A 72,089-nucleotide genomic window follows, 5' to 3' on the forward strand; every position below is an offset into this window, starting at 1 on the left:
CCTGAGCCACAAAGAACATTGTGGGATAGGGTAGGGACTTTTTGTTCAGCTTGTGGATCTCACTTTCCCTCACCCCAAGCTGCTGGATTTATTTTATGTGGTTTTTTTTTTTTTAATTACTTTTATTTATTTTAAGGCATCTCCACTTCCTAGGTTGTTAAATGCTTTCCCTCACATCCTGACTATGAGTTGGACTCCAGTTCCCAGACCTCCTGCTCCATATCCAGGTGGAAGAGTGAAAATACCATGCACTGCAAACTGATTAATTTTGTTAAAGAGAGGGAAATAGAAAAGAGGAGAGAGAACCATGTATCCCAAACTGGGATATTTCAGCAATGTCAAAATCTGGATTTTTATTTTTTTTTTGGGGGGGTGGAGATCTCTACAGACATAAACTACTGCTGATATATTACATGTTGCTTACAAGGTTCTCACAGGAGGACAAGTGGAGCCTGTTGGAGTGAGGCAAACATCTGATGTTCTCTTTTACAAGAAATGAAATCTGCAGTAAGTTAATTCTACAAATTTCACTGTCATGCTAAATCACCGAGCAACAGTGCAAGCAGAATGGATAAATCCTTCTGTTAGTATGGCATGTTGCTGCAATTAACATTTTCACTGCACAATTATGTTATAAGATAGGATCTATAAAGGTGAAGAGCATAACTTGTTCATTAGAGTGGGCAGCAGGGAGCAACAGTAAAAATGTGTTGCAAGAGCAGGATAGCTTTTTTGAGGTAAGCATGTGCATATACTGTATTCTATTGTCTATAATCCTTTCTCATCCAGCACATATGCTATTAGTCTACTCCTCTTCCTGGAGCTCATCCAAATACTAGCAGCATCATTTCCTGCTTAGAATGGAAAACTCAAGGGGAATAAACAGCATCTTCTGCAAATAATCCTATAATATTCCTACAGGAATTATGTATTAGTGAAAAACCTTTTATATGAAAATAAAATATTGAATGATAAAAATTAAATTATGCAATTTATGGGGAAAATTTTTTAATTCTGACTGATAAAAATACAATAGCAAGTTTATGAATGGAATTGTCTCTTTTCTACTCATGATCATCTCTATTTTAAATTATTGTTCTCCTAACACTGAAAAAAAATCTATTTTCTATCTCTTCAGTTGTATGCTTAAAAAGTAGTGTTTTCTCAGCTTTCCTTGAAAAATCTGTAGGAGAATACTGTTCCATATTACAAATATAAACTGAGACCTAAAATCCCATGTACAATTAGAACTTTAAATACAAATAGAAACTGGCAGGTTACTATAAATGCGAAGATTACAGTAGTGGGTGCCTAAGATCTTTTTTAAGATGAGGGGAATGTTCCAAGTGCTGCCAGTATGTGGTAGAATACATACCCTAAGTTCATATTTTGAGAGTGCATGAGTAGTCCAATAAGAATGAGAGAGTATTTGGTCCAGTATTTGCTGTAAATCAGTGCTCTTCCTCTGCTGTAGGGAGATTTATGCTGATTTGTACAATTGGTGGGAGGCAGATTATAAGTGCCAACATACTTCTTCCCCCTCCACAGTTGTGCAAAAATGATTGGTGAATACAGAAAAGAGCCCCTGCCTGGAGTGCTGTTTTCTGTGGTCCACCAAAGTTTTCGCAGTTCTCTTTGTTTTGAAATCTTGTCTGCATGAAGGGTTATGAGATTTAAAACCTTCCTTTTGTTTTAATGTCATTGAGCAGTAAGTGACTTTGTGAAACACTTGAAGTAGGTTTCGGCATTGTGCTGGAATGGCAGCTTCCCACAGTCAGTGGAAAAGTTGCAGGTGGTTAATAAATAGTTTTCACATAACACTAAGAATATGCAAGACATTTCTTAAATGAACAAGAAGAAAATAAAATTATGATTTTGCAGATCTCTAAGTTTAGGAGAACCTATGGCTGGGTCATAGGAACCTTGGCTATTTCTTCTGCAATAAATGCACTCCAATCCTGTTTCTTTTCTGCTGTAGATTCTCACTCTCTTCACTTTTACAAAATTTGGGCAACTGTTCTTCATAATACTATCTCTACTTCTAATATGTCATTAAAATCTGTGTCAGGGCATATCTTCACCTATTCTAAAACCACTGCTAATGTGATGATTAAAACTTAACCTCACCACTGTATAAGAGCACAGGATCTGATCTGCAGCATTTATGTTTTGATTCCACTGAATGCCCTGGTATTGCGTTTTACTTTGAAAATCAAATATTCTGTGAACATAGCTGTGCAATTCATCTATGTACCTTTGAGTTGAAACACCCCACATTGGTCCATGCCTATGTTGTGATAGGATTGTTGAAATGGAAAAGGAAGAAACTGAGGTGAACAAAGTCAACCTCCACCTGAACAGATTAACTCTAATCACCAGAAAGAGATAGACACAGGTTCATACATCCACATGCATGGTTACTGATGAAGTTGTCCATCTTGCAATAGTCATCTCTTAGATCTTGCAGAATTCTTCTTTCCCCTTTTTACCTTGTTTTTCCCCAGTCTGATGCATTAAATTCAGTAAGAACTTTTACCCTTTTCGCTAAAAGTTGGGTGGTAGTCTTGCATACGTGCCCAGAAATGTAAACCTGGAAAGTTTTTGAAATCAGCAGTAGATATATTGCAATTAAATTTTAATAGGTGGTCTTGCTTTGTTCAATGACTTGTCTTTAGTATTCTGTTATAGGTATTGAAAACTTCACAATCAGAGTATTATTTCACAGGTGACAAGAGCTCCCACACATTCCTTTGGGAATTTTTAGACTCTTGCAGCTCTTATGAATGGGAAAAAAAGCAGGTGCAGACAAATTGATGGAATTTGTATATAATTCATTGGATATCCAAGCATGCTTGTGTACATCAGCTGATAGCTATAAGTGAAGGTACACTGCCACTTATAAAGGTCACTGGTGAATAGGTCATATGCCTGAAAGTGAGATTGTGTTGATTTCCTTTTCCCCTTGCTTATCAAAGAAGATGGTACAATGAGTGGTTGGACACCAGTACACTAAAGGTTTTTCTGTGTCTAATTAGTTTATTTATGTTTTTCTGAGGGCTTACCAGCTGCTGGTGTAGGAGTAGCCCTGCATGTTAATAGTATTTCTCTTTTAACCTCTGTTACTACTTTCGGTGAGTTTAATCTGAGTGTTTACTTACCTGTACACGCAGCAGTATTTTTGGAGATTGTATTGGACAGTGGGTACTGGAGAGAAGACCCTTCAGGTCCCTAAACCCCCAACGTTAAACTGTCCCAAATTTGAATTCACGTGATGCTGAAGCAGACTGTAGTCCTCTCACAAGTTTGTTCAGGATCACCTGTTACCACTCTAATGTGCTTTTTAGAAAAGTAACTGCCAGCCTTCCGTGCTTCGTAGGTCCACTGAATCAAGAAATATAGTAAAAATCTCCTCCCCAGATGTGTTTCCCTCTGGTAAGTCAGTTTGCCTGTGATTTGATCCTGTGTTTACTTGGTAGGCTGGAATTTACACACCTGACAAAATATCACAGGATAAAACTCAGCACATTCAGAGAAGAATATTTTGAATAAGCATCAGGAGGTGACAAACAGGAAGGGGGAGGGAGTGAAGAAGGAAGGTATCTCCCTACTCTGTGTACAGTGAGCTTCATCCACAGTGGGAGAGCTCTTAGAGAGATTTTCTTTCTGATTCCATTCCTTGTCCATGGCCTTTTATCTCACAGCAATAATTTTGCTCTCCTTCCTGCAGCAGGAATGATGATTTGAACAAGGCAAAGTGGAAGAGCTGTAAGGAATACTGCAATAAGAGTTGAGCGAAGCAGGTGTGATTCAGAATGTTAGTTTTCCCACTGGATATACTTTGTAGTTATGTTTTAATTCTCCCAGTTCTTCCAGGCATTTTCTGTTGTTACTATGAAGTTTGTTTCACCTTTAAAGTGTGTGTGGGGGGGGGATTGGGGGCAGCTCAGGTAGCTGACATATAAACATTCTCAAGGAAAGCTTTTAGAGCTCATAGTATCATTCAGTATACATCTTGAAAATGTTAATCTTTTCAACTAAATAGCAGCTACCATTGGCATATGAGTAGCATGCATTTTGTATCTTTGGAAAAAGTGTTACTAGTGTCAAAGGGAGTGGAATTTACTCCAAAACTGTACTACGTTATTGGTGATACCTTGATAGGTAAAGGCTGCAGTGGATTTACATGGCCCAGCTGTCAGATGCCCACCAAGCCACCCTGTCACTCCCCTCCTCAGCAGAACAGGGAGCAGAAAATACAACAAAAGGCTCGTGGGTCAAGATGAAGACAGAGAGATCACCCAGCTGTTACCATCACAGGCAAAACAGACTCGACTGGAGGAAATGAATGTGATTCATTACCAGTAAAATCAGAGTACTATAATAAGAAATAAGATCAAGTCTTACAAAACCTTCCCCCTCTTCCCAGGCTTAATTTCACTCCAGACTTCTCTACTTCCTCCCCAGAAAGCGGTGCAGAGTTGTGGTCAGTTCATCCCGCGTTGTCTCTGTTGCTTCTTCCTCCTCACACACTTCCCCTGCTCCAGAGTGAGGTGCCTCCCACAGGAGGCAGTTCTCCAGGAACTGCTCCAGTGTGAGTCCTTACCACGGGCTGTAGTTCTCCAGGAACTGCTCCAGTGTGAGTCCTTACCACGGGCTGTAGTTGTCCAGGAACTGCTCCAGTGTAGGTCCCTTGCATGGGGTGCAGTGACCTAGGAACAGGCTGCTCCAGTGTGGATCCTCCACTGAATCACAAGTGCTGCCAAAATACCTTTTCCAGTGTGGGCTCCTCTCCACAAGTCCTGGCAGGAGCCTGCTCCAGCACGGGTTCTCCGCAGGGTCCTATACTCATTTGATATCCACCTGCTCCTGCGTGGGGTCTAAGGGCCATGAATACAATATTCAGATCTTGTAACAATTCTTGTTATCCTGCACACAAAAATGCTTGTCCTGGGCTCTCCTAGCAGTAGTTACTTAACGCTCCAACACCTTTTAGACAGAAAAAGATGTGTGAAGAAACTTAAGGGCTTTCCTTCCTGTCACAATTTAGAACATGTCTGAGACAAGCAAGAAACAACAGCAATAAATGTCTGAATATAAACATTGTGTTTCACGATCCTCATGAAAGGTTCAGGCCTAGCTGATAATAGATTGATCGTGTTACTGTATGACCTGACCACAGAAATATGTAACTGCCAGTCTGCTAGGTTGTAGTTGTGCAGTGCTCTGCATTGCACTACTCTCAGTAGTAAACCCCACAACAAGCAAACAAACAAATAAAAAAACCCAAAACAAAACCCAAAAAACCCACCCCAACATTACATGCTCTCTGTGAAGAATGGTAATAAATTAGAAATCAGAAGAATAAGGTTGATAGTCTGGCAGCTTACAGAGGGCCAAACCAACTAATCTCTAATTTCTGCTGTTTCAGACCTGCTCCCTTCCTGCCACCCCCAGCTTTGGGAATACTACCTTTTCCCACCTCCCCTCAGAAGCCAAGCATCTGCTCTGCCACGCTCTGGAGCAGTGCTAGCCTGAAAGGAGAACTGTTCCTGACTCTAACCAGAGATGGGAAGGAGAGGAACACTTTTCCTGCTAACAGCTATTCTTGGTGTGGAGTTCTTTTATATCAGTCATTGTATCAGTTTCCCATCTTTGCTGAGCTGACATGTCCAAGTTCAGCTTCAGCACACAATACAACACATCTCAAGTGCAAGAGCTGACCTACCTCTATCCTTAGTAGTTCAGTGTCCACAGGTCCTCTGAGAAAGCTCTCAGACTTCTGTCTGTTGAGATGCAGCACTTATTGCAGTGACTTTGCCCTGAAAAACAATTGTCATCAGGCAAGTTTAGGCTTTCAGTGGGTGGTAGCAAGACACATCAGTGGCTTTTGAAAACTGTGGGGAGAAAGACTGAAAACTTGAGCAGTCCATATCACTGGGTCCCCTGCTATGAAGAAACATGAAATCCAGGTACTCACATGCAATATTCCCTGAAAACAGCTGAAATGATAACTCACAGGTTATCTGTGAACTGGAGCCTTCCTTTGCTTTTAATAAAAGACACTGGGAGAAATTAATTCTGTCTAAAACCACTGTATGTGCTGTGTGCCGAAAAGCAGGCATCAGTGGGTTCTTATAACATCAGAAGTCCCTTAGTTATGGTTATAAACATGCTACTTGATTATTAAGCCTCTATGTCTGCTATTGTTTTTTCCTTACTATTTATTTTAAGTGAACACATTCATTTAACTGAAAATGCCAAGTGAGTAATGTGTAACTCTATGGAGAAATACAAAAATTGATCATTCTGTTAGAGGAATTAAAATACTCTTTGTGCATAAATTCTAATGTTCGAGTGCAACTAAGAAATAAACATGACTTATTGCTGATAATGATGAGTGTTTCAGAGACTCTGAGCTTGTCAGAAAATCAGCTGTCTTCTAGGTATTAATGAGAAACAAAAAATATAAGGATGCATTTATTAACAGACCATTCATAGAGTCTGAAACTAAGTGGTTTGGAAAAGTACTACATTGTTTATAGTAATAAAGGCAAAGAAACACCAGAGGAAACATCCCTGGGGCTTAATCAATGATCAGCATATGAACATAAGTCAAAGATTGTTTAAAATTGTTCCAAATGAGGAATAACTGACGTCAAGAGCTTGCTTGACTTCTTACCTGCTTCACACCCTGGTTGCCTGCAGTGAGAAAAGTACGAACAGAACACTTACAAGCAGCCTTTCACAAACTGGTTTAGGCTTGGGGCTTTTTATTTGCATTTCACTTAATTTATTTACAGGAGTGTCCTTCAAGGGAAGAACTGTCATACACTGGCCGATCCATACATCGTTAGCATCAACAGATAATGAAGCCAGGAACAAGGAATTGTGTGCTGTTAACACGGAATTGCACTTACACTCTGCAAGCCACAAACGACATTTGGTCAGTAACAGTGGGTTTTTTTGTGTTAGCAGTGTGATGCAGGTGCAAGGCCAAATTGGTTGTGTCCCCATGGCCAAAAATGTTCTGCAGAATTCCTTCTGCCTCTCAGTCTTTCAGAAAAGGAAATGGTGGAAGGGTGGAAATGAGGAAGGGTGGGGAAGGGATTCTCAGAATATAGGAGCAAAGATGCATCATGCATTCATATAGGTGCTGTGTAGTTGCTGTTAACCTGACAAAAAGCTGCCTGGTGACTGCCCTAAATCCCATATTCCTGAGAACTGATGAGATAGTATTAATTTCTGAATGTGGTGTTGTACTCTCATCTTCTGTGGAAACATTAATTTTGACTCTAGGTCAGGAAACTGTTCAAATAATGAAATTTCCTGGCTATTACTAATCATGTGACTAAGGTTCCCTGGCATTCAAAAGTGTCTCTTCACTGTTTTCCAGAGATCCTAAAAGCAAGTCTGAAGTTCATCTTCTAGAAAGTTTATGCACACTAGGGAAACCACTTGTCTTGAGGGAAAAATAAAAGTGACATTTCTATGACTGTTTAAAAGTATTGTTTATGCAAGACTTACGTAGTTTTCCACTGAATCTATTAAATGGAAATGGAATGCATTTAGAAAAACTAATCTGAGAAAAGGAAGAGTGGATTGTATCACCTGTGAAAAGAGAGGAAGTGTTATTGGTTTTGTGCCAGCAGCTGGTCTGTTTTCACGACGGATTTTTCCTGTTAGCAGTATGGAAGCCCAGGGTAGAGCAGTGAGCCCACAGCACTGCACAGACAAAAAAAAAAAAAAAATGAACTGCAAAGGCAAAACAAATATTTCCTCATACTACATAGACAGATATTCTCCTCACTGTCTGTTGTTCAGTGATTAAAAAGCCTTCCACCTCCGCCAGAAGCTTGTTACCTGTGACCTTGGAAGTTACCTACCTGTGCTGTCCTTCAGTTTTCCACTTTTCAACTATTTCAATTTTCAGCCCACATATTCCTATCTGCTTCAGATAAAGCATTATTCCAATGGACAAGAGCCTTGTTCACTATACAGACATAATACATCCCCTGAAGTCTGCCCAGGCTTTGACAGGAACATGCAAGGCAGAGTCATCTGAAAAATAGCTTGTGATCGTGTTTGGCTGTTCGGTCTTTTGCTCCTCTTAATGCAGTCACCTGTTACTTCAGCTGGATTCAAAATTGTTTCTGAAATGTTAAACATAAATAGATAGGCCTGCCTGGACTATTTTCTTCTAAAGATATTGAACATATGGAAGAATAATTTGCTTCAAAACCAGGTTCTGCACAGTTTGAGTAACCTTTCCCTGTTTCTGTGTCACTGATTTGAAATAGAGCACTCTTGGGAATAATGGGCCATCATTTGGGCCTGCGAGGGCATTGAATGAGTAAACACCTGAAAAAAAAAAAATGCACACAGGGTTTGCAGTTTACTTAATTTTGCTTTCATTATGTCAGCCTTTATCGTTGTGTATTGCAGGAACCACAGTTGAGAGCAGACTGAATACAGCCCAAATACTGCCAGCTAGAAACTTCCAGCAAGTTATCAAATGAAAGTGCTGTCTTCCAGTGTTTCAACTGTAGATGTTCTGGTAGGTCTACCACTCACAGCCTTCTTTTTTTCTCGGAATGGAGTTGAGTCTCTTAGTTTCCAAAACGAGTTTTCCATCTGGCCCTCTGGTCTTCATTCTTTCCCTCATAGTAACTCTACTAGAGATAGAGAAGTGTCTAACTTCCCTAGCATATGATCTGGGATCATAACAGACCTGGCAAGATTTTTAATATATTTTTAATGGTTTGGGACTTTTGAGGAGTTGAGTTGAGTTTGGGTGCTTTGCTTAGTTTTTTTTTGCCTATCAGTGGTAGAATATATCAATTTAATAGGTTAAATTGCAGTGGGCATTCCCAATTAGACATACCTGACCTTCAATAAAATTTGACTGTATCCTATTTTGTGCACAGGGCTTAAAAAACCCAAGCATGTTCAAGTGAAATAGAAATGTCTTCTTTATTTTACAGTGTGATAATCAAAAGTTCACAATGATCAGTAACCCCTTGGAGGTAGTGACATTAACAATGTTTGCTCCCTCTAAACACTGAGGCTTCTGTGCCTTTCAGTCACTACAGTTTGTCTTAAAATTTAATCGAGAACACTCTACAGAGAGGGGGGATGAACTGAGTTCTGTGAATGTTCTTTCTTCGTGAAACAAACCAGAATTCTTTTTTTTTTTATTTGTACTGTATGAATGGGGATATGGGAATGACTCTCTTGGGTTTTTTTTCCATCAGAAGGGCATGTGGTTGTAAAATGGCCCTGAAACTTTATTTATAGAGAAATGTTGGTATCTGGAACCTGTCTGTGAGGAAGCATGGTGGAGAAAGCTGGTGACAATGAGTCCTCACATTTCTCAGCAGAGATTAGACGGGATCACAACCATCCTGACATCTGCACCTCTTGCCTTCTCTAGGCAAGCAGAGCTGAGTGGTCTAAGAAGGCATTTGATTGTTTATGTGTCCATTGCAATAGGAGAATGTTTTCAATGTTTCATTCTTCACACCTACCTAATAAGATCACAAGATCCATATTTTTGTGATAATATAAACATTTACCTAAACTTTTGTCTTTCATCCAAAGCACAGCGGGTAAAAGGGAGCATGTAACAGCTGGAGAGGTCTGTATGTATGGGATGATGGTATCAGAACATAGCCTATAATTGTAGATAAATACAGATAAATCATAAAGTACTGTTAGCATTAGGACTCTAAAAGTGTCACTGAAGAGCTGTGATACTGTGTCTGTGAATCTGTGCATAGGCTGTTCTAATCATTGGTCAAAATTTGGAGCAAATAACTGAAATCATGGCATTTGCTAGCTGAGTTGCCTACGTGTTGCTTACTTGCCAATAGTGAAAAGTGCAAGCCTAACTGTTATTGACCAATATATTTCTCTTGTTGGTTTAATGATAATACTACAAACTTCTCTGTTTGGGGGTGAGGTTCTGAATTCTCTGCCTGAACCTCAAGGGCACCCTGGAATCATAAAAATAGAATTTTTCTGCAGGTCTTGGACAAACTATCATTTTCTTTGCCTACATATAGGTTAACTGGTTCTTGAAAATTTGTTCTATTTGCTAGCATAGGCTTCTTCCTAAAAAAATGCTTTTGAATGTAAGTTTAACATACAAACTATTCCAAAATAATCCCTACATCATATGACATTTATCCCTAATGAACTTCTGTTTGATATGGTAATTACTACAGCAATAGATTAAATATTAGAGAATCACCAAATCACAGAATGTCTGGGGTTGGAAGGGACCTCTGGAGATCATCTGAGTCTGATCCCATTCTCTCGACACCTGCCCTTAAAATATTTGAATGCACAATAACATTTGTGATACTAAGAACAATACCTGATATTTAAATATTAATTTTTATAGTGTATCTTCATTTTTCCATCTTACAAGTGGGGGATAAGGTTAAGAAAAATGCAAGGAAGAGTGCAGAATACATTTCCAAAAGTAGACTTTCATAGGGTGTTTTTTTTCAGTCTGGTATGAATTGTAAGACTCTCAGAAATCTCCTCATGTGTTAATTTCTCTTATTTCTAAATTAAGGCGTATGGGTTTGCTTATGATTTTAGAACAATCTAGTGTCAGGGGTGAGAACTGAACTCTTTCTTATTCCTTCAGTTTTAGGTCTGTTTTTCCTTTAAATCTTCATTTAAATGATTTTTGTTATGCACTTTTAGAAAGAGAAATAGCATATAAGCAGAATCTTCAGAGTGCTTGGAGAAGAGAGGGCTCATAGTGGTCATGGCTCCTGGAAGAGCTTCTGTGGTGAGAGTATTTTTTTCCTGTTTCATCCTTTACACAGTACCCACCCACAACATCACTGCAAATACTCCAGCCTGTGTGCTAAATGAATTATTAAAGGTGAAATCTGGCCCCCCTGATATCAAACAGAATTCCCTCTGACTTTGGTGGACCAACAGGTATCAATCACCCCACGACTTGTAAACATGCAGATGCAGTACCAGTACAGAAGAGTGGGTGAACCTGGGTGTAGAGGTTTGTTTGTAAAATATGCCTGTTAGTAAAATATGCCTGAACCAGGGTGTAGAGGTTTGTTTGCTTAGTAAAATATGCCTGAAACCAGGTATCTGTTTTCAACTTCTTAGCTTTCTTCTAACACATCAAAATCAAACTCTGAATCTTATGATCTCTCTACCACTAAAAGTGTTTAAAAATTCCAAAATAAAAAGAAGCAGCTCTGTAGACATAGTTTATGATTTAACCAAATAGTACACTGAGACAGTGAAAATTATTAGCAGTCTGTCTCACACTGTATCTTGCTTGGGTTAGGGAAGTTAACAGCAAAGATGGTGTTATCTTACAAGCTGACTAGGGAAAATTACAGAATCCCTTCTGAATAAACAGCATTAGAAATGCTTTTTTGCTTCCCTATATACTTTTTGATCCCTAGTAAAAAGATTTAAGTTAATCAAAACCTTGTAGATTAAATAATTAAACCTGCAGATAACCACAATTTTTTATTGTTAATTAGTCATAGAGAGGTGCCATTTTCATAGGATGCAGAGTCCCTAAATTTAGCTGTGGAATATTACATTGATCACACACAAAAAACCATCATTGATTCTCTGGGGAAGGGTTGGACGTCAGTGTGTGCGTTTTGGCTCAGACCACCTTTCACCTATTAAAGGGGGTTCCAGTAGATTTTTATCCCTGCTGCACATAGCAACAAAATGTGATTTGCCATCCTTAACCCTTTGAACATTCTCAGCATCTTAGCAGGATGATTCACACTTACTCAGTTACTTTGCTTTCATGCCCTGTATTGTATCTGAAATCTTTATATCCAAAGTGCTGCATTTCTGTCCTCTGCAGCTCTGTCAATTTTTTAATGTATGTTATGCATGTTTAAATATTTAATATACACTGAAACCATTACAGCATGGCCGTAAAAAATCTGTAATATTGCACCTTTCTACTATGACAATTGCTCCTTTCTTTAAATGACTTGTAACATTTATAAATAAAACTCTAAAATTAAACCCTGACATAGTGCAAAATGCTGCATTTTTCTTCACCTGTTTAAGTTTACCAAAGACGGTGAATCAAATTCAAACACTGTGCAGAATATTTTTATTGCTGTGTAGGTCTTTGTCATTATGCAGTATGATAATTCTCGGATTCTTTTTCCAGCAATCACTAATTAAGTGTAACAGGCATGCATCCAGACACTCCTGAATTTTAATCTTCATGTTTCTTAATGAGTTGATCAAATATTACACAGAATGTAGAAAAAATATGGGACTCATTTGAAATACAAATATACAATTTGTATAATTGTCCATCTAATAAATGATGTCCAAATATTATGATTTTTCCTGCAAACACTTAGGGATGTGTCCATGAAAGCGGTGGAAATAATCTATATGTGTTCATGTAATTATATATTCTATACACATAATTTTCCATGAGGATTTTCATAAGCATGCGTGACACTGCATTTGCAGAATACTTTTGAATCTAGGCACAGGTTCTGCTTAAAAACAACAGAATCTATTCATATTTTTTTAAAAAACGGTATATAATTAAATTTGACAGAAGGAAAATTTATACAAAACAATATCCAATCCCCCTAACTGTCACCTGACTGTAGCACCAGCCTTTCCTAGGTTCGGGAAAGATGGAAGAGCTTCTTTCTTCCCCATTCTCTCTTTTTGCTGATGGGAAACTCCTGGCAGCTGAAGTGCCTGATATTTGACCTGCTTTAAAAGGTATTGCATGATTTTGCAGAGTCAAGGAGCTTCCAGTAGTTCAGATAAGCTTTCAGCAAAGATCTAAACATCCTGCTGCTTAGCTAAAGTGACGTTTTGGTGTTCAATACCACTTAATTTTGCTTCATTCTTCTTCATCTTAAAAAGCATCTACGCAAACTCAATATTATTTATTGAAAGAAAAATGAAAGTAAAAAATTGTCAGTTGTGAGAAGCATTTATTTTTTCACATATCACAGTACTGTGCTTCTGAATGATGAGGGACAGCCGGAGCTCTGGCTCTGCTTTATTCTGTACAATTTGATTTAGTTGGGTTTGGTTGATATTTTTATTTTCCAAACCCTTGGGCTCACGGAGGCTGGGAAGACCACAGAGACAGATTGCTCAGGCACTGAAGAGAGAGAATGTCTTGTGCTATTTAGCATCAACTTCTCTGCCTGGATTTTGCAAGAGGGACAAAAAGAACGAGCATATGCAGGAAATGCCAGTCACGGCGCTCCACATACAGTTGGCAGGCAGTGGAGCTACTTCTGCATTAGCAGGTGGATAGATAGGAATGGGTCTGCAGAGAGAAATAGCTGGTGCTGAGGGCCTGATAACCTGTTACACTGTGGTGGAATGGTTTTTCTTCAGACCAGCTCTAGCCTAGTCCCATGGGCTGCTGCCTGCCCCTCTGCAGCTGAGCGTGGCAAGTGAGCTCCTGCATTGCCTCCTCCAGGCAGAGTCCAGTTTGTGCTCAGTGAGACCTCCCACAGTGAGAACCAAGGCACAGTGAAAGGGAATGGTCAGGGACTCACCTCAGAAGGGTTTTTCTAACCTTTGCTGAAACATCAATAGCCTTTCACTCTCACTTTCTGTGTATTGGACACAATAAGTGAACGTGGACGGATCAGAAGGAGCTTTTAGGAAAAGAATGTTTAAAACTGGATTGATCTTTGGCTCTTACTTGTAGCTATGAAAGTAAAAGAGGGCAGGAGAATCTCCATGCAGAGATCTCTCTCTTTCCTTCTTAAGAATTCTCCTCCAAATAAGAGTCATTTTGATATTTAGCTACTTACTGTAATATACTTTACAGTGGTGGCTACATATACATTCTCAAACTTTGAGATTAAGATTTATTTTTTTAGATATTGTGGACCATCTCCTGAATCAATTCAACTTTTTAGATGCTGCTAAATAGATATGTTCTTTTCAGTGACAATTTAGTTTAACAGATTAATTAAAAATAATAACATAAATTAAAGTGAGACCAGCAGTTGCTCTTGCAATTGGACTATCCCAAGAACAAAAATGTCCAGCAAAGAATGTTCATGGAGAAGAGGCAGAGTGTGAGATATTAAGAGGTGGGTCAGGCAAAACCAAAAATACCTCATTTTCACCACTGCCTCTTCATAGTGATGAAATGGGTATCTTGGGAGACTGACAAATCTTCCCCTCCTGCTCTTCTTTTCCACTGGAGTCTCCTGATGCATGCCAGTTCTTGAATATTTCCATAGGCTTTCCAGTGTTCTTCACTGTTCTTTTGTCCTCTAAACAAGATAAAGGATGTAAGAGCTTTTAGAAATTACAAGTGCAGAAGCTAAAATTTGTAATCACTATGTAGTGTCTCATCCTCCTGATTTTTCCTCTCTCCCTGTGAATATTATATGCTCCTTTACACAATTGCACAGTTTCATAGTAAAATTCTTAAATGACAGCCAACCTGTCATTGTCTCATGAAAATATTATCCTGGGAATTTGGACCTGTGAATTCAAACTCCCTTATATTACAGAAGGGGCTAAGCTGGTCAGTAAGAAAAACATGATTCATGTTTTAGATGCAAAGCTCTTCCCGCAATTATCGGTAGTATTTTCATGTGAACTAGAAAGCAGCTGTTAGAAGTAAAATTTAGTGAAAAGCAGAAAGGCAGACTAAACATTCACTCCATGGAGTTGTTTTTATCTGGGTATACATCCATTATATGTGGCTGCAAAGGCTAAACTGTCCTTTTTAAAGCACTCCATCTGCAGTGTGTCAAAAATAGTGCTGTCCTGTACATGCTTAAGTTTTTGGCAGCAAAGTGACACCTTAATTTCTTTTACAGTAAATATATAGATACGTTACACAGTGACATGTAGAGCAGATGTTTCTAAAAATGCAAAGAAATTCCAGTCTGTTCATGTTGATGTAGTAGCTTTAGCCTTTCAAAAAAGAGCTGGTTAGGCAATGCAATCATGGTGGAAGCATGAATATTTGAAGAGCCTGCATACAGAGTCAACACCTTGTATCAATGTGTACGGCCATGACGTCTATGAATAAAAGGAAAGCCTATTTCAAGTTCCCCTATAGAAACAAAAAAGCATTCCTTTTAAAAGTTTTCAAAGTGAGGGACAATTCTTGTATTCAGAGTTCCAGCATAACAGGCTTGACTCATCGATAGATGACACATCAAGCACAGGGAATTTGAAAAAGCACTGCTTAACCTCACTAAAAAAAAAATCATGGTTTTGAGAACAGGAAATAAGGAAAATTGCTTTCTGATCCTTGACTCCACTATGCTCAAAAAGGGTAATGAATGTTCTGATAAAACACACTTCATTGGACAAATAAATCTGGTTCAAACTGACAATGTTATATAAAGGGATGTCTAAGTCTGTTTAAAAATCATCTTGAAGCAGAAAAAAACCATACAAACCAGAAGTCCAGTATAAAACAAGAAATTAAGTTTACCTGTGCATTAATTTTTTTTTGTTTTTTTTTTTCTTGTAAAACCTTTTTTGTAACCTCCTTGTCTTAACAGACCAACCCAACAGTATAAAAGTCTAGGAAATGAGAAAGGCTATCAAAATCAAGCCCCTAAACTGCAAAGTTGCCAAACAGACTTTAAAAAAACAACCACAGACAAGTTCCCTCAAGGCCCAAATACCACACTTGGCCATTCAGATGTGGACAACCCCAGGGATGAGAACTCCTTTTGTCTCTCACAACAAATAGAGCAACATGCTATCTTGCATCTCGTTTACAGCTTTAAATTAATTATAAAATCGCAGCTGTACCAGATCTTTATTACTGGCTTGATTCAGTCGCTTGAAAATAAGCATCACTTGCCATTTGAGATGCAATGGAGTATCTGAGGCAGCTGCACAGGGTTTGGAGATTATGTTCTATGGAAACACGTAGCCTTCTGGATTAAGCAGCTGGAGGCCAGCGTGAATATCAGAGACCGTGTCAAAAAGCACTAGATACCTGTTAAATACGTTGAACTTTATGTTTTCTGTGTTTTAATGCACCTCAAACACCTTCAAAACCAAGGGGACAGTAAGCTTCAGGATTACTTCTTTGAGCCCTTAAACCCCTAAATCGTGTCAGTCTGCGTAGTACGAATTGTGCATATCAGCTTTTCCTAAGGCTGCACACGTTTATTGAAGGTAATAGAAGTTATTACAGTTGGATAATTTATCTGTTGTTGATGATTAATCTGATAAAACTAGCTTTTTCTTGTTATAAGAGTGATGTATAAATAGAACCAATGCAAGAAGAAGAAAAATCTGTATTTTGCAAAACATGACATCCAGATGTAGTTTTCCATTCCCCTCCTGAAAAAGGACTAATTACACAAAGTGATGAAAGATATAAATATTGATGAAAAAGTTAGGTCTTGAAAAACGTATTTACTTGGGTAGGTAATGCGCACATTTGCATATTAAAATATAAAATAAAGCATGTGTACAGAAATTCTACATTGGAATATCTAGAAAGCCACTCACAGAAATGAAAGTAAGGCAAGCCATTCTGGGAAGCAAGCCTGTCATAGCTTAAAAAAAAAAAGATATCCATAGCCTATAAGCTTCTTGTGAAGAAAAATGTGTATTTGTTCCAGATAGGAAAAAAAAGTTTTAGTAACCAGGTATTGGTTGTTTTAAGAATCGCATGAGTGTCAACTCTTAATTTTTTAGCAAATGATCTGAATGCAGCACACAATACCATCCATTTGGGAGATCTCCTCCACTCAGTGCAGTCTGACAGCACGAAAAAAGGCTTGGAAGTGTTTGCATTTTCTTCACACTTGCTGAGCAAACTGACAAAACATTAAGCATCACAAGTGTTAACACTATTTGTTTACGATGAAATGGTAGGTTTTGCTGCAAGAGCAGAAAACAGCAGTAGTGAAGTATCACATGGTGCAGCTAAAGAAACTCTTGGGAGACTTACAAAAAAGCTAACAAGACGGGAATCATCAGAGGAAAGATTTGTCAGCCAGCTGCTTGCTTCTAAATTTGTGATGTACATTTAATATCTCAACTTCGCTTCTGTAAAGACTTGTGCGTGTCTGCTCAAATGTGCTCTAACGTTGTTGTCCAAAACATCACAGTACATAAGCAAAAGAATTTCATGTAAAAATCGAGACCATTGCTTCCAATTGTCTGAGTGATATTTGCACTGCCTTGATTCAGACGAATGGAAAAAAATAGAAAAACAGGAAAGCCTACTTTCTGTAGAGGTAAGGAAGAATAAAATTCTTATACTCTTAGTAATTTGTATCAGAAAAGGTGGTTTTAAAATAAATTACTGGTTTTTTATATGCTAACCTACTTTCCCTAATATGTTAGTCACCATCCACGAAACCAAACTTTCTATCTCGTTAGTATATTTATTTCTCAGTAATTCTCAACCATTTATTGTCTCCTGTGTTGTGAAGAACAGGATGTAATCTGGTATGAAGATAGCTGAGAGTTGTTTAATATCCATGGTCAAACAGGGAATTTATCTGGAGAAATGTTTTCTTGGAATCCTTCCCCTCAAAACCTGAAACCTCTCAAGATCTTGGCATTATACATGGATGCAATGTAAAGATAAACTTGTTTGGGACTCACGAGGTTTTCATAGAATAGTTAAAATTACGCAGATGTACAGTTGAAAATTCTGTCTTGTTTAATTGTGTGCCTGGAGATGGATTTTTGGGTACTGACATTTGAAAATGTTGGCCTTTGCCTAGAAATTATTTCATGATAAATCTGTTCAACTAACAAAATTTTATATCCAAATATCTGTCATAATTAACAGAACCAGCATTGATGCCCTGTCTTATATTCAAGTGTTTTCTTATATTTTGTGAGTTTCTTTGTGTTTGGATTTTCTTTACCAGTAATCAAGGTGGGTAGAACTGTACAAGAGGTTTTTTCCTGGTACTCTTGACCAAATAAATAAGCAGAAGTTTTTAGAGTTTCAAGCAATTCTGCAGATGCAAGAAATTTCTTGCGTAAGAAAAACTAAATATGTTAGACTAGAACTTACAACTTTTTCCACTTAATAAATTTAGTAGTGATGAAAAATGTGACCTATATTGGAATTGAAAAACAATAAATATGTAAAAGATGTCCTGAAGCTGTTTCAATTTTTCAACTGAAAATTCTACATTTTTGATGTATTTTTACTTATTTTCATTTCAAATTTTTCTTCACTTCCCATTTGTTTCTTTTCTTTCAGTGAGAGGGTTGTAAAGCTGGAAAAGCATGTATGAGAGGTGGGAATGGAAACAATGGAACAATGGGTTGGTTAATCTTTCCATTAGTTTTATTAAATTAGCTGCTAATGAAACCGCTTGCAAGAATCTGCAGTTTAAAAGCATATTTTTTGTACTTTCATCGGAAGTAATTCACTTCAGTACAACTACATTGTCAGTGTTGGAAAACAGTATTCTACTTATATTTTCATATAGTTGAGCATGCAGGAAGACACGTATGCCCTGGGAGAGCAAGAGACAAGAGGTATAAATTTAAACATGAGATGTTCAAATTTTGACTCAAGGAAAGCTTTTTCGACCTTAGGGCATTGGAATAGTGGAACCAATTGCTCAAAAGGATTGCATATTCTCCGAGATTTTTCAAGGCATGACTGGTTGAAGTCTGGAGCAACTGTGCCTAAACATTTGGCTGGCCCCGTTCTGAGCAGAAGTTTGGACTAGATGAGCTGCCAACATCTCTTCCAATCAGGGTTATTCCATGTCTTTAAGATCCCGTGTTCAAGCTTTTGTTGTCTGAATATCCACAATCCTTTTAAGGCTCTTTTTTTTTTTTTTCTCTCAAATTACCGAGTAATGCGCAGCTTAAAGCGTATATGTCCAAGAATTGAAAACTGAAGGGAAAAGATTGCCACGGATGAAACCAGAATGTTATGCAGGTCTAAGAACACAGCCTGTGATGTGTTTTGGTAATGGACTCAATCCCTGTACCTGTGCTCTGGGAGCATGGTGATCCATGTGCGTGGTGTGTTGCCACTTGCCTAAATCATACAGGGACAGTAAATATTTAGAAAGGAAAATTTAGCTAAAAGATGGTCACCTTTCCTTCCACCTGCTGTAAATAAAAGAAAAGAAAAAGTCCTGCTTTCTGTCAGAGATGAGAGAACTGGTTAGCTGCGTTAAGCTAAAACTAATCTTTATGATTAATCCTCGAGTCTCTACCTCTGAATTTCTTGTTACTTGGACACCTATAAGGCCCTTGTCTCTTTGATCTCATTCTTTATTTTCTTTGTAGACCAAGCTGTCCGTGGACTGGCACTATATGCAGGTAAAAACACAATTACACGGATGTAAATAGTTTACACTGAAGTGACAAGTTTGATTTGAGCCTTCATGAATATTTAATAGAGGTAAAATGTGCCAGATTAATACAACTCAGGCCTCAGAGTCGAAAAAAATTATTTTTTAACTCTCCATGGAAAAAGTATTGATTGATTTTTGTCCAAACTGACTTCTGACAAAATACAGAGATGTTTTCAAGAAATCCAAGAAGAAACTTCCAGAAGCAAAATATATTAAGATGATATATCACTGAAAACAATTTTGTTTTCATGGATGAAGTCATAATTTTGGCTGTCAGAACTATGAAATGTCTCTGTGACTGTCTATGCACAAAAGTGAATAAAGAAAGTTAAGTCTTTACACTTCTGACAAATCCTTATATTTGCGGTGTTCTGTAAATAAAACTCCTGCAGAAAATATATTCAAGACAGTAGTTGATTTTATGCCAACATTTTTAATCTATTTCTTCTGTGAACTTTTGCAGAGTTGTTGCAGTTATTTTCTTTTAAATGAAAAGGGGATCCCATATTTAATTTCCTTCTGTCTACAGATCAATAATTTGATATTCTTTTTGATGTTGGGTAGAGTGGAATTTTTTTATACCTCCCACATTTAATTTGAAGTCACTTTCATTGTAATGGAAGAAAATTTAAAAGCATAAAATGGTGCATTTTGAACATAAACGTATAAAAAAAATTACTGAATGGTTAACCACCTGTTCTGGTCCAGTACAGAAGTACTCAAATTAGAAGTGAAGTTGAACACATTAAATTTTTTTCATATTGCAAAGTTCAGTTCTGTATCCCAAAACCAAAGTAAGCCACCTACACCTATATCTGTTTGTATTGCACTACAAAACTTTAAAAATAGAGAAAATTTAATTATGTAGGTATTTGTTATGGAAATGTAGATTTGATTCTTATCTTTTGGGGCTCTGTATCCTCTGGGAAATATCCTTTCTATTTGGTGATAGATGGGAGAATTATATTAATAGAAATACGATTTAGCCAAGTTATTAAAATTCTCTGAATCTAAACTAAAGCCTAGAAATAATGCAGCAAGGCCTGTTTCTACTTTAAGTCCATAGCAATTTCCCAGATTTTGAGGAAATATTTACCTGGGAAGGTGGGGAGAGGCTGAGGTTTAAATATTCTGTTTGTCCTTTATTTGTGTTTTGAATGTTTCAATTCTAAAAGGAACTGATTGTTTTGGGTTTTTTTCTCTCCTTCAAGTTACATCTATCTTTAAAGTCCTATTATATTTATGAGTGAGCATTACAGATGTCTTACTGAAGTTTGTGGTAACTTCAGTTAATTTAGTAATTCCACTGTAAAGACACAAACTGGACTTTACAGGGGGGAGGCAGTTTCCCCCTGAATACCTCTCAATATCACCAAAACAAAAAAAACCCACTGAAGAAATCGAGTTCACATCATCAGGGCTGCAGAACAACACACATCTTATTTTTCCTCTTACTCAGTACTCCTCACGGCGCTGACTGCTCTTTGCATTGAGAATGTTTCTCATCCCCACGTATGAAAAAGGCTGTTGTTCTTCTCAGGGTCTGAATCACGAGCTTTTACAGGCAAGTGATCACTGGTGTTGGGTAAGCAGGGATTTATTCTCTGCAATTAGCAATCTACGTGAAGTGCATTGGCTCTACCTCAGCTTCGGGTTTTTTTCCCCCATAGATTTCATTATGGTCAGAAGACTTGTCCTTGTTGATCAGGCAATAAAGCTGAATGGAACCAAAGAGGAAACATTGAGAAAGCACAACCAAAACAATTAATTGATTTATGCATAGAGCATCTGAAGGATTTCTTCCTCAGTCTTCTGTTTCTATCATACATGACGAGATTCTGATTTAGCTGCTTCTGGAAGCATTTTATTTAGGTAGGTTTGGATGTGCTTCACATGGTTTGCTTACTTCCCCATCATCTTAATGTTTTCAAAATAAATTTTAGATGAGCCTGTAGATAATAAATTGCTTGAAGTCATCCTGTGCAGATAGCAGGACAGCATGCCCCATGTAAGAAATCTTTGATATTGAGATCTCATATTTGACATTTTCAGAGATAGAAGTAATCTCCATCCTGTCCTTGGACATAGAGGATTCTAAAAGGAATTGAACTCGGATTCCTGGGGAACTTCCCAGTTCTATTCTTTTCTGATGGGAGGTGAAAATATAGCTAAAATGAATCAGACATAAAAGGAAGCTTCACTGTCTATTTATTCTTTCCTTTTTCACCTCCTAAGTGAGTGAAAATGATGAAAATCTATGACCTCTTGTCGCTCTGAACATGTAGAAGCTTATTCTTTCCTGAATCACATCTGTCATGGCCTGACTTTTGTTTATTTTAGTCCAAGCTTTCATGACATATCTGTGTGATGAAATATCATTTGTGGTGGACACCTAGTTTCTCACCTAAACAAAGGTATCCTGCATGAGATGGTCAAAGGGAAGGAACTGTGGAGCCAAGGTCAGAACTGGAACACAGTATTGTGAAAGATCTGAACCATCCAATTCAAATCCTTATTGTAGATGCTTGCATCATCTGCCTCCATTAGGTTAATGAAACCCCATCTCATAGTAAATATTTTTGCTCCCACTGAGGATCTTTTCTAGACCTTCGACTCTTCTTTTTAACTTATTTATGGGCAGCTTGGGCATACTTGTCCTGTTGACACATTGACCTTTCACAAAGCCTGTTTTGTGGCTGGTTTCTGCTCTCTGTCATGTTACTAGGGAACAAATTTATCTCCTTCATTTGCTTCTCGCTCTTCTCAAAGTTTTTATTCTGTTCGGAAAACTAAGCCATTTTGGTCTTATTTTTCTCTTAATTATTCTATCAATTCTTCCGTTTCTTTGCTCTGTTGAAGCTGTTCTTAGTAATGATGGATAAATGCCTGGAGTATTCCAGGTAAGACTTACCTTCTGAGAATCTCATGTTTAAAATTCAGCCAGTGCCACTATGAATGTGCCAGATTTCCTTCTTTTTTTTCGGAGAGACTAAACCAAACATCAGGGATATTTAGCAAATAAAAGGTCTACTTTTGCAAACACTGATGCTTAAGGTGGCATACATAATTATATCCTCAACATTATTTCTACTCACTAAAAAAAATCATATTTTATGTCTTTGCTTGAGGGGGAATGTCTTGACCCTGGTACTTGGCCATCTTCAGCAACTTGTATACAAACAGATATTATATCTGTATATAAATAGGTGTTAATTCTTTTAAATCCAAAACTATGGGCCTGATTCTCCCTAGAAACCAAGTACAAAACCATGCATAAAATGCTTCCAATCCTGGAAGCATTCAAGGGGAGGGTCAGTTCACTTGTATCAGCTGATCCAGAATTTGAATGGTATGTATGTTGCTATTTGAGTAGCAAGTTGTATTTTTCCCTGAATTATTTTATGGACATGACAGTATATGTTCAAAATCTCTTCGTAGGTCTTATCCCTGTTCTTTTGCTTGCCTTACACATATTATCTGGTTTTTAGGGTTCATCTCAAGAAGGATTTTATAATGGAGGAAATAATCTCTCACATATAAAATTCTGTAACCTGGACCCAAGGTAATTGTTAAAGAAGAATGGCCTAAAAGAGGATTCTGAGTCTGACTTGCAAAAAGTTTAGGAGTTAACTCATGACATAAAAAAGGGCAAAATTTGATAGCTTGACAGTGGGCAATTCAACCTGTTTAAAAAGATTTTGACTCCTAGATCTAATTATTACTTTTCCTTCTTTCCAGACACCAATGCCAGGAGAACTCCAGAATTAAATTGTAAAGTGTAATGGTGAAAAGGAAGTGTTGGATTTACAGACAGCAGCTTTATCAAACGTAGATAAAATTAAAAAACTGCGAAGGGAGCAATGCTATTCACACACCACGATTAAATCTAGCCCTTTTTCTATCCTGAGGCAAATCTGATGCAGAACTATTAGAAAGTAATGTTTCCGTTGAGACTTCAGGAAATAATTTAACAGTCAAATAATTCATGTCCTTGGAAATCAAATGCTGTCACTTTGCCTAATATGCTGCTTGGACATGGCTGTACACAGTATCTCCTATAAGACTTCACTGCAAAGCAACAATATTCTGTCTGCGAATTTTACCTGTTCTGTCTAGACATTATATTTCCCTTTCTCTCAGGTATTTTCAGCTGCTGATGTTGTGATGCAATCAGGAGTACCCCATGTACCGAGGGCAGCAGTGGCATTATAGCTGATGTTCATCAGACATAGAAGAAAGTCTGACCGAAGTTCACATACCCACATCATCTACCAAGACTTACGAGCTAAGGGAGAATATTTTTGTCTGGAATGAGATTTAAGGCCTCTTAATGCATTACTTATCATTTCCTTGAAGAGCATTGCTGATTTAGAAGTCATTGTTAAGCATTCGGCGGTTTTGGGATAAACAGTTTTTCCAACAGCTTCCTTAAAATCTGGTCTAACAGAGCTTAGTTCAGGAGCTCACTTTCAACAAATATAGGTCTAACTCAAATGCCAGAGAAGTAATATTTTCATAACTATCTAGTTATAATGCATTCTAGTGAAGGCAAAGACTATCACCTCAGTTAATACAGGTTGGCAAACCTCTGCTGGTTCCACTTTCTTTTGTGATGCTGTTGCAGGATATGATCTTTCAGCTGCAGAAAATAATGTAGAACAGACTGGGGCAGACATACAGTGAATGCAGCTTTTCAGGGGAGCATAAGGACAACAGTTTTCACTTCTGAGCAGTTCTGTTTAGAAAATGTCAGGAGAATGGATTATTTATGTAATAAAATTTTGAAGGATTTGGCAGAAAATTAATTGCTGGTATAGCATCAAAGCCAACAGTTATTTCTTTGAGGCACTTTTATTTCATCTGTGTAGGTCTGTATGCAGTATGTATTATTCACTGACAAACTATTTAGTCTTTCTTGCAATGTAAGTGTAATACATTACTAATTTTCTTCTAATTAATTTGTAATACTCAATTGCTTTTAGAAGATGTTGCCATTGGTACTTGAAAGGAATAGCTGGGGAACGTGTTACTGCCATCATAAAATTCCATTTTGGTGACAATGTATCATCCTCTTCACTTTCAGACTTCTTATATATTGTCCCATTCTAAAAGTCAATTTTTTAAAAACTATAATATGAATTTTGTCTGTTAGACATCACTTTGTACTTGTGTAATGGGCTCAAGTGACATGAGAATGCTGGGAAAGAACACTGTATTTCCTGCCTATTTGCTCTGTTTCTGCAATACCCAGATTGGTATTAAGACATGCAGTTCATTATAAGTTTTTAGAGTTATGTAAGAATAATTTTGGTGTCCTATTCAGTCTTTGTTCAAAATAAGAATATTAATTAGATCTATGAAAGATATATCAGCACCCAAAGAATAGGTGTCATACAACTACTTCATTCCATCATAACAGGAAGTAAACTTACTTTAGTCAACTAATTTGGATGTTTGTTATGAAATTATTCATTGTTTGGGTGCAGCAGTGGGACTGAGCTGGCTGGAGCAGCAACTGTTGTTCAGAAAGGAAAAGAGAAGGAGGAGACTCTGTGGGTTTTGTCCTTCTGAGTCTGAGGTCAAAGGTTTGGTCATTACAGCTTTCTAAAGGCAGGCACCCTGTGCCCCATATTTAGCAGGGGTCTCCCTATTAAAATTTGTGTCCTGGGGCAGCTCTGTTGGCCCAAAGGAGCACACTCTGACACTTTGGTTCTTAAAGAGAAACTAAAGCTCTGTAACAGAAAAGTATGAGATTAATTTCTTGGGAAACAGAACAAAATAACCCAAACCTTGCTTATTTCATTTATTTGAACACCAGTCTTTCTCTCGTACCCAGAAACCCACATCTAGGATGTTAATATTGTTTGGAAATGGTTCTTCTGGGCGTGATGTTGCATTGTTTTGAAAATGTTAATCTTGCAGAAATTAGCTTCGTGAAAACATAGATATTTTGCAAGATGTGTATTGAGTAAAGGATTAGTTTGACTTCCATTAAACTGAACATTCAGCAAGAGGTTTAGGTAGTTCTTCTGTGTCAGAGGTGCTCAGGTTCAGTGGTCTGCTCATGGTCCTGCCTGCTTCCCATAAAATGGGATTTGGTTATTGAACATAGCAGCAAGACATAGGAGAGCTTGTTGGGCTGGATCCAACTACCTCAAGAAAGTAATTTTATTACTGCTGAAGTAACCATTTTCAGGTGAGGGTCGTTATCTTGAACATTGTCTAAGATGAGACAGGAGTCTTGATTTTTACAGTCTGCTGAGTCTTAGAAACTAAAACAGTCACCAGGGCCTTCCTTACCCAGGGTGTTTGTGTGATGTTTGTCGACTTAGAACAAAAAAGCTGTGCTTCTTCCTTTCTTTTATGATTTATATTTTCTTTCCTCATTAGAATACATTCATATGTAAATGAGTATCAATTTCTCTGACATTCTTGTATCAAAAGTCGGATGCACTATGGAACATTTTATTTCCTTTTTTTTATGTAGCCTTTATCTTCATTAATCTTCTACAATTCTATCTCCCTGCAGTGTCTCTAAAGAACATCTTATTAGCAGTGCTTTCAGATGATATTTGATCTCTTGCTAGAGGACTATTAGAAAATTACGAGATTAATTTTCCACAATTAAAATTTGTCCTTAGTCACAGCCTTCCATCTGCTGCACCTCTGTCAGGAATGGTAACTTTTATGCAGCAAGACATCCTAGAAATCCTGCTTTGCTGGAGTTGTTCTTCCTTCTTGAGAAGCCTGCTCTGCTAAGCTCCTTTACCAAGGCAGTTAAGATGGAAATACTGGTTCTAGTCTGCCTCAGTCTTCACTGGAAGCCTTTTTTGAATATTAGAAAGATCAGAACATTGTCAGAGTATTCAATTTTACGGGAATTTAAAGATCATATTAGTTCTATGATAGAGTATTTTGACCACAGAATAACAAGACTTTGATTAAATAAATTGTTCCGTTTTCAATTTTATTGAATTATTTTGATTGTTTTGAAAAACTAAGAGGATTTTATCTTCAGTCAAACCTCTTCTCAGCAAATAAATTAATTCTAAAGTTAACACATTTAAAATTTATTTATAAATATAATATTATTAATCTATTCATTCATTCCTTTATAAGGCAAAGCAATAAATACTACCATTCCCAGCAGAATATTCAGAAAAAAAGGTTAAAATATTGGTGGTATGTGTCACCTCTGAGATCATTTTTCTTTCTTTCTTGTAGTGTGTCAAATTTGTGCTTATAGTATTCTTTTTTGGGGACCTCAATTTGAATTTATTATAATTATCTACTTTTTCTTTGTTACAGCAATATCATACACAGGCATGTTATTTTTAGAACATTTTGTCCTTAAATCAGATCTTATGCCTGTTCCTTTTATGACCTCTTTTTGAGATCTTTTTTCTACAGCAGCAGTCATTCTGCAATCTGTAGTACATGTGCTGATATTTAGCAAAGAAATATGAGCAATATCTCCTCTGAATGCATAAAAGAGCCTTTCCTCAAAGTATGCATTGCTACTTTAAAAAACTTTGACTAGAATCTCTAACTAAATTTAACTAGTTTCTCTGAGATCTGGATGTGCTCAGTTTATTTACATCCTAATATATTTAAATTGTAAAGGAATACATTTTATCTCTATCTCATTATTTAAGTTTGTGTGGAGGAATTTTTGGGGGGGTGAGGTAGTTCTTATTCTGTGTAATAAAAAAATTATAATTCACCCTTTTCAACAGCATTCCATGAAATATTACTGTCATGAGAACAATACTGTACTCCTTCAAAACAGTAATGCATACAAAGCAGCTTTATTTCCTTCCGTGGAATTAATTAAGTTCTTAATTGTACATGTGTTCAAGGACTCTGAGAGAATATCTCACAAGTCAGACTGGCACTGTAGAATCTTGAAAAAAAGATTTTTCTGCTGTTTCAGTCTCGTTTTCCCATCCCCTGAACTTTAGGGTGAGAACTGGCAACGACTTCTTACGAGAAAGTTAAGGACGTGGATGTAACATCCCCTGTCATGACCACAGTTGCTAAAAACAGATTATAGTGATTACTCAGGATTATCCACTGCAGTGGTAACGTGAATAGAAATTCACATCACATGTCTGACATTTGCAGGGTGGTGGCAATCATAAAGAAGTGCCTCCAGACCACAAAAGCCACATTTACCACACAGGCTTTGTGATGCCCTGGGCTGCACAGGGAACTCGCTGTGTCACTGAGAGTTAAGCTTTACTGACACTTCCAGCTGCCAGACCCTTTTCATTTGCTTTATTGTACTCCTTTCCCAAAGCTGATATTTTTAACTTGAGACGAGTTGCCTGAAGCTGACATTTTTTGGGGAGTTTAGGATAAAATGTTTCAACCATACCTGAGAGCAAATACTGGTATAAACCTGAATATTTTTTCCTAAAATAAAATAAAATAAAGGCCTTCTGGACATTTTATTGACATCAATTCCATACTCAGGAACAAAGATTAAAAATTAATTAAAAGGCTCTGAAAACCTTGTTCAGCATTCTTTGACATGGGTTTTTGAAAGCAATTTTCATGAGTGAGTCTGCATGGTACTGAAGTGGTACAGTAGTAAAATTCAGAAGCTGATGAGGACTTTTCTCTGAAATTGCAGTAATGGTTCCTTACATTATTCAGATGTAACAGTTCATTTTAATAAAAATTAGTTTTAATACAGCTGGTGCCATGACACAGTAGCAAGCTGTGAGTAAGTGACCTTACTTCCAAAACAAAAATCTGTAAATTGGAGAATAACAGCATTTAGTACTTACAGAATTTTGTAGAATAATTGTCTTGGTGAACCAGTAAATGTGAATTAGCATTACATCATGTTAAGTCATATAAGGTATATAGATAGGACATATGCATCTATATAGAGATAAAAAATATATATTTTTTTGTAAGTTTAATGATTTTGCACCATTCTTTTGCATAAGTACCATACTACTTTCTATGAGTGGTTTTCCAACATTGAAATATATATATATATTGAATATATATTAAAAATATATATATTAAAATAAGGTTCAGAAAAAATCTGAGTTCATAGAATATAATGAGTATCATACACAGAAGTTTGTCTTTAGCTGAGACACGTGTTGCCTTGGCAACTCTAACTCTCCAGTTGTCTTTCTTGTCATTTTTTGATAAGTGAAGTGTGTCACTGAGGTCCATCAGTGGGAAAAGCACAACTGTTGCCTCAGAATTAGAAAAAGGACTGTTCAGCAGTTTTTAACGTTGTTGAAAAAACACAACCTGGTCTAGACAACTTAGTAAGAGATTAAGATGTCATATGAAGATCCAATGTAAAGTGCCTTAACAGATCTTTACAATAATCATAGAAGGAGAACTCATGATGTAATTCTTGGCATAAAAAAGGTACAGCATGGATTTAACAGAAACAGCCAAAACCTGCATTTTGTTGTCCATAACTTTATTTTTTAGAGTTAATTTTTATGGTGTTAGCTCCTTATTTTTGCCGTGGGAAGTAGACAAAGCTGTCAAATATTGTCATTTTGTTACTGTCTGATCTGGGTTATCCCTGGGAGAAAGAGCTTGCAAGAGTGGCACAGTTCCAATTGGAAATGTATTATGCATTGTGTGAAAGAAGGTATTGCACAAACTAGGAGGAGGACAAAAGACAAGGGCAAAGGCCTGTTTTCTTGATCTTGACCTTGAGTAGTCTTTATTACAAGAATGGGGGAGTATAGTCTTTTCTTTTATTTTTTTTTTAAGGCTGGAAAATAAGAACATTTCCTGCTGACCTGAACTAATGTGTAGAAAATGCTTCGCGCTGAGAGGTATTACGGGTAAGGTTGGTTTGTGAAATGTCAGTGTGGGTGGACCTGAGATGATTGAAAGGTGGGATGTCATGAATTCTTTATAAAGATAAACTTGCCCCAAACTCCATAACATTTGTGAGAGTTGTTCATGGATGGTAGGAATAATTATCTTTGGAGCTGGTATCTGTGGTATGTCTTATTATCATTTCTCTGCAAACTCAGAGAGAAATGAATGTTCCATTTCTCTTGGAGAGATGTCTCTGTTAAGCACTGGCATTGCTGTTGAGCTTTGGTGTTCTCTCATCCTTGCAGGTTCTTCACGGTGTAGAGGAAAGGAAATATTCCTATATGGATTGAAATTCTTTTTGAAACATTCTTTTAACAGAAATTGAGCCATGAGGAAATATTAGAAGTAGGGAAATGAAGGAATCTGCAATTCTAAGAATATTATCAAGAAAAAAAAAAGATTCTGTGCAAGGAGAAAACTGCCACTAAACAGATATGAGAAGTGTGTGGTCTGTCCTTCCTAGCACATTGGAAGCATTGCCCGAAGTGAAAGAGGTGAGTTGTCTTCCATCTTGTGCTACACTCCCTGCCCAGTGAAAGTTTTCATCTCTGGTGACCCAACGGATGTGTTATCTCTGAATTTCTGCATAGTCCTAACAACCAACCCAACATGCACATTTATGAGCATTCTAGCAGAGAAACACAGGGATCTGCTGTTTCAGGAATGATGACCCTGGTGGCTCTGGAGTATGAAAACAAACATGATGGAAAGAGATGCTGCTGAGATTAGGGATGGAAGCATTCTGCAAGGACTGCTGGAGGACTGCAGCCATTAAGAGAGTATTTCCTTGCACAGGGAAGGCAAACCTAGTGCAGCCTCACCAAGCTGCTCTTTAGGGGTGGACCCTGAAGTGAGTCATTAGCTCTATTTTATCCTCAGATAGCTAACTGAAACAAACCAAAACAGAAACCAGGAACAAGCTGCAAATTAAAACTGAATGCTTTATACTGAATATATATTAAAATAAGGTTCAGAAAAAAACTGAGTTTTACACCAATATAACATTCCAGACTGGGTTTAAAATGGTAGCTGGGAGCAGTAGCTGCGATAGTGAGTTAAGTTTCAGTTATCATGATGTATTGAGTATTTTTGTCAGCTCTGCATCACTATGGAAATATGACTTTCAGAAGGAACCAAAAATACTTGCTCTTTTAGTGAGTAACAATTTGAAGCACAACTATATATAGGACAAACAGCTCCTTTTAAAAAAAATAGTAAAACTCATATTACATGTCCTAGGAGATAGTACATGCCAGAAAGGAGAGCAGAGTTAATTTTCAATTCACTAGCTCTGAGATCAGTTAAGGACCTGAGTAAAAGCCATGTTTTTAACAGTTAGAAGAATGTTTTATTTTCCAAGGTAAGAGGTATGTAAGGTATAACAGCATGGATGAAGAATGTATGCTGAAGCATGGTGGAGATTACTGACTTCAGGAGCCAGCAGGACAGATAAATGTTACTGTGGGTTTTGCATAGGCCTCAGGGTCCAGCTTTTTGGCACTGGTTGGCTGAGTCCTTCAGGTTTCTATAGAAACCTTTTGTATAAGTCTTTAAATAGAGGCTCTGCATGTACCCAGAAAGCAAGAATTCTCTGGTGTCTTTGGTTACAAGTGTCCTTTCACTCAAAAGTCAACTCTGATAATACTGAGAAGATCAGAGCTACTCTGGAAGGAGCAGTGCTATAGAGATAACAAATATCTGCATTATTGATAGCATTTTGTGATTTTAGTTTATCTTATGCTTTTTATAGATAACCTGTCCAAAACATAATCCTCCCAAAAGTTTGTATGTCTCATTTCATAATACATGAGCATTAACTAATTTGTCGTTTCTTTAGGAAACATAAGTATTTCTTACAGCTCTGAATGTTCAATAACAAATGTCTTCTACTAAAAAAATCATCATTATTGATACAATTATACTTAGAGACCATGAGGCAAATTCTGCCATCATCTGGGAAGGTGAGACTCACAGTGAAGACAGACACTTGTGTTTGTTACACAGAATATGCTGAATTGGTACAGTTCTTTTCATTTGTGAAATTTTTCTCTAGGGATGTTTTTTTGCTTGGATGGTCTATTTTTCATGCAACAGTTGAGGACAGTTTTTTCTCTTGCCTTTGCTAAAAGGTAAGTTCAATTAAAGATTTCCCCCCCCCCCAAATAGGCACTTTGAAGTTTCACTTTAAAAAAAAAAAAACTTAAAAACTGAAACTTATATTTTCTGATAGGTACTTTATATTTCCACTGTTTTTCAGGAAAAAAAAAAAAAGACATCCAAGCTTTATTTGAGAAACAGACAGGGCAGCCACAGAGACAATGAAAAGTGATTATTTTTTGTTCACTAACTCTCTGTGCCAACCTTTGAAGACACAGTTGCTGTCTTCTAGAAATTGGCTTTGAAAGGATTAGTTCTTTATCAATCAATAAACTGTACCTTTTCCTTTATTTCCTATAGAACAGTGAGATTATATTTGGGGTTTCAGGGTGCGGTGTTTTTTTGGGTTTTTACTTGGGTGGTTGGTTGGTTTGGTTTGGTTTTGTGGTTTTGTTTGTTTGCTTTGTTTTTTGTTTGGTTTGTTTTTTTTTTCTGTGGTAAATTGTTTGTCTATTTGAGTGATATTATAGTTATAAACAGTTATAATAACAGGACATGGATTTTAGAGGAACGTTATGCTATTAGATGTCCTGTAAACTAAACCCAGGCTCTTCATTTACTTTATTCTTCCAGAAAATCCAGTTTGTTCACACAGGCAATTTACATGTTGCTGCATAGGAAGACCTTAGTGATGAAGATGAATGCAGTTGTACTTGGAGCTGGGAACTTCATGTACTACCACAAATTAACATCCAATGCAAGGAAAACTTCCTTTTTTCAACAGTACACTTATAGTATTCATGTAACTGGTCCAAACATTCATTTTTCTAGATACAGGCATGTCAGTTATTTCCTACGACTCCACAAGTTATTTAAAGGACAGAATGGAAGAGAATTGAGTAGTTCTGATCAGAAGGGACCTTCAACAACCACGTAGTCCAACTGCAAGTAGTGGTGAGCAGGTGAATCTCTAAGGGTTATTTGGATGAAGCAGTTGGCTGTATGCTTTTCTGTGAGTATAGTAACAAAAGGGAGAAAACAATCACTAAAATCTGCCTAGTGGAAAAACAGACTCAAAACCAAAACAGTTGCTGTCAGAGAACTTATCAGCTGAGCCCTCTGGAGTAAATTTAGAACAACTTGTAAACTAGAACTACTTGTAAACTCTGATAAGTCAATAATAAGTATATTTACATAACTCATGATGCTTTACAGATGTAGAATCACAATAACTGTACCAGTGAGGGGCCTACTACTGGAACAATTCCATAGTCCATGGATTTATAATTCATGATTCCATGGACAAGGTCTGTTTAAAATAAAAGCACTGAATAATACTAAGATTATCCATTTAACAACCATGTGTATTAGAGAGAGATTGCCAGTCATATAAAAGGAAAAAAAATGTTTTCTTTCATTTTTATTTCTGGTGTTCATAGAATCATGGAATATGCTGATTTGGAAGAGACTCATCAGGATCATCGAGTCCAACTCCTGGACCTGCACAGGGCACCCCAAGAGCCACACCATACACCTGAGAGCCTTGTCCAACACTCCCTGAACTCCGTCAGGCTTGGTGCTGTTATCGCTTCCCTGGGGAGCCTGTTCCAGTGCCCAACCACCCCCTGGGGGAAGAACCTTTTCCTGATATCCAGCCTAAACCTCCCGACTCAGTTTGGTGCTGTTTCCTCGTGTTGTTTCACTCCTTATGAGAGTGGAGAGACTGGCACCTGTCCCTCCTCTGCCCCTCACGAGGAAGTTGTAACTGCAGTGAGGTCTCCCCTCAGTCTCCTCCTCTCCAGGTTGAACACACCAAGTGCCCTCAGCTGCTCCTCACACGGCTTCCCCTCAAGGCCCTTCACCATCCTCATTGCCCTCCTTTGGATGCTCTCTTGTAGCTTAATGTCTTTTTTACATTCTGGTGCCCAAAACTGCACACAAGATCAAAAGTGGGGTTGCCCCAGTGCAGAGCAGAGCAGGACAATCAGCTCCTTTTTCCTGGCTGGTGGTGCTGTGCCTGATGCATCCCGGGTTTTAAAAAAACTTCAGAGAGTTACAATATTTTGTGGTTGTGTGTGGAAACAGCTAATAAAACCCTTCTAAACCGCTAACGTTTTCAAATATTAATTACTTGATCAGTCCTGTGCATGACTTTGCATGCTTCTCAGCTCAAAGATCCACGAGGATGAATCTTTCAAACCTTGTCTTGCTTAGCTCATTCTCATTTAAAGACAGGATTGTATCTTGTTGAAATGCAGAGAATTATAGATGAAGGGTCCGTGACAGTGTCAAAGAAAGGTGCAAGTTAATTTGGATGAAGGTTCAACAGCGTGTCCTGAGACAGGACAGAGGAGTAACAGCACTGTGTTGAATTACACCAGTCAATTTGTATGGCATCTTACATTCAAAATGATTTTCAGCTCTATGATTTAGATGGTTCTATCGCTGTACTTCCTTTTTCATCATCTCAGTAAGATTTTTGCCTTAATATGGCATTTGCCAAATTTCTCACACATCCTCTGATAGATCTTTCTCTTGTTCTTTGTGTAAATTGAGCGCTGCTCAGGTAGAAGAATGTGTGAGTGTACTAGAAAGTCTAAAATACCACAATCCTGGAAAGATGCATTAACTGTCTCTTCCATGTGGTGTTCTTTCTTGGAAGCTGAGTACCTAGAGGGGGATGTATATCTGAGATTTTAGAACAGGAGTTTAACACATTTCACAAGAAAGCACCTCTTACACCTGTTCAGAAAAAACCTTACCAGCAATAGTTACTTTCTATTTAAGCTCCTCTGGACTTGGTTAATATGGGATTTTTTAACTTTATATTTTCTTGTTCAGCACCAGATGAATGTTTGTGTCCGTAAATTTTCAGAATTTTTTTGAAAGATACATACAAAGATGGAAAATTTCTTTTTTTGTTTGACCTTCAGGATAAATCTTCGCAGCGACTGGAAAAAAATGTCAAGCTTTGAAACAGCATTTGCCATCTCTAGATCCAGTGTGTTTTTCTGTGAGAGAAAACTACATGCAATTCTGATAAAACAGTCTAGAGCCCACCCTAGTTCTAAGACTTTGTCTGTCATTCACGTTTCCTAATTAGTAAATGTTATATTCCCAGGGAACTCTAATTGAGTTACGAAGCAGTTCTCTGTGGAGTCAGAGTACAATTACAAGCTTTCCAGACATGTCAAACACAAGCCTGTCAGCAAGGGCTCCACAAATAAGAAATCTTAGGTCTTGAAGGAAATTTTTCATTACTGTTCTCTCCACATAGAGTCACATTCCAGGATGTTTCCTGCGTCTTTTATGACACAGATCAACTTTCTGCAGTCACTAGAGAGGGTAGATTGGAAATGACTCAAATAATTACGTATTCCTTCTGAAAATGGTGTTAATAGTTCATCTAAGAATAATATGAACAGAAACTTTTAACAGAGTTGGCTTTGCAGAGCTAATTTTTTTTCTTTTGCTGTAAAATTTCCTCCAACATTATTTTTTCATTCTTTTTTTTTTTTTTTTAACTATCATGGCCTATTTGCTGCCTACTGACTTGGCATCTATTAAGATGATTCAGAATAATATTTTATTTATTGCTGATTGCCTCATGGTTTGTAATACTGAGCAATTCATAGAAAGAATAATCTTATCACTGTGACCTTAATAACTTTGTCCACCAGGGAAAGAATTACATGTATGAAAGCAGTTACAGAATTAATTTCCCAGTAGATTGTTTTGTTAACTGTATCCTATTTGAATTTACTTTTTTGAGAAAGAGAAAGGAACTTTCTTTCAAAGTGTTGTTTAAGTTCTAAGCTTCTTTACTAGGTTAGATAATTATTTTTCAAAATGGATGGAGAGATGGGCCAAGCACCGAAGCTACGTAATATATTCATCTATTGAATGATTCATGATTCCAAACCTTGCCAAAAAGCTGAAAACTGTACTATATATATCTAGAAAGCATAAGAAAGATTGTGTTGCAAACATGCAGGTGTTGCAGATGTATGGCCAGTGATAAATGCGACGACGTAAACAATGTAATAATGCAACAGTCAGGACCAAAAAGTCTTGAAAATAAATAAAACTTCAATTAATGAGATCTCAAACTATGTATTATTTAAAAATTGCATAAGCAGCTGGCCTATAACGAGCCATGCTTTTAATCAAATTAATGAGTCTACAGTTCAGCACTGCTCATGACTCAGAATAAAGTCTTTCCCTACAGCACAACTTCCTAACAACCCTTCATGTATCATTCATTACACACAGACTAGTAACACTATGTAAAGCACAAGGACTTAGAGGGCAAGAGATTTTGAAAATTTAACAATACACAACTTTGGGAAGCCCAGTTTTGTATCAAGTCCTTTAAGAAAAGTTACTTAGAATGCTTACTATAAAAAATCAGCTCTATATATTCACCCATTCCATGGCAGTTGTCTATGTCTTCAGGTTTCTTTCTGTGAAATACTAATCTTGTCAGACAGCAAAATATTCTTAATATTTTTTTGAAACACGACAATTTTGCAAATATTATTGCACATCTTTTTTTTTTTTTTTAATTAGGTTCAGTGTTGACAGAAACCATTAGAAATCTGAGTCAGCATCTACCCCAAGAAGACACACCTTTGCAAAGCCTGAACCAAAGGAAATTATAGTAATTGCATCATCAATATGATGAAAGCTTCCTTGGAAGGGTAATAATAGTTGCAGAAAGAAGTAAATTATTTATATTGGATTCAGATTAAGTTTGGGGGTTTTTTTCCACCTTGTGCTTTCTCCTGCTTCTGATAAGAGTTTAATTACTGAAGTTATCATATTGACTCCTAGCACATGGTTGGACTTCCAAATGGAAGGCACAGTTACAGTGGTGCAGGCTCCTAGAAGAAGGTGGAAGAGCTGAGTATGTGTCTTTAAAAGAGGTCTCAGAACTATCATCAGAGTGCTGAAAATAAAGCTATTTATTGTTAGTCCTTCTCCAATAAACAAGTTGATTTTCATTTCAAATAACCAATATTTAATTTAAAGTTGTCTTGAATCAAAATAACTTTGAATCCAGAGCCGTGTTTAAATCATTGACATAATCAGTTTCTTGTATTTGGTTTGTGCAACCCTTGTTTTGTTTGCCAACCTAAATAGCTGTTTCTCTTCAGAGTTAGCAAGACAACATACAGCAATGTCTTTGAAAACATCCCTGTGCTAACAGGGACTCCAGGAAACTGGAGTTTGCATCTGGCACTTGATGTACTTCCTCCAAAAGTCACTCTTCACGGGAACGGTGAGCAGCATTTACAGCTTTGCAGCATTATTCCCAAAAGTGCTGCCTGACTCATGTTCATTTGAAAGAGTTTTCAGCTCTAGGGAAAATTACAGAATGTACTCTATTGTTGTAAAGGACTCTGCTAACAATGCCAGTGTACAGCCAAAGATGATTATATTTTTTAAAGAATATTACAGAGATATAACATTGTCTATACAGTGAGATTGGCAAAAGTATATGTGACATTTACACAGAGCTGTAACATGCCACAGTCTCCATAAATATGGAGGTGTAAAAAATAAGTTAATGAAACTTTATTATATAAATCTTACGGCCCAACTTATAAGAAAAGTAGCTTTTTAAAGTGGTATAAATGATATGTCCTTTTTCCTCATCTTCTACAAGCATGAAATTTTATGCTTTGATTTTTAGTAGCATTGCAATGGTATTAAAATGATAATTTCAATGTTTTGTGTTTGGGGATTTTAACTGTGAAAACTTATGTTATTTGAATGTGTCAAGTAACACTTGTTTAATTTTGAAAAAAAAAAATATTCCTCCAGTGGGAATGGAATGCTCTTCACTGGGACAAAAAACTTAATCCTTAGTGGTTTTGTGTTGCTCTGGCAAAATACTCTCATTTTATGTAAGTTCTGAACATATTAGAAGTTAAAATATTAGAAGCGTAGGAGTCTGGTTCCTTGATTTCATTTCCAGCTCCTCTGCCCTGTTAAGGTAAATTGGTTTATTTGCTTCTAAAACAAAAAGAAAAAAAAAACCCTATTTTTTTTCCCATTTCAGCAAAATTTGTCTATTCAAGTTTGTATTTGTCATCTTGAAGCCAAGTTAACAGAATTCACGAGCTACACAGTGTCAGACTCTGAATTCTGAATGCATATGTTGTTTAATAATTTTTCTTTTCCCAGCAAGCTAAGAACCACCTTCCTTAATATGGGAATGCTTGGGTGATGTAAGTACAGACAAGGAATATGTGTTCAGATGTTCCAATGTTAATTCCAGTGGAAGTCAATGGAGCAAGCTACCATAAGGAAGAGAGCAATAACAACAATTCTTCCATCTCCTCATTCAGTATGTTCCTTTAATAATTAATGAACTGAATCTTGGGGTTAGAATGACAGAAAAAGGAAAGCACTATACTTTCACAGGTCAAGATTCTATTCTGTAATGGAAAAAATACAGTTCCCCTCTCTTACAGGTAAATAGAGTCTTTGTTTGAGTTGTGGATATCTTTATTCTTGGCTAGCAACTTTTTTTCTGTATGTTAAGAAGGGATGTTGGAGAGAACCCCTGTCACCTTCAGGAAAGTAACAATTACTGTCTGATCCCAAATTCTAATTGTGAAATTTAATGAATGTAGGTGGAATAATGATAGCTGATCAGGGAGCAGTATACAGCTCAGGGAAAACAGTGTTTGGAAATGCTCTTTTGTTGTGATGAAAATAAGTCAGTCATTCTGTATTTAACGAAGAAATTTCTGAGAACTGGATCTCCCCTTTTCTAGGGCAAGGAAGGAAAATGGTCTTAAACTTTCAATATATTTTTATATTTTATGTTTCTGAATGAAAAATAGTTGGTGAGTGTAAGCCTCTGTGTCTCACACCACTATGATGCTATGTTGTGGTGTTGTGGGTTCTTTTCTTTTTTTCTTTTTTTCCTTTATTTTCTTTTTTCTTTTATTTTCTTTTTTCTTTTTCTTAATTGTATAAAATACATTATGTTCTTCTATTTCTTATTATGAATAATCTCCTCTGAATGGAACTTCATCCTAATTCAAGTGCCACTAAAATAAAGGTTAGATTCTCTGTATATAACTTCAGTAGAAAAGCTTTTATAAATTACTTTATTGTTTCACAGGCCTTGGAGAGTGTTGTTGTGGATGGCAATGAGTGTGACTCATCTGGCTATAGAGCTGGAAGTGTAATATTAAAGAAAATAAATAACAAGACTGAAAAGAGCATTAAATGAGGAAATGAGGCATGAATGCGTGAGACAGAGGTTAGTCTACTGCATGTAAGTAGATACCACCTAATTACTTGGGAAACAGAACTTAGTGAGGAAAGTGCAGGATCATGAATGATCTAGAAGCCCTCTAGGATATGCTTGACTTCTCAAATGTAGTAATTTCCCTTCCAGCAGCAGGTGGCTGCCTTACTGCCGTTCTGCAGTATATGGGGCAAGAGTTTGAAAATCCCAGTCTTGAAAGGAAATACAGCAGGATTGTTGAACGAGAGGTTCTTGCTGCCTTTTTTTAAATCGATTTTACTGCTTTTTTATGTCTGCTGTATCTGCTCTTATGAGGAGTGTTTTTGTGTTGCTCATAAACAGCTCATCATACTCAGTTTTCAAAAATCATGGGGGTTTTATTATTAAAAAAAAAAAAAAAAAGGAAAAAAATGCCCCAAATCATGCCTTTAGTTTAAGATTTTACCATGCAAACTTTTAACAGACTAGAGCTGGAAACTGTAACGCAAATTTTGTTGTATGAAGAATTGAATTGTAAGCTATCAATGCAAATAGGGCAGTGCCCATTTTCCCTCACTTTAGCAGAGTTCAGAGATATCCTTCTTGGCCAGGAAGGGCATCACCATTCTCATTTTTACCCCAATTGCATGCATTACTTTTAAGGAGCCCTTACTCTCACCATGCTTTTTTTCCCCGTCCCCTTAAAACGTTTAAACTTTTATAGAAGCAAAAAATAACTCTTCCTGATCTGTAAAGGCACATTCAGTTCACAAATTTGCTTTTTTCCCTTTATCAGTTGGCAATTGGCTGTGGGCAGAAACATTTTTGCTTTCTTATATCACTCAAATGTGTTTATGTTACTAAGTTAAAGACCACCAACACCACCCCCCTATTTTATGCAAACATTACTTGGACAGTCTGAGTGTATTAAATTATACCTCCAGTAAATGTATTGTTCTATACCTGTAGTAAACAAATAATTAGGTCATTGGGGCATTTTGTTGATGTGTAGTTCTGCTAATATTGATGAAGGCATTGGCATGGCCAAAACTGTAAGTGATGTTACATAAAGACTTAAATAAGTGGCATTTGTGTCTTTCAAAATTCAGTGCTTATATATCTGTGAAAGGTAAGGACAGAGAATGAAACTGCTTAATAATTTTCACGTGAAACCTCGTGAATAAGTTTTGTCTACAAAAGACACAGAGATTAATAGGGGTGTGCTCATTAACATTCTGCTGTTTGAGTAAACAGTTTTTACTCATAGAACCAAATGAAATTGTTGCAGTCCCTTTTTTTGAGGCTGTGAAACAGTCGTTGCCAAAGCCTGCTGGGAAAACTAAGAATAAAAATTATATGATAAGCTGATTGATTGAACATATTATTGTATTAAATATGTATTAATGCATTGAGTCTAATTATTTCTTATCAAAATGGATTAGAGGAAGAGATTTTTATTCCGCAAATTGGATTTTGAAATCAGTGAGAATTATATGAGTCTACATCTTATGAGAATCTTTATTTTATCTAAATTTTACATCTCAGGTTTTAGGATAGTGTTCAGGCAAGGCAGAGGCCTGCCGGCCATTCCACACTTGAAGAACAGAAGGTTGCAGGTCTTTCCTGAGTTCACTCTCACTCCCCACACTTCCAAACGAGGTCACATAACTAGTTTGCTTGCTCAGAGACTCAGCAAGGCCCACAGTGACACTGATCTGGTTTAGCTTCAGACTTGTCGAAGGCACAAGTATCACAAAGGTCCTGGTAACTAGAAGGAGTTCTTAACCACGGGCAGATTTCTCTCCCACTTTATTTTTTTTACAAGATGAGCAGTGTGGCAAATAATCCACTTTCCAAAGCTCCTTCATGCAAGCTACTGGAATATAACTAAAGTTGGAGTCTTGACAGATAAACAGACTAACATCTTATAGTGTTTGTTATTTGTCTTACACAAGCTGGATAATTTCCTATATGTCTAAACAGAAATAAAGCAAAATATTGGTTTGGTTCAACCCTTTGTAAAGGAAATGGACCATTTGTAAAGAACTAAATAAATCAGGTTCACCGATGCCCGTCAAGCACTGTAAATTAGAAACTAAATTTAGAGACACCAATGGTAAAGGCATTTTATACTGAAGTATTGATAGTGGTTTATAAAACAATTTTGTTTGTAAGGAACTGACATATTTATAGTGTAGATTTGGATATTTCTAGGGAAAAAAAAAAATTGACTGTCTATTAAGCTCAAGTCATCTGGGGCTTGGATAGAGCAAGTATATAATGGTTGTCCTTTCAGATATGTTTAGTGTTCAAATTCAGGTAGCACCTGAATGGAGAACATAAAGAAATCTTTACAGGCACAAATGTGGAGGATAATTCAGGTTTCATGCTCCCTTCTGCAGTTTATGATGACTGATGGCAGTTCTACCTGCTCAGGACAAATTACTGTAAGGAGGGATATTCAGGCAAAAGGATGGTTTAAGCCCAGTACTCATATTAAAGAGAGTTCTTCCATCTCCTGGCATATTCACCTCTTTGCCATATCCATTTTCCACCATCTTGCAATTCCAGATGAGAATCTACTGTATAGTGGGAAGAAAGAACAGCTGGAGTGCAGTGTATGTATTACAAGCCCATTCTTCTTTTTGACTCCTACTGAGGTAATGACATCAAACTACAGTGTCATCAAACTGCTTCAGCAAGACTGACAGTCAAATGCAGATTTAAGAGTCCTGAGCTGGTCAGTTAGAGAAGTTTCAGAAATAACTGGAGGTAAGAAGTATTATAACTGAGCAAGTTATGTACACAGAAAATCATAAGTATGGAAACTTAACTTAGGAGAATGAAGAATTGATAGCCATTTTAGAAAATCAGAACTCCCAGTTCTGAAAGGCACAGTGAATTTTCACTAAGCTACTTCTTACAAACTCCTTTCCTCATGAAGCACCAGTCCCTGTTAAGCTGCCGCAATACACAACGAGTAAAATCAGAGATGCAAAATTTTCTACATTTCGTGTCCATTACCTGCCATTTTTCATTCCACTCCTTCCTCTCTGAGCTACCCAACAGAAAGCAAAGGCCTTCTGACCACCCTAGGTTTGATCTCTCTTCTCAGAAAAGAAACTGGGATTCAGAAGCAGTAGAGGTTACACGTGGGTAATTTTTCTCCCTTTCTTAAAAACATCAGCTGGATTAAACTCTAATACATTGCCCTTATTGTACAAAAGACCTTATCTATTCTTATGGATTTGGCCTGAATGTTTTCATTTATAAAATTGCATCAGTCCAGTAGAATGGTAGGCCCTGACTCTTGTTCATGTTTGAAGTCTCCTCCCTCAGCAGATATTCACCAAATACAGAAAATGTTCTTTCTTGTGTTTAGGAAGAAAAAAAGTCTGTCTTATTAAGGTAAACAAACCTGACAGAAATTAATGTGTTCGAGTCAAAACTGATCCAAATATTCTATTTGAGAGTTGCAGTTAGTCTCTTCCAACAAAAGATGGCAGTGCTCAATTTTCTTCAAAACTAATGTCCATTCATTGAAATTAAATGCTCCTAAAAAAGTTCACTTGTCTTTGTCCAGAATCTGCACACTTGGGATCAATATTTGTTATTACTGATGAGCGAACAAGATGGACCTAGAGATTTAAAAAAATATGTACGTTTCCCCAAGAAGCCCCAAGTGGAAAAAACTAAGTGCCAATAATTCACAAAATACTCTTGAAACCTCTTGGAGTCCAATTTAGAATTAATTATTATTTTATGGAAGCAGTTTTTCCATAATTAGGAAATGAAAGGAAAACAGTTTCCAAGATTCTCTCAGATATATCTTTTTATATGCAATATACATTAACCATTTAGATATTAATTCAAATGCCTATTGATCAAAGTATGCCTTTTCCATGAAAGTTTCTGCTTATATCATGCCTGTACCCAAAAGCAGAGATTTTACATAAATTTGAACTTCTTCAATGCCTCCTCCTCTCCAGTTAGATAACTCTGTGTTTTAGGGCTTTGCTAAATTTAAGTAACGACTATCATGTATTAAAAGTTAGGAAGACAATAAAAAAAAATAGAATTTATTTAGTGTTAAAGACAATCTAGTCCCTGTAGAAAAAAATTATAAAATAAATTTGCAAAATATCTCTGACCCAGATTAGAACTTTTACCCGTTACCTTGACTAAAATGTAAAAAGCAAACAAAAGCCAAACTCAAAACATTAATAATCATTGTAATAATAATACGTAAATTTCAGAAAGCAACTGAGGTAATAATTAGGGAAAAAAAACTTGAAATACCTAAGCATAATATAAAAATACACAAAATCATGCAATTCTTTTGTCATAGTCTTATTTTAATACGATCTAATGTGTCAAATATATAAAGATAACTTGAAATTTCCCAGGGTACCCAAGTGCTTTATGTTAAGTGGCACCAAAGAAGTTTGGAAGGCTTTGGATAAAGAGTACAATTTACTTCCTGTCTTTTTTTTTTTTCCTGAGAATCAGTGTTGGGGAAATTTCTGTATATCAGAAGCTTTATTTCACATATTTTTTCAGATCCGTCTTTGCATTCTAAAAATACTGCCATGCTGTGCTTTGGGAACACCTTTCCTGCTCATTTTCAATCCTTTCCATACTTCCCTTGAAAACCAAGAGTTGGTTTTTTTTTTTTTTTTTAAGAGAAATAAAATTGCTGAGTGATTTTATATTTCCTAAGAAGCTTCTTCAACACGACAACAAGGCTTTGTCGGAAAGGAAGAGTCACATTTTCTTCTGGCCATAAGAAACTATTCAGAGCACAGTGAAACCCAAAGTGATGGGCATCACTTTGAATGGGATCAGCAGCAGTAGCTGGGAAAACTAACTAACTAACTAACTAAATAAATAAAATAAAATGACAAAACTGAAAGCTGTAATTCAAACAAGATTGTGGAAATGTATGATAATGACTTTTTAGCAATTCAAACGATGCTGTTTCAGAAGGGCTGCACTGAATTTTTTATTGGCAGAGGAGTCCCTGCTTCTTATATGTAGCTTACTAGGTCATCCTTACCAGCAAATAGGACAATGATGCATCGATAAATACTCATCATTATTCTCATCGGGTAGGAAGAAAATGGTGTTTTTACAGGTCTAGGCACATTTGTACAGCAAGAAATCACCTTACCTCATTAAAAATAGATTAGTGCTTTGTTTATCTGTTCAGAAAGAGGGGTTTTAATGAGATTCCTCTTAAATTACTGTTTTGAGAGAAACAGCATATTAGATAGTACACGCATATTTCAGTATATATGCAGTAAATGAAAATAAAGCTTCAGCCAAAGGAAAAAAAACACACAATACACTAAAAATTAATATTTAAAAATCACTACCTTGTGGCTTTTTTTCCTCATTGGGCATCTAGAATTTGTTCTAATATGCCAGTCTTGAAATTGGGAATTTCTCCAAATGTATGCACCTAAACAAATTTTACTTTTGCATCCCATATCTTTTGGCTTGCCTTATGCTCCAAGGCAAACTACACAACAACTTTACTCTCCATTCCTGTCTCCTGGCCCTCCCTGTGCTCTTCCTTGAAGGGCTCTCTCTTCACGCACTCCTGCCATGGTTGTGTTCATTAGAGGTGGGAATGAGTGTGAGTACTCCAGGGACACTGCAGGAGACACTCTTCAGTAGGAAGTGGACTTTTTGCTCCCTCCTTGCTCGTGGAGAACTCTGCTGACTCCTGTCACAACCCCAACTGCCAGGTCTTCCCCAGGCGCAGCCAAACAGGGGCTCAACTCAGGAAATTCCTGTAATTTTATTATATTTCAAGTGCTGAAAACGTTCATTTCGCTGCCAAAGTTCTTTCGGAAGGAAGGCCAAAGTAATACAGAGTAACAGAACTCTGAGGAAGAGACTGAGTGTGATGATCAAGATTAATGCAAAAGTTTAACAAAAAGTCAATCCTGTTCTGACAGTGAACAGCAGAAAACTGAAATGTAAACTTCCCCACAGTGACTTAAAAATGCATTTGATTCTTTATGGGAGGGATGTGATTTTTGTGGTGTACTGGTCTTTCATGATTCTGCATCAGCAAGTGAAATGATACGGCAATTTTATGAGATTCATGGTTTGCAGATGTTCTCTTAAAAGTTTACATTCTTTCACAAATGGTATCACAACAGAGAGCGATATGCAGATTTTAAAAAGTCAAAATTTGCCACAGGTCATCTTATTTTTTTTTTAATATGCCGTTTTAGATGTGCTGAAAATAAAGAACTACTGTTAAATTTTCCTTCACAAGGCAGGTATTTTTAACACAATGTGGAGATCATTAAGATATTTCAGGTAAGAGATATTCTGATTTTACTTGTTCCACGAAAATAATGTATATTAGATTTTGTGAAAATCTTTGAGACCATCTTAATTTCAGCATATTCAGTTAACAACAAAGTTACCTCACAAAAATATAATAATTATGTGTTCCTTAAGATCTGACCAAAATCCATACGCTAAATGGCCCAGGACAATATAATGTAATAGAAAGCAGATTTCAGGTTATAGAATCACTGTTTTGAGGCCGAATTCCTTAAATAAAGCTGTGATCTCTTATCTTCAGCTTCAGTTAAGTGTTACGGTACTGGTTGTAGAACCTACTGCAGACAATTAAGAACATTGAATAAGTGATAGAAACTCTCATTTGGGCATTTTGAAGACTGCTGCCGCTTGTCACAATATTCACCACTCTGTTAATGAAAAATTACAGATTTGAACACGAGCTATACCCTCTTTTATGCTGAAATAGCATCAAGCATGTGGGCAGAATAGGATGAAAGTAATTATTCCTAAGAATCACTGAGCGGGGCGTTCTCCCAATAAAGCCCTTCGCTCTTTCTATCATAAATATTTGTCAAATCATCAGAGGAAAAGTCATTTTAGTTTTTATCCCACCTACTGCTGCTCCTTCAATTCAGGAACAGTGCCTCTTTACTTCTGGCTGGACAAGCAGTGCCTCCTCTTCCTCATATCATATGTTTTGGCTTGAATACAATAGTTTCTTGTTTTACCAGGAAAGATCTTGGTGCAGGAGTCTGCCCTGCCCCTGATGCTTCCTGATCCTGGTACTGGAATAAGTTTCTATTGGTTTTTCCTCTGCCCTGTCTCCCAGCCCTGTTAAACTCAAACTTCACACACATGATCCAGGTATTTAGGGTAAAATTTGGCAAAGGGCTTACCAGTCTAGGACATAAATGAGAATTTAGATGCCCATGTCTAAAACCGTGGTTTATGTGTTGACACCTACAGCTGGAAGTCCTTCAAGTCATAAGGATTAAAGATCACAAGATGCCCGTTGTATTCCAGCAAATCTGGAAGGAAATAAACTTTGACTGTACTGTGTATTCCTAAATCTGTGTGTGCATTTTGCACACACAGAGTCATTGGAGAAAATATGAAAGCAAGGGTAAAAATCCAGGACTCCCACTGTCAGGAGAATATCCCCAACCACTGGCTATTACAATATTGTTAAATAAATGAGTAAACCCCACTCCCAGCCTCTGACAAATGAAAGTTGTAGGCACTTGACTGCATCCAAATACGTAGGGTCTGGACCCCATTGTGAAAAAGCCGAGTCTAAGAAGAGACCATAAAAAGAAAAAAAAGTTTTCTAAGTTCAAGGAAACTTGTACTTTAGTTTGTCCAAAATGCGATATTTGAGACCATTTTCTCCAAGAATATTTCACAATCCTGTATTACTACTGGAAATGGAAAAAAGAAATATTAGAAAATTTCTGAGGAAAATGCATTCCTTGTCAGTTCAACTTATATAATGAAACGAAAATTTTCCTTGGTTACCAAAATTCAAAGTCAACACTGTTTAATTTCAAATACAGTAGTATTGTATTACAGTCTTTTTTCACTACAAGGTTCCTGAGCTCTCAAGACTGTTCATACATAGAGGAAAACAGGACATTCTTTCAAGTTCAGGTTAATTTAAAGGAGCTAAGAGTTTCTTTGGTAAAACAATTTTAATTGCTTCAGTATTTATTTCCAACAGTATGCTTTCTAACATTCTTGGACTCAAATCAGAAATATTAATAGTGTAATACTATTTAAAATAGTATGAAAAAATAAGTATAGTTTCCTTCCATCCTTTTAAAATATTTTTTTTTAATAAATGGTAATAAAAGTAATATAGAAGTACACTATATTGATTTCAATATTCAAAAAAAAATATTTTAACTTCTGGTGTTCACTTGCAACAGGGGCAATTAGGAGTCAGTCTCAATTTCCATTAAATGCAATTTCCATGTGGTAAATTCATAATTTTTTCTTGTAAAATAAGTCAACTTTATGAAATGGGAGTCTCAAAAAATTACATTATTCTGATTTCTATGAGGTCAAAGAGAAAAACAACTTTAATTCTCACACTTCGTCAAGATTTACATCATTATAATTAAAAAGAAATAGTATTTCATCACCTAAAAATTTTCAAATGTTTTAAAACCTTTCTTCATTTATTTAGTTCTATGTTATGATTTCTCTTATATCCCTAAATTTAAGGTGTTGACTTCTTTCATCTGAAAGAAAGGATAGAGGAAACCTCAAGTTTATATGTTGGGGTTTCATAAAATCATTCCTGTGGTTTTGAAGCCATTTGAAGCCAGACTGTGACTTTCAAATTTTGTGAGTGTAAAGAACTCATTGTAAAGTAAAATAACTGTCAAATGCTCTATTAGTTGTTATTTCTGCTTTGACAGATACTTTGACAGTATCATTTCCCCCAACACTATGGCTCTTTCCTAGCATGACAAAAAATCAGGTTTCCTTATTCCAGCACAGTCTTAAAATGAATGACATGCTGTGTGGATTGTCTCCTACCCAACCTGGTTTTTGGGGGCCTTTAAGAAGAAAGGAACTGGATGGTCACCTCTTTCAGGTCTTAACATGTAAGGACAAAATCACGTTAAAGATTCTATCATATTAATGATTTTGGGGTTTGTTTTTGGTTTTGTTTTTTTTTAACTCGGGTTCCTTGATTCTCTGACTATATGACTTGAAATAACCTTTTTCTCCTCTTTCTTAGCCTTCCCTCACCATATGGAAAACATATTGTGTAGAGTTTTTTACACTGGCTTTTCATTTAACTGGCACCTGTTTCTAATTTCAGTGTTGGGGGTTATAAACTGCTAAAAAAACTTAAGCAGATGTGAATTTCGTTTTCATGGTGAGAAGGCAAACCTGGTCCAGACATGCAATAATAAAATTTCAAGTGTGGCAATTGCCATTCTTTTCTTTCTGGTCCATCTGATGTTTGAAAGGGATTTTTTGTGGTGTTATTGGCACATTCTCTTTTAAACTCATTCAAAGTACACATTTTTGAAAACTAATTTGTTCCAATCCATGTTAACATGTTTATTTCTATAGGGATATGTAATTAATAAAATTTGAAAAAATAATTTAGTTGATGACACATAAAGGATATTTGGGTGATTTTTTTTTCTCCTGACTACAGAATAACTAAAGAGACATAAAAATTCTATCCATTAAAGGACAAAGAATTAAATCGCTTGTTCAATAACAGATATTTCATCTAGTACACTCAAGTCATGCTTTTAAAGAAAATCAGGCCTAATATTTTTAGTGAGATTTCAATTTTGTAATTATGTCCTTGGGGTTGTCCTATGGATGCTCTGGAAATTAAAAGAACAGTCTAATGGTTAACTCCGATCTGCATTGAGGTTCAAATTGTTTCTTTTCCATAGAATTCCCATGACTGACAGACTTCAGACAAACCTTTCTATTTAGTTTAGAACTCTCCATCTAAAAATAATGAAAATTATTTTTTTGACACATCTGGTTTTGGCTTTGGTTTTTTTTGTGGTGTCATACTGATCACTGGGAATATTTTGTGCTGGAATGGTGTCACTTTTTGGTCCTGGTGATTAGTATTTAACGGTAAGACATATTTTCATATGTTTTGGGGTAATTAACATGAAAGAATGGGTTTAAGGGTTGTTTGCCTTCCTCATCATCCCCGAGTCCAAGGAAAAAAAAAATCCAAGAGATATCAGTTGGTAAATATGGAGTTACTCAGCTTCATAATTCTACCTTCCATCCTTTTTCTGGTTCTTCTCTCTACCTTGCCATTATTTATCTCCACATACATAAAAATGCTGAAGAGTGCTCACTATACACACCTTCTTGCTGCCTTTAAACATTATGCTTGCTCACATCTGCAATGCTGCAACGATCAGCCAATAGAATTAAAAATTCTTGATGGGTGAGACTCTTTTTCATGAACAAAATACAAATAGGAATTTTGCCCATCTCAAGGTGTTATGATATTCATCCTCAAATTTGTGATTTAAAGCAAAAGAAGTACCTTTCATAATTCATAAGAACATTTTTTTCAAAGTATATACTTATTTCACAAGCTAACAGTCTAATTCTGATTTCAGTTTCCTCTTCTGGGGGCTGAGGGTAGGCACCTGCTTCAAATGAAAACTGGGATCAAGCCAGTCACAGTCTGGCTTCAACTGTGTACAGGGCTTGAAGGATTGAACCTTTGGCTTTTGACCATCTAATGAGTAGGTTGGTAGCAGCAGTGGAGGGTTATAGGGTGCAATGGTGAGCAGCCCATTTTCTATCAGTGGACAATTCCAGGAGCCAAATTGTGAAACAAAACTAACTTACTCTGGGCTTTCCTCCTTATTTTGTTCCATGGAGGTAATTAATGACATTTAATGATAGTTGTCTGAACCACAGTGAAATAAGGGTTAGGCTTGATGATCTCGAAGGTCTCTTCCAACCCAGCTGATTTTATGATTCTATGATTCTATAAAATACCTCTGGGCACGCTGACAGGATAAGGGTGCTATGAATAATTGAATAAAATGCCCCATGAGCAACTGAAATAACTCTACGTACTTGATTTCATAGATCAGTACAGAGATTCAGTGCAACAGTGCCTCACAAGAAAATGCACATTGCTATTGAAAAGACACATCTAAAGCTGACAATATCAATTCCATCTTATGACTGAAGTTTATAAATAAAATTAATCACAAGAAACTCCTTTGTTTCAAATAAGCAAAGTTTCTTTCTATTATTACAAACAACGTTGTTATGAGTAAGAAAAGAGATGGAACAAAGAGACACACCTGAAGTGGACAATCTCTCTTGCTGCCTGTTTTAATTCTCCATGTCAAACTACTGTGCATGACAAATTGTGCTTGAGGGTATTCTGGATAGCTTCACAGAGGTGTTTGAGCTCAGGGGAATAGGCAAAAAAGAAAGAACATTCTCAATTTTATTTTTTATAAAACTGTTTTGGAACTTTAGGGACTGTAGATACCACCTTTGGTACAGTCTAAACATACTTGAAAACTAGAAATATACCTCCATCTGTACAAGTCCTTCTCTCTCTCCCTCTCTGTTTATTCAGACTATGCATTCACAGTCTGTTCCAGAAGTATTCCTGATGGTTTGTTCCTTTGGTCTCTTTCATAACTCTTTGTTCCAATGGTTTGTTATGTTTATGACATTTGCTGATAAGGCTCTACTCCAATCCCTCCCTAAGACCCAGCAGAACAGAGCCAAAGCAGGAGAACAAGAGGCTGTTTGCTCACAGACCATTTCCTTCTGGGAAGTCCCATGCCTCAAATCTGTGTAGTTCACCTAAGACTGTAAAGGTGCCTCTTAAACCCTTCTATATAAGGCCAAAATGTACTAGAGCTCTCAGATTTTCTTGAGTATAACTCACTGCAGACTATCCATAAAACATAAAATGTTCATATAGGGTTAATTTTATTTATTATTTTTATTTTATTTTATTTATTTTATTTATTTTAGTTAATGGTCACTTACTAGAGATCTATCTAAATCGGAAAGTCAGTGGTAACATCTTGCTGGCCAGTAACTTGTAGTGACAGCAGAACTGTTTAGAACATTTTTAGATCTATTAATCATTAGGCAGTAAACTTGTGTGTGCCAAATAAATCTACATATATGAAGCAATGTGGGATTAGGTCCCTTTCTCCTGTAACACAGCAAAAGAAAATTGTCTAAGGCGATAAAATCTCAGCGAATATTTTTTTAAAGGGCTTGTATCACTGTAAAATACACTGCAAAGTTACTTATTGACAAATCCACCAACTTGTCAGTATTTACCTACATTCTTTCAAGGTCTTACACAGACATTAGAGTGTCAACAGTAGATTTCAACAGCATTGAAGAAATGCTGTCAGAGATCTGATGTGTCTTTGACAAACTCTTTGTCTGAAGTAATCTCAATGACATGTCTCAAGAACAACTCTCTGTTTGATCACAGGTGAACTTTTTTTAGAAGAGAATATTAAATTTAATAAAAATAGTTAAGAATCCCTGAAAGACAGTGGTTTATTTGGTCATACAAAGAGTCACTCTGGTTTTGATTTTCCTTTATGCTTTTTTTTCTGACGTTATGGCTATTCTTTCATTTCTTGAAAAGTACTGGGCTAGTCTGTGACTAGTTTGTGACCTCTACGATGGGAGAAGACTGGTAGGATATGGCTGAAGGTGATACACTCACGAAGCTCAGGGAAAAACAGAGGGATGGCTGTCAGGAAATTGGACACAAATGGAACCAGGGGGTGGCCTTGGTTCAGCCGAGTGGAACTGGTTATGTGAAAGTTTCAGTCTCAGTTAATCATGAGACTGTGAGTTAGCCAGACTAACACGAGGACGTATGTGCATGGCTCAAAGCACTTGTACTGTCATTCAACTGTCTAGTGCAATTCCTGTATTCTGTGAAGTGTGATTTGCACACGTATTACGATTTCAGAACGTTGTGGATTCGCTCGGCTGAATAAAAATACTGCATAATGTCAGATATCTACAAACAAGAAAGTCCCCTATTAAACATTCAACCCTCCATGTGTGTAATAACTAGAAGAACCTGGTTGGAGAGTCTTGAAGTTTGACAGTTATTTACCTCTTTGATAGTAAAACTTAAGAGTGTCTATTATCTAAAAATAAAAAAATAAAAATAAAAAAGCAGGGTTTTTTTGCTTCAACATAATTAATTCCACAGAGAACTCTTTTGTTCTCCTTTTCGGTTAAATGCTACCATAGTGATCTCTGTTTAGCTGGAATTAGACTTCAAGTTGTGTGTAGAAGACAGGCAGACCATGCTAAGTGCCACATGAATCACAGTCCTTCATTTGATCTCAACATTTTTAGGCATACTATTAAAAAGTGTCAGATTTGGAAACCTTTCATTTGACATTTATCTAAAAAACCACAACGTAACTGTATTTAAATGTCAAATGAGAATAAAGCTGTATTCTTATCTGTATAAATATCAAATGAATGGTTGTTTCCTCTGATATTTGAGGTTCTGAATGGGTAGAGGTCAAGTGGGGAGGATCCTCTGACAAAGGTTGATATTGCAGAATTCTGCAGTAATACCTCACACCTGAACCCTGGGGTTTGTTGCCCCAAGTGCCCAAGGTAGTGACAGGAACAGAATCTTTCTGAGGCAGCTGTACCCTTAGCCAACATAACACTTTATTCCTATTTCCTTCCCCAAATTCTGCTTTTACATGACATTATTCAGAGAAGGAATACCACTTTCCAGGGGAGCACTCAATTCACTAAACTATTCTTTGTTTTATAGGATGCCTCATTTTCACACTTGCCGAAGTAGAACTGCAAAACACAGTTAAAAATGAAGTATATTTGAATAGGCCCGGTAGAGAGATAAATTAATATATCCAAATTTTGTATGCCTCTCAGATTAATGGGTCTGCTTTTTCTCAGGTACCAGCAGAACAGAATTAATAGCCAAGTAAATTTTTTGTTAGCCACCCCATATGTAAGAACATTGACTGCATTATGAGTAATCTAATATTATTAAATTAACTATAAGGATCTCAAAAAAATTGAAAATGTGTACTTTGATACCTAAATGCGTCCATGAATAACAGAATCACTGAATCATAGAATCATTTAGGTTGGAAAAGACCTGTGGGATCATTGACTCCAACCTTTGACTGATCACCACCTTGTCAACCAGAACATGGCACTAAGTGCCACATCCAGTCTTTTCTTGAACACCTTCAGGGACGATGACTACACCAACACCCTGGGCAGTCCTTTCCAATGTTTAACAATCCTTTCTGTGAAGAAATTCCTCCTGATGTCCAGTCTGAACCTCCCCTGGTACGACTTGAGACCATGTCCCCTTTGTCCTGTTACTGATTGTCTGGGAGAAGAGACCAACCCTCACCTGTCTACGAGATACTTTCAGATGGTTGTAGAGAGGGATAAGGTCTCCCTGGAGTCCCCTTGTTTCTGGGCTGAACAATCCCAACTCCCTCAGCTGCTTCTCATAGGGCTTACCCTCTAGACCCTTCCCTGGCATTGTTGCCTGTCTCTGGACGTGCTCCAGCACCTCAGTGACTCTCTTGCAGACTTGAGGTGCCGCCTCACCAGTGCCAACTACAGAGGAACAATCACTTCCCTGGTCCTTCTGATCACAATATTCCTGATACAGGCCAGGATGCCACTGGCCTTGGCCACCTGGCCATGCTGCTAGCTTGTGTTTAGCCAGCTGTTGACCAAACAGCACTAGATCACTCACCTTGGGAACCAAAAGATTATTGTATGGGTCAATAAACCAAGCAAACAAAGTCTTCCTCTAAAACATAAAAGAACTCCTAATTTTGGTATCCATTTGTTAAGTATCCTCAAAATAAATATATCCTATCCATAGCCATAACTAAACTTCTAAGTGGACAATAAATCGAAAGGACCATTTTCTATAAATGTATCTAGTATTCCCATGTGATATCCTAAATATATTGGTGGAATGTCTAATGCTATTATAAAACTGGAATTGTTGAATTCACAGTTCCAATTGTTGATTCTCTTACACACTGTAAGTGGAGACTGTAAAATTTAAACATTTAAGGATTTCTATTTTACAACACCTTTCTGTTTCAAATACATTAACATACTGTAATTATATAATTATAGTACTCAAAGAAAGTGGAGTTCAGGAAAAAGGCTTCTATATCATCTCATTCCCAAAATCACTTCCTCACCTACCTGGCAGGTAAATCACATTATGCCTTCCCCCTCCATCAAAAAAAAAAAACCAAAACCAAACCAAACCAAACAAACCCAAACAAACAACAACAACAACAAAACACCAAAAAATACCAAATACCAGACTTCAGAAGACTTCCAGGAAAAAACCCTTAACATTCCAGCAGACCCTCTGTTCTGTGCCTTATGTAGCAGTCCTTTCACCTACCCATAGCAATATGCTAGAATAATGCTTCAAACATGAAAACCCCTCCATAGTCAGTTCCTCAGCAGTATCTTAGGAGATTTAGAGCTGAGAAGAGCCACCTCAAACCTTTCCTTTCAGTACTATCTTCTTTTCCATTCACTCATCAGAAGCAGGATTCTTCTTATATTACTGGGACTGCATTGCCTGGAAAACCATGATACACTCTTTGGAGTCTAAAATGTACGTCCAGGTGTCTTGTCTTGAGCACCCAGAGCTAAGGGAGGGCTCTCCCTGCAGCCTGCCTGCAGTAAGTTGTGCCAGGAATCACTCCTCAGACCTACCCCCCAGGACAACCCCGGCATTAACCCAAGCAAGGTGTTCCTCTCGGTGACAGGGAACCTAAAACTCGACCATGTAATGCTGCTTAGAGATCCCCAAAGCTGCTTGCAATTTCTCATCTTGAGGCTTTGCATAAAACAATAGTTTCTTTCTTAATTTCCCTGAAATCCTACTCCTGCACAAGCAAGGGAATTTAGGTTGGATTCCTATAGTCAGTAAACACCTTATGGTATACTTTTCAAGTAACCAGTGAGTAAGGATGACGTAGAAGGGCCTAGATACGAGCTGGAGTCTCTTCTTCCCCAGAAGATATATAGTCAATTCAACTTCTTTCTCTATTCCACTCTGCAAACACAGGAAGATGTGTGAAATGAACAAAGTATGTGTATATAAGCATGACGGGTAAAGAGTGTTGATGTTGAACCTGAAATGAAACTAAGGAAAGCATATGAAGTGTGAAACATATGGCAATGCATATGTATGAAGTTTGGATCAGGATATGCATCACAAAATAGTAATAGGTTTTTATTCTGGGAGAAGAGAGTGATAAATCAAAGGGGAATAAGAACCTCACACTAAAAACAAGAGAAGTTGGAATCTCCTTCCTCTTAGCTGTTTGGCATTTCCTCTTGAAAGAAGCGGAGGAAGTATTTAAATATTTTATAACCTTCATTATTGGAACATACATCTCTTTATTACATTTTTGGAAGCATGTGTTCTATTTGAAATCAGTATGGATGTATAAATATTTTTAGGAGATGATTATTCTCTGTATGTAGGTGGAGAAGAACATGGAATTAGTGAGATCTTGCTTTCGTGAGTAACAGAGCAGCTGGCATTATCCTTCCTTTCCCTCTGCCTCCCTGGCCAAGGGAAAACACCTCATATCCTCAACTTTAATTCCCAATATAAAATAAGAAATGGTTTTGGCTTCCCTCTTTCCATCTGCTTCTCCAGGTAACATTAAAATTACATCTGCTATGTTTGCAATTCTTTTACCAGGTCATTGTTGAAGCGTAGGGAAAATGAAAAGGAATGGCATGGAGCTATCACAGAACTGTAGGAAATAGAGGAAGAAAAGATCTTTCAGTCTACTTCCCTGCCTAAATATCTGATTTGTTATGAAAGACATTTAGTCATAGTCAAAAGTGTCTCCTAATCTTCTGTACCCTTTACACATAAGCATCCAGGTTCAGATGCTTAACAGCAGGAGCAGCTCCTTTTTATCTAACATGACCACACAACCGTACTTAGACCACACAACCATGAAGATTAGGTACAACTGCCAATCTGTGACAATTCAATGCCCTCTGGTTTTCCCTTTCTGTATTTAAGCAGTGATAGTGAAAATGAAAATGTCCACTAGAGGTGCTGAAAAAAAGAGCATACTCCCCAGTACTGGTAGAATATAAACTTTGGAAGGGCTCAAGTCCCCGAAAGGTATTCAAGATCATTCTTTGGAAAAGTCTCCAAAGACTTTATTCCTGCTCTGTATCGAGATGTGGCGACAGAACAACAGACTCAGGAGATATTATGTCTCTAGTTTATCCAGCTGAAGCCTTAATATCTTTAAATCTGGTTTTTTTCTTATATTTTTTTAAGACATTCAACAAAGTCCAAAGCTCGGATGGCTCACAGACCTATTCTGTTCAACTCTCCTGTGTACTGTACTCCTGCCTGCATATTTTGTTTGCATACATTAAAAGAACCAGATTTGATGGAACAGCACTGAACTGTTGCACCTGAAAATCTGGCCCAATGTCTTCTCTAAGAAACCACTGCAGAAACATAACAACTTCATCTTTTTAGAAAAGCATAAGCTCCTTCTCTCATTGTTGCTCACAGATAACAGAAAAGGACAACTGTATAAATCTCACCAGAGAAAAAAGAAATAGTCATGATTCAGAAAAGGTTTGAGACAGGATGAAGGGGAAAGTAGAATATAATCAAGCAACAAAAGAAATATCATTATTCTATTATTTTCAGCAAATTATTTCTACTAGAAGACTATGATTACTGGAGCAAAGTCTCCATAATAAAACTGACCATGGTTCACACTGCAGAGTATTTTCTAGTTGCTTATGTTCTCACATAATTCAAAATATTTTGATTTTCTTCTGAAGACTAACTCAGCATAATTCAGGCAAATAGAGATGGCCATGAAGTCTCCAAGTTAGTTGAGTATTTCATTTGATAAATAGATAAATATATTTATCTGCAAACAGACTGCAAACTATTTTGCTGTCTTCTTACTTGTTTGACATCAAAACCTTAACATTAAATATGAACATAAATGAAATTTAAAACTGGATTCAATCATTAGAAAAATGTGTAATATAAAATTTCTACTTTACTCATGTACTTTGTTTTGAGAAAGATGGTGATCAGCTTCATAGAGAATGATGAATCTCAGTTTTGAATGGCCTGTATGCTTTGGAGTTCTGCTGCAGTTTTTGCTTTGGCTCCTTATAAACATTTGGATAATACACAAATTTTTAATCTAGAACAATGTTTGGAATTTTGAACAATGTCGCATTCACAGCTCTTTGAACTACATGCTTGGATAGTAGCCACGGAAATCTGCAGGTAGTTAACTGCTTCAACAAGCACTCTGAAAAGTCTCTAACACTTGTGTGTCTTCTTCTCAGCAAACAATAAAACAGAGTGGCTCAGATTAAATAATCATTTCAGACTTCTTTACTCTTCTTAGTAAGTTACTTTAGTCCTCACTTTTTATGCCTTTTCAGGATTTTTGCAGTCACTGTTCTGGCCATTCCTGCTGCCTCCACTTTCCACTATGTCTCCTCCCAGGTAAAAAGCAACATATAAAATCTAAAAACCCAGTTATAATACGTAACTAACAAAACTATGTCGATTGTATTTTTTTTTTCCCTTTTGTTTGCATGATACCAAGCCTATTATTTTCATTTGTAATCTTAAGACATCTGGAGATAAGGAACATGTCTTTTATACTCGTACAGCTCCGAACACAACAGGCATTAGACACTGATTAAACCCTACTGTCATATAACTGCTTTATCATTGTCATCCATACTAAACAAATGCATTTGCTTGAAACTAAGCATGTTGAATGAGCAACAGCATTTAATAGAACCTTTTACTTCACCACTAACAGGCACGTTAAACAAATGACACTGATGTAAATCTGGAATGATCCTATTATTTTTAGTGGAGTTAATCCAGACTGATATAAATGTTAACTGAGAACAAAAAAGGGTGGAATCCACAGGGAAAAAAATAGAATAAATGTGGTTTAGATATGCGTATTTATTTTGCCCAGGTTGCAGAACAGACTCAAGGCAATTCTCTAGAATGCAAAGCCTTCTGATAATCCTGTACCACAATTTACTTCAATTTTAGAATAGTTATTTATTGCCTTTCTGCAGATGCACATGTTAATTAAGTTGATTTTGATTAATATATTATTTATAAACCCGCAGTACTAAAAGGTCACGAACTGCAAAGTCTTAATTCCTTGCGATTTTGATTCCAAACTATTTATTAGACAGGGCTACAAGAAAGAGCTGGCTGCCTGTGGGAGAAGTGTCACTTGCTGGTCATTTGAATCCAATTATGAAGCACGTACATGCAGAACACTCCAAAATAGTATCACTGTCGCTATGACTGCATTTCCCTCTAGTCTTCATATTGTTACATTACCCACCAGGAATTGCATCGAGCTTTTGTTTCTTTTTCTATCCATTTTGAAGGCAGCCTAGGAATTTCCTGATAGAGTTGAAATGGAGCAATAAGTACAGATTTTCCTGAGTGTCCCACAGACACGTAAGTCATTTGGTTCATATGTGGGTGGTCTTTGACTTATTCAGCGAGCTCTGCTGTAGACTCTCAAACACATCCAACCCAATTAGATAGATGCACAGTATGGTCTTTACAAAATATCATTCAGCCATGTATCCTGCAACAAGCAATTACAAGTCATCTTCAGGGCATTGATTTATTTCTCATTGCCCTACCAATTTAACGACCTTATGATTTATACTGATTATGGAAGTCTCTCCTTGGCAAGCAAAGTAATTATCCATCAATCTCAAATTCTTTAAGGGAAGAAAAATGTTTATTTTCTGTCTGCATAATCAGTTTTATGTCATTTCTAATGGCATGACTCCCACATGCACTGAAGATGTATGTAGTAACTTCTAATGTCTCACAGAATGTCAATTGTAAATGCAATTTGACAACAGGCTTAACTCCCATTGTCTGATTGTTTGCCATTGTGTAACGAGGATGGTTAAGTCCTCTGCTTGGAAATGCATGCATTGTCCTAGAATAAAACAATGGACAAATTCTGGGGTCCAGTCACGAGGCCCTACAGTAAGAAAATTAGCAGGCTTTAAGTACATTTAAATATCAACTGTACAAACAGAAGTTAAGGAGCAACAGGATGGATCATGCCTCAGAACAAAAAGGGTGAAGCACATGACCTGTCAGTGCCCCTTCTGCTGCTGTTTTTCTGTAATTGCTTGATTTAGAATAGGGATTCCAGCTTACTGTGTGTGAGTTTATTTTGAAAGAAAACAAGTTTTATTGGGTTTTAGTAGGAAAACTCTAAGTAGCATTACATTAGTTGCCAGACTAATATGTCCTATGTGGGCTTCTGGAAAGCTTATATTATTTGATTGTGGGTTTTTTGTTTTGGATATTTGGTTGGTTGGTTGGTTGGTTTGTTTTGTAGAAAACAGAAGGTTCTTAAAACCTGAAGACCAAGGAGAGGTTAACATCCAAGGAAACTTTTACAGATGTGCCAGTGAGTTCCCCAAATTTTACTTCTTCTAAGCCTTGCTCCTCAAAGATTATTCACACACAGTAGGCCAAATCACTGCTGAAACCACCTTATCTTTTTCCTTCTCTCCTCCCAATCACTGGAGATGGATTGACAGGTATCCTCTATCAGTAACCTTTATACACTAAAAGCCACAGTAAGATGATGAAGGAAGAATCACCATTCACAAGAGTTAAATGAACGATAGTGATGGTTCAAGTTGGGTACAGAAATGAAGGCAGTGAAGTTCCAATGTGTCCAACATACAGCATCGGTGATACAAGCAAGATTTCAGAATTATTTCTGTACATGCATTCAAGTTACTTGAAATAAAACTCTTCCACTCTATGCCAAAAGATTTTGGATTTTACAGTTAAGCCTCTGCTCTTTACCCATTTGTCTCTTGTGTCGAAGTTGGGAGAAAAAAAATCTAGACAAATTGACAAATCCTTCTTTCTTCCCAAAATACGAAATTACATGTTTTTAGAAATGACACATCACATACAACTTTTAAAACCTGAGAAGGGAAACCTTCATACTTTCTTAATGCAACACTACCTGTCATTTGACTAGCCTGGTACAGAGACGACATGTGAGTGGCTCCCACTACACCTTTCATTACAGACAAAAGCTTATTTTCTTCCTAAATCTTTAGGATAGAGCATTTTTTTTATTAAAAAAAACCCAACCAACCAACCAAACACAAGCAAACAAACAAAAACCAACCAAAAAAACCCCAACCAACCAACAAAAAATAACCCACTAGTTCTTAATTAGGAATGAGACTAAAATCTCTGATTTAAACTACTTACTTCCTCCCATGCAAAATGATTTAGGTAGAGCAGAAGACCAACCCTGAAGGGTTTTTTTCCTCACATTCTCAACACTACCAGTTTCAAACACCTAAATAAATACAACACTTAAGGGTAGCCTCTTCTATGGTAGACTGCCCACATCCAGGTAGATTGCCTTTGGACTTCACCACCTTCTGGGCCCCCGGTGGTGCTCAGTTGCCATAATGCATTATTATTATTATTATTATTATTATTGCACACTTTTAAAATTTCAAAGTGCCTGTAATAACACAATGGCTTCATTGCAACCTACCAGAGAGACGGATTATGTAGCACAGAACTGAGGTGACAGAAGGGGCTGAGGGAGTGGCATGAGGGGGCATGTGAGGGTGCTAAACATTCCAAGATAGTTTTTTTAAAAGACTGCGTAGGTAGAGGAAGCTAAATTTGATGCACTGATTTGATTCATCCTGCTTTATTTGGGAGGACTCCAATTCCAGCTTTTGAATGATCCACAGTAAACCAAGGAACTGAGTGAATGACCAGGGATCCAGTGCTTCAACCTGCTTCCTGGCCATCATTAACAGCTGAGACAATCCCTGTGTAACAGGACCTAAAACACATATAGGACACACCCCAGTTCAGAAATTTTAACTTCCTGTCTATATCTTTAACATATGATGTAAAACAATGTCTAGCTCTGAGAAAATATTGCAGTATTAAGAACAACAGTTTTGAATCAGGCCCAAAGAAAGCACAGAAAGAGGTACTACAGGACAAAACCACAAAAAATGGAGACTGAAACCCAAAAAATAGATGCATAGGAAATCAGTCTCAATTTCGTTGAATTAAATATCACCAGCCAAACGATGTAGAAGTTTTCAGCAGATCAGTTTGTTGTTCACATAAAATTTCTCAAATTTTGGAGTTTCATTTAGTGTTGAGGAAGACGTATGGAAAAATCAATACAGGACAGAGGATGCAGCAAGCCACTGTGTTAACAGGCAATCTTATTGATTGAGGTTTTTCCAGTGGAGTCAGATGATTTCATTTCTATGTTCATCCCATTGGGCCAGTTTAAAATGGAAAATTTCCATGGCCGTTTAACAAACTTGCATTTTGACACAGCCAGATGCAAGGGGATGCACTCAGGAACTACTGTTGTGCACATGATTTACAGAATGTTTGCAGATAGATGTATTTTCAAGGCATGCATCTGTATATAAACACACCTGGAGTCATCACTACTCCCAAATCGATGCTTTGCTAAGATATTTAATTAATTCTGGCATTCATAATTTGAAGGCAACAGACTAGGTGTAGTATCTTGTGAGATTAGCAGATTACTGCTTTTGATTTTGATGGTCACTTTTCAAATGAAATACAAACTAAAAAGAAACCACAAAAATGATGCTACAATTAAAAAATTTAGCCTTTCTTCACAGATTAAAGGCACTACACTGAGAAGAAAGACTGGAGAACTTCATCCTAGTTCATAACCATCCTGATGTTGAAGACTCCTAATGTGGTGGAAAAGAAGTCGAGAAATGAACTCACAGATTTTACTGCAGCAATTTATTTTTGTCCCACTCCTGTTTTGTTTCAGGTTATTTCCCTGCAGCATAGCCTGTAGAACACAGTGTCTGCTCTTGTCTCTGCAGTTCCACTTCATAATTCAGAATCTTAGCTTAAAATCTACTTTTATGAGTCACTCAAGCTAAAACGCCGGTTTGGTCCACACTGGCTCGGATGGGGATGCACATTCCATTAAGTGACTCTATAGTTGGGAGCAAAGCCTTCAAAAAGAAAAAAAAAAAGGATCAGGGGAAATAGTTGCCACTGGGAATGGCTTGAGGGTCCGAGGCAAGATTTGACAGTTGCTCTGCTCTGATCTTTAACATGTGCCATGGAAGCAGGAAGTAACGAAAGGTATTCTCTTGTGATACTGTAGAAAGAGCATTTTATAAGCAAAATCTACTGTAGGTTTGTGAAAATAATTGTTAGGGAGACTGAAAATAGCTGGCAATTGCCCATTTTTGCATGCAAGACAGCAGTCTTCTTGGAAAACATGTCATGCAAAAATTCCATTCTGAATTTTTTTTTCTAGATTCCAAATATTTTTCACTCCTTTTAAATTAAATTGAGGCACATTTTATAACAAACTGTTAAGTTATTATGTTTAGACTACATATAAAAAATATTTCAACTGTATTTTTGTATTTTTCAGATCAGAGTATTTGTGGAGTACTATGTATTTACAAATATTTTTTGACAAAGAGGAATCAGTTATTTTCCAAGTATTTTAATACATCTTTAACAATTAGTAAATTCTGACATGAGACTTAAAATACTGGAATGTCTTTGTGGTTCATACATTATCAGAGTGCACTTGGGGAGGTTGGGTGTTACAGCTCATTGTGAATCTCCACAGCCTATAGATTTGTCAAATTTCATAGACACAGCTAATCACATATGTACTATTGCATACAATGTGTAAATAGTAGTCTAACAATTTTTTACATTAATTATTAAAATGCGTTAGACATCTGAATTCCACATTTAATACATACCACGTCTTGAAATACATGAATATAATGCCATTTACAGCATCCTGAAACAGTTATTTCCACCTACATTTCTGCATTTGTCATCGTCCTTCAAAAATTATTTCCTATACCATTGATAAATTGCACTGAACATTATTTAGTTCCTGACTTTAGGTAAGTTTTCCTAAAAGACAAACACAGAACCATATTTGCGAGACTATCCTGCCTGCTTACCTTTCCCACTTACCTTCCTACCTGCCTTATATTAGGTATTTCTAGGAACCCATCACTTGATATCAATAAGCAAACACAATTTTTTGGGACACTGAATTTCACTATAAAACAAGTCTTTACCCTGTAGGATTTTTTTCCTTTTTCTGTGGTTCACTCAGACCTCCCATAAAGCACTTGGACTTCTGCAGATTCCCTCACCCTTTATCACAGAAGTGCTTCATACCCCAAGTATACAAGACCTAAAAATGGAATGTTTTGCAGATGCACTGAAGAGAGAAAAGAAAACACAACAGAATTCAAAAACATACTTGAGATCTGAACAGTGATTCACCAGTTATTTTTATATTGGAAACAGAATTTATACAAAAGTTAAGTATGTCCCATGATGCTCAGGTGTGTGGTCCTTGCAAACATTCATGAAGATGGGAGGCAAGGAGAAAAAAATGCCAAATTCTTAATCTGCTATTTCTCCCATCCCTTGTCTCTGCAAATTGTACAAGTATGATATAGAAAACTATGAGAACAACTGTGATGTGTTTTTCTTGTGGATCTTGTTTTTGGGTTTGGATGCAGTTTTTATGTGGGTTTTGGTGGTGGTTTTAGTTTTTTTGTTTTGTTTTGCTTTGCTTTGTCTTTTTAATACTAATGACACTCCTACTTTTGACAACTTCAAACTATTTTATCATGAAAAATAAAAGAAGGTTTGTTTATGTTGGAAATGTCAGGGCTTTTGGGAAGAACACACGAAAAACAAATGTTTGTCGTTTGAGGTTACAATGTAAGTAAACCAATGGGACTAATATTACCTATATATTATTACTTAAGAAGAAGATCTTCTTCCCACCTTTGGCTTCACTGATTGGATAGTGCCTATATTCCAACCCTATGCATTGCCTCCCTGTCAGCATAAGTTTCCTCTTTCCAGGAAATTGGAAAGCAGTGTTAACATAAATTTAAAGGGGCCATCCTCAAACCTTCAATGAACAGAGATTGCCAAAGGCACTGTTGTTCTTTACGTGCAGGAATTTGCCTGTATTCCATTAGTTTTGCCTGATCAGAAATGCAGCCCATCTCACAGTTAGTATGAAAACACATTCCTGCATAACAGGTTCATGTTGTTTTACATGAGCTCACAATAGTTCCCTGAAAAAGTGAAGTTGAGCACCAGTGGAATCCAAATTAAATTACGGGTTAGCAATTCTGGAAAATCTGTGAGGAGCACATACAGACTAATGCCATTCCTTGAGAAGGACTGGACAGAGCAGAGCATCTGTATAGGTATCAGTAGCATCAGGGAAAGGGCAGTGGCCTACCAATGCTTATGCTTCCTGGACAAGGCCAGTTTGAGGGACATAAAGACCACCAAACTGCACTCAATTTATCATTTGCCAAGTACAGATTCAGAACTGTTACAATCACCAACAAATGATAAATGTAAATCCCACCCTATAAGAAATTTATATCGCCTTTATAGATTTTTATCCCTATGAAATCCTGGGCTTGTTTACAGAGGGAAATTAATGTGGAGTAAGTCACACTAGAATGGTTAAGCAGGCTGCTTTATTAATATATCACTCTTAGAAAATATTATGATACAAAAGTTTTTAACAGTGTCTTACTTGAGGGAGTTAGTGTATTGTTGCTAGCTCATAACAAGTTCTGTTCTTAGCCTTCTGTGAATGAGTTTGCCTTTGTAGAGCAGTCCAAAGTCTATTCCTCAGTTACATATAAAAATAGGTGGTCTCATTAACCATTGAGTTGGCATTTTTTGTTGCCAACAAGTTCATGATCCATGTTAACTCACAATATAGAGGTTGTTTAATATCTATACAAGCCTGATTAGTTAAGATATAAGGTATTTTTATTACCTTAAAACTCTAATCATATAATGAAATGAGTTCTTCAGCTTGAGTGTAAAAATGCATTGGATAAAAATTGTGAATCTTTGTGTCCTTCATTGTTTTGTATACTATTACTGTACCCCTTCTTAGCCATCATTTATCAAAGACACCCAGCATTTTCTGTTTCTCTGCATGTTGACCATTTGATGTTTACACTTGCTTTTACTGTTAAGATCTGAACTATTCTTCTCGTGCCTCAGTGCCATTATTGACTCCTGTTTGAAGACACCTCTGCAAACAAGTATCTAAACACTGTATGTCATAAATGTTGTCCTGTGATGAATTTTTCTGTAGTTAAAATTATCATATGCAATCAGCAAGTTGATCAACTCAGCTATATACCTGACTAATCCAACCATGGGATTTAGAAAACTAAAAGGCCAAAAACCAAACTGTTTTAATTGCTTGCAGTTATAATAGTAGGAAAACTTCTTGTCAAAGAATTTGGTATTTTATTTTAGTATCTATACGGTTACTTTTCAGCAGTGAAGTAAAATAATTTAATGTTATTACAACAGTAACTGACAGTGTTAAACGTATTCCAAACCAAACAAAAACATTCTTTTTTGTGGTGACAGAATTTTGTAAATAACTAAAGAGAGCTTTATGCACATTGGTACAATGCTTTTTAAGGAGACTCCAAGTAATCTAAATTAATAAATTTCTAAATTACTGACAGAATTGGTCCACGTTTAAAAACAAATGCTTTTATATATACATAAATGCTTAAATGGGGCTACATATATATGTGGAGGGAGGAATATTAAAAGAAAATCATAAGCTTGTAATGTAACATGACACTGGTAACAGTGTTATCATCTGCCATGGCATTACCAGGCAAAATATTTGAAGTACCTGAATCCAAATTCTAATATATATTTAGGCACTGTTGTAGCTTTGGTCTTTAAAATTTGATCTCTGATTCTCAAAAACTTTTATGTTACGTGCCATTGAGTTTTCGTATAGGAAATTTCACTTTGGATCTTTGCTTCAGAAAATTGATTTAAATTTTTTTATACCATTTTTACAAAAACACGTCGCTAATAAGAACTGGCGTAGACTGTTATATTCTTTTGGATCTTTTCTGTGGATTTTTAAAGCAGATAATATGTCTGTTAGCTTGCTGCCAAATTAGTCCATCAACCTAAAAAGACGTAGCAAGTTAGAGCCCCTTTTTACCTTGGTTATACCACCGGCCTGTAGAACAAGAATTTCATTTTTAAGGTCAGTTAAATCTTATTATTAACATAAACCATCCCTCTAAGTATATGAGCAAAGCCACTCTAAAATGGTCTAATTTTTTACCTCTTTGATGACTGGAGTGTAAAAGTGTTTTAACAGAGATGCAATTCTTCTTGTAAAGTGAAGAGGTGCCACTAATATTAAAGCAGAGTTTTGATACCTGGACTGCAAATTAGGAAGATATTTATAGTCATCTACGTTTCTGCAAAAAAATTTAGTAAAAGTCCTGGGGTCCAAAAATGCCTGATGCTGATGAATCTTGAGCAGGGTACATAACAGACTGTGTGGCAGAGCTGCTGGCTGCACTAGAGGACTGGGCACAAGGATCCCAGAGAAGTTCTTTCATTTGCTGCTATGGAGACACGGTTGAAACTAAGACTGTTTCATCACTTAACAAGTGAAACAAGAACAATTCAGAGGTATTTGATCAATTAAAGTCTACTTATGAATCTTACAGGTTTGACTTCTGTATTATGAAGTACATATAGACAGTGCATCATGTAAACATCATATAAAAAGTTAGAAGGTGGACTACAAGTACAGCTAAAATTTCCCTTATCAGTTGATAGAAAGGAGAGTTCTCTTTCTTTGGTATAAGGAACATACTCAGAGAATCACAGGATCATTAGGCTGAAAAAGACCTTTAAGATCATCATCCAACCACAAACCCAGCACATGTCCCTAAGTGCCACATCTACACAGCTTTTAAATATCCACAGGGATGTGACTCAGTGACTTCCCTGAGCAGTCTGTTTCAGTGCTTTACCACTCTTTCAGTGAAGCAAGTATCCCTCATATTCAATCTAAACCTCCCCTGGCACAACTCGAGGCCATCTCTTCTTGTCCTGTCACTTATTACTTGGGAGAAGAGACCAACCCTCACCTGGCTACAACCTCCTTTCAGGCAGTTGTAGAGAGCAAGAAGGTTTCCCCCTGAATCTCGTTTTCTCCCAGCTCCTCCAGCCCCTCCTCATCAGACTTGCACTCTGGACCCTTCCCCAGCTCCATTTCCCATTTGACTTGATGCCTTTTAGGCTTTTTCGTTGCTCTCTATCCTCACAAAATCTGAATGGCTGGACAGCAGGCAACTTTCCAATGAATGAACAAAGTGTGAGGCAGGTACTGTGTACCCCAGCAGTCCTCCACGGGGAAGTAGGCCAAAATAACAGTCTTGAACTTTTTAGGGAGCACCTTAATTAGCGTTGAATGTACAAGGGTTAGACAAGGAAGCAAAGGAGCGAGTTTGTCTGTGCTTTCTGACCCTCATCAGTGCTGAAAAAGTTGCAGAGCATCAGTTACTTTAAGTTTGTGTTTGAGCTGCATGCTAATAATGTGAGATAACTCTTTACAAAGGGGAAGCTACTATATCAGAAAATGTTATCATCGTGCTGAACAGGGGGTAATGGAGTTGCAAGTGAGGTCAGGACCAGTACTCAGTACCAGTACTCAGAATACAAATTTTCCGAAGGAACTGCAGACAGTTCATATGTAAATGCTTTGAATTTGCAAGCACAGCCTGTTCTTTCAATTCATTATCTCATACTTTATGCTCTGCCAAATTGCCAATTATAATACTCAAAAAAAAAAATTTAATCTTAAGCAAACTGTAGAGAACAGTGACATTCATAACAATAGATTAATGCCAAGTATTTTAGTATCAGCTGAAGGATATGTGCAGTTTGGGGTTGAAGGAGATAATGAGTCAGATTTGGGGTTATCCATTTTGGTACAACTTTTTTTTTGGTGTCGTTTATTTTTTAGTTTGTATTGCTTTTAATACTATAAACCAGAGTATTTTCAATGGAGATTTTGCACTATGTGAAAGGCACTCAAGTTCCATTCAGGGAACTCCAATTTTTATCAGCAGCCTAAGGCACTTAACACATGTTTTGCAAACATGCTGAGGGCCCCTGATTTTTCCCGTGGTTTCAATTAAAGCATCAGGTTTCTCCATTTCTTTTGTACCTTTTTCAGATCAACAAGAAGTTGAGTGTGTACTCTCATATCTCTTTAAAGTAAAAACGAAGATCCATTTTGCACTGTTTGAAAGTAGACTATAAAAAATAAACCCTCAGCCACAGAACTACAGGCCTATCTCATGCTTTCATTCAACTGATCTCAGTATTCATTTGGCTACTGAAGCCTGAATTTTGTTTTTTTTTTAAAACTAAGGAACATGCAACAGCAGTTTTGCAACATTAGAAAACATATATACTTTTGGTTCACGATAACACAGTCCTTTGTTACACAGACTACTGCAGTGCTTGACAAAAATTTGCTCCATGAGTACTTTGTAAGCATTTATATCAATATGTTTATGTTCATGCACGTACAGAGGGTTACAATCTCATCAAAACACAATCAAACCACCTCAGCTGCAAAATTCTACTTGAGTTAACAAAGCTAGGTGCATTTATACTTGCTACAGACCCAGCCTAAGGATTTCTGTCAGTAAGGCCTGATGCAATGCCCACTGAAGATAGTGAGATGACCTGAAGAAAATACCTGGAATGCATAATTACACAAAACACAAACTTTATAGAGGGAGGAAAAGGATATTTTTCTTTTCACTAGATGAGAGATATCCCCAGCTGTGTGAAAAGGTCTGAACAAATTTCTTTTTAACCCACACCACGGAATCATCTTTATGTCAGGCTTCATCTGTAGAATTCTTACTCATGTAAATAATGTAGGGCTTCATGTTTTCTTCAATTACTTTAAACCTTTGCATTTCTCTTGAAGCAGAAGACAAAAAGGAGCCTGATTTTTTGCCCCGTTTTTCCCAGTGTGGAAAGGGGCAGGGATAGAAGGAGAATATTTTTTAAGTGAAAGAAAATGTAAGGCTGTGATTTGACATGAACTTCAGATGTTATCAATAAAATTAAATGTGTAGTATTGAACATCTATGAAGTCATGCTTTTCATATGAATACTGGATACCCTAGAGATTTGTCAAATTTATAATAATTTAACAGCCATAAATGAGACCATTCTTAAAAACCTTCTAAGTTAATAAGTCTATTGGAATAATGGATCTGTTTTTCATGAAAATTCCTCCTATCTGAAGCAAAACATCTGTCTGCTCGTTTGTGCAGAGAGACACAAACTACAGAAGGCAGCAACTGATGTCATATAATCAAGTAGGAAAGAAACAGCTACTAAAATAGAGACAATTTTACACGATGTGAAATATTTGCATTGCACTTTTTTTCGTGTTCATGCTATCAAAAAGCCTGAACAGTCACTGCGTACATATAGACGTGGGGAATGACAGAAGTAAGGGAAAGACAGTAAACAAAGTGTTTGAAAGTGGTGGTTGTACTGGATGGGGACTGGTTGGAGATCCTTTGGTCGGTTCAAGGGAGCTGCAGGGAGTGCTGTGAGCGAGCAGTGGAGCATCGGCACCGTTTGTCAGAGCACCTGAGCCACCGTCACTGCTCGTACAACCCACAGACCTTCCCGAGCAGCAGGACGGTTTTGCAGAACAGAGGATTGAAACAGAATGCCTGCCGTATAAACGTTCCCATTTTAAGTTTGTCACATTTCAATGACGACAAAGGAACATGTTGACTAAGAGTCCTGGGGCACCCTTTTTATTACCTGAAAGTTGGTGTTGATTTCTCCGAACATCAGCCGGTTACGCCTTGAAGGGTTCCTGTGAGGGATTGTTACTGTCCCTCTACACAGAAGCAAGAGAATACAAAGGAGAGGCAAATAGATTATGTATATAGTCTGGAGTGTAAGGCATTTCTGCATGTCCTCTGGTAGAGCTAAGAATAATAAATTGCCATGTTTATTTTTCTTGGCGATGGGCTGTTTAAAGGAAAACCTGTGTTATGTATGGTAAAACAAAATACGTTCTTCACTTAGCGTATGGATTTAGGTTTCCACTTCATTTAAATTCTGATCAAATTTTAAATTCGTTTTTATTTTAAATCTAACTGAAGACCTGCTTCTAGAATATATATCCCACAAAACCTTTCCATCTCCTTACAGTCTCTGCAGTTCGTAATTGAGGAACGAATAACTAAACCACACAAATAATTGCATTTCATTAGATAGGAAAATATGAAAAACACAAAAATATGTTATTGGGAAGCCAAAGAACTTTTAAAAAAGTTCAGACTATTGCAAATTAAAAGACATTAAAGAAAAAACATCAAACTCAGAAATAAAAATGACCACTGATGATTAGGAAAGTATATTAATATGACATGTAACTGAAAAAAAAACCCCTATAAAGAACTAGAGGAAAATGGCTGAGATTACATAATAGAAAGTGAGTTAATGAGAGGTAAACCTGCTACCCTTCCAAAAGGTAGGGCTGGAAGATAAAAACATAGCTAGTTATTTTAAGTATGAGAGAATAGGCACTGGAATTATTAAGAGTGAAGAGAATGTTTTTATGTGAAAATAAATTTGGGGGAAAAATTGTTGAAAATATTAAAGCAAGTTATTTTGTGGCTATGAAAATCAAGATGAAAAGAAGTTTGTCCTAATTTCAAAGTGTAAAGAGCAGTTGCCTGCGAGGATATACAACCAGCAATCCCACTGAAAGCAAAATGAATCGTGAAAAATGTAGATCTTTTTTGGAAAAGAGAAGGGATTGGTGTACAGAAAGTCACTGATTCTAGTAGATCCATCCCCCTCTCTCACACTGAGCAGCAGATGGGAAAGTGGAAAATGAAGTTATTTGACAGCTCTTAACTCTTACTGTAGTACAGCCCAGACAATGTAATAAGCAGCATATCCACAAGAAGAAATGTGGTGTCTCATAACCCTCCAGCCCAAACTGGCCAAAAGCAAAGGACCAAATCCAGATTCCACATGTGGAATTTTCTATGGCAAAAAGTCTATCTCTGCCTAGTGCACCAATGGGACTGTAGCTCTCCTGTAAGTGATGTGATCCTAATGCTTTCTATTCATCACAGATTATTTCATCATCTTTTGCCAAATAAGTTTGATCTTAATTTGGTAACTTTCATTAGTGGATGGACTAACTTTCATTAGAAGGATGAACCAGCAGTTTCACACTATCGAGAAAATCCCAAATTATTTCCAGACATTCTACAGATTTTCTTTATGATTTTGAAACATCCTTTCTATACTGCAGTTTGCCACCTTTTAGGCAGAAACAAGTTTCTCACTTCACAGGTCTGCAGATAAAGAATGATTATGACGTTGTGATGATAAAAGGGATGTACACTCAAGATAGATACTAATCCAAATGTCTTTGAGCATGAATTCATAACCTTCAGGGGGGTTCCACATGTGGAAGTCTTGGAGAACTGAAATATTAGTTATTTAATTATTAAAGAGCTATTTCAGGCAAGTGTTATTCATGTGAAACAAGTTTTTTGGTGATGGAACTACTTCTAAATCCTCTATTTTACATTTCTTATCTCCTGGGGTTTTGTTATTATTATTACAGCTACCAAATTCATGATTAGCAGAAAGAGAAAATGATGCAATAGAAATTATGACCCAGTCCACTGACCAGAGAAACAAACTTTTCCAGATAACAAGTATTATTAAAAGCTAAAAAAAATGGATAGAGGGAAGAAGTGAACCTGAACAGGTCTTCCATTTCTACATGCAACAGAAATACCAGGAATAAAATTATTAAGTGTACGTCTAAAAAGTGTAGTGCTGAAAAATAGGACCAATGACTAAAAAAAAATTTTTTTTACTTTTACAGCATGGTTTTCAGTTTTAATATCCTCAAGAAAAGACATCATTTTATTAAAAATATCCTATCAATCATAATCTATCTCACAAAAAACCCTCTTGCTTTTCATACATCACTCTTCACTCTTATCAATGTTTCCTGCCCTTGTGACAAAATTTATTGTCAATTGAGTTGTGGCAATTCAAAGCATTTATGGAAATATGTTGTAGATTCATTCAGTTGAATTTTTTTCAGATTAAATAACAAACGAAAAAACCCTGAAAGATTTTTTTCTGACCCAGGTAACTCCATGTGTAGAATTTGGCACAACCAAATCTGCAGCCCAGGGTCAGGAACAAGTGCCTAGAAACAGAAAACTCTAAAGCTGTCTGGCTTAAAAGAAGAAAGAATCATATCAGAGCATGCAGGTAGGAAGACTGTATTAAAGAGAGATGTTGAAGAAGCACTGTGATACTTATACTCCAATACAATATTTGAGTGGGACTAAAATGCCTGCATAACTCATTCAACTGAATAAAAATAGAATCTCTGGCATGTCACAGAAATACTCATGAACAAAAGGAAAAAAACATCTTTTATAATGTTAACCATGACCATCTTATTATGGCTCTTAAAATCCCATTCTTATGCACAGAAGTGAATAAACAAAACAAAGAATGACCTTCAATTCTTAGCCTTTATTTGCCTTGAACACCCCTCAGAGAGCAGAGATAATTGACT

General features: G+C 36.8%; 1 long non-coding RNA gene across 1 annotated transcript; it reads left to right on the plus strand.

The window, feature by feature from the left end:
* The first annotated feature begins 31,308 nt into the window (after positions 1–31,308).
* On the plus strand, positions 31,309–32,837 carry LOC120325115. Its single transcript, XR_005566941.1, has 3 exons — positions 31,309–31,348; positions 32,148–32,278; positions 32,756–32,837. It is a non-coding gene; the product is annotated as an uncharacterized LOC120325115 (long non-coding RNA).
* Positions 32,838–72,089: the final 39,252 nt, after the last annotated feature.

Source organism: Pipra filicauda, unplaced genomic scaffold, assembly GCF_003945595.2.
Source record: "Pipra filicauda isolate LSUMZ 115617 unplaced genomic scaffold, ASM394559v2 scaffold82_size2718185_pilon, whole genome shotgun sequence".
Classification (NCBI taxonomy): domain Eukaryota; kingdom Metazoa; phylum Chordata; class Aves; order Passeriformes; family Pipridae; genus Pipra; species Pipra filicauda.